Source organism: Jaculus jaculus, chromosome 17 (assembly GCF_020740685.1).
Source record: "Jaculus jaculus isolate mJacJac1 chromosome 17, mJacJac1.mat.Y.cur, whole genome shotgun sequence".
In the NCBI taxonomy this organism is placed as follows: domain Eukaryota; kingdom Metazoa; phylum Chordata; class Mammalia; order Rodentia; family Dipodidae; genus Jaculus; species Jaculus jaculus.
The window spans coordinates 15,534,393-15,604,019 of record NC_059118.1 but is presented as its reverse complement, the minus strand read 5'-3'; the positions used below and the strand labels follow the sequence as shown (position 1 = coordinate 15,604,019).

Below are 69,627 nucleotides of genomic sequence, written 5' to 3'. Positions count from 1 at the left end.
CCAAATATATATATAGAGAGAATGGGTGCACCAGGGTCTTCAGCCACTGCAAACAAACTCCAGGCGTATGCACCACCTTGTGCATCTGGCTTATATGGGTCTTGGGGAGTTGAACTTGGGTCCTTTGGATTTGCAGGGAAGCGCCTTCACTTGCTAAGCCATCTCTCCAGCCCTCAGTAGATTCTTTGGGAGTGAGAAGTTTGGTCCTCCAGGTTCCCATTCTAACCAGTCGCCACAGGTGATGTTCACGGTGCCAGCTCTGCCTCAGGTCACCTGCCAGCGGCTCGTTGTGTGTGTCCTTGGTGGAGAACTAGATGGGGGATTGGCCAGGAGTGGGGACATGTCCCGTAACTCAGGTGTTGTTATTTCCCATCATGGTTTGACTCTCCCCCTTCCCCCACCCCCGGATTAATAGCCTGCTGAATAAATGAATGAGTGTGTGAGTGAAGGAATGAATGAGCAGGTGACCATGTGCTGCGAAGTGGCTCGGTACTGCTCTCAAGTGTGTGTAACATTTTGGGGTGGCTGGGCTACACACAGCCATTCATGGGCACAGGCTCAGTGGGGAATGGGAGCACTCAGGGGTGGGTCGTGGTTGATAAGGGGATGAGAGTGGCCGTTACCTCGAAGGGATGGGTGTCAGAAGGCTAGCACGTGTCTTTGGGCGGCAGTGTGTGACTGTGGCAACGAATATCAGAATCCTGCTTGTAAATTGTGGTGCTCAGACCCCGAGGAAGGGGACAGGACAAGGTCTCTGAGCCTCCAGGTGTCTGCTGACTATAGAATGGTGTCACTGTACTTGGGACAAGGATCTGCAACAGCTTCCATGCCCAAGTAATCTGTCATGGCTCCCCGAGTTTGCCTTCTGTTCGTGGTGCTGGTACCCGGTACAGTCAGTCTTGTGTAAGGTTTGGAGGGAAGGAGAATGGGATCAGTGTTACCCTGGATATACAAGATCAGAAGAGAGCCTGGGGAGACGGTCCAGTGGCTGAAGGTGCTTGCTTGTAATGCCTGGTAGCCTGGGTTCAATTCCCCTGTACCTATGTCAAACCAGGTCTGCAGTTTGTTGGCAGTGGCCATAGGTCCTGTTGTGCCCATTCTCTCTCTCTCTCTGATAAGTATTTTAAAAATATGGGCTGGAGAGATGACTTAGTGGTTAAGGTGCTTGTCTGTGAAGCCTAAGGACCCATGTTTGACTCTCCAGGTCCCACATAAGCCAGACACACAAAAGTGAGGCAAATGAAAGGTCGCATGTGGCCACTAGGTGGCGCTTGCATTTGATGTTCGATTGCAGTAGCTGAAGTGTGCCAATTCTCTCTCTTTAAAAATAAAATAAAAATATGAAGAGAGCTGTTTTTTGAGAACCAAGGACCCTACAGAGGAGTGGGGGTGCCCTGACCTCTACAGCTGTTTTTTTAAGCCTTTTTTTTTTTTTTTTTTTTTCAGCAGAACCCAGCTCTCTGGGGCTGCAGCTTTATATGAAAATGGAAAGGGCAAACTTCAGAAGCTTTCTCTTGCCTGTCAATCTTTTTTTTTTTTTCAAGGTATGGTCTCACTCAGGCTGACCTGAAATTCACTCTGTAGTCTCAGGGTGGCCTCTAACTCTCAGCGATCCTCTTACCTCTGCCTCCCGAGGGCTGGGATTAAAGGCGTGCGCCACCACGCCCGGCTTTTTTTTTTTTTTTTTTTTTTAATTTGAGGGCTGGAGAGATTGCTCAGTGGTTAAGATGCTTGCCTGCAAAGCCTACAGACCCAGTACACACATAAAGCCAGATGAACAAAGTGGCAAAGTCATCTGGAGTTTGTTTGCAGAGGCTAGAGGCCCTGGTACACTCATTTTCTCTCTCTCTGCAAATAACTAAATAGCATATTGGCCAGATGTGGTGGCACACACCATTAATCCCAGCACTTGGGAGGCAGAGGTAGGAGGATTGCTGTGAGTTCGAGGCCACCCTGAGATCCTACCTCAAAAAACCAAAACAAAAAATTTAAATTTTTTACTTATTTGAAAGAGAGAGAGGGAAGGAGAGAAAGAGAGAGCACACACAAACATGAGCATGTCAGAGCCTCTTGCCATTGCAAATAAACTCCAGATGCATGATGATCCCACTACTTTGTGCATCTGGCTTTATGTGGGTATTGGGGAATTGAATTTGGGCTGGAAGGCTTTGCAAGCAAGTGTCTCTAACTGCTGAGCCATAACCCTAGCCTAATGTGGCAATCTTTTAAAAAATATTTATTTCTTTTTTTGTTGTTGTTTTGTTTGGTTGTTTTTTGTTTGTTTTTTTTTCTAGGTAGGGTCTCGCTCTAGCCCAGGCTGACCTGGAATTCACTATGTAGTCTCAGGGTGGCCTCAAACCCATGGTGATCCTCCTACCTCTGCTTCCCAAGCGCTGGGATCAAAGTCATGTACCACCACACCTGACTTGTTCATTTTTATTTTTGTTTATTTATTTGAGAGAGAGAGACAAAGAAAGATATAGAGAGAGGCAGAGAGAATAGGTATGTCAGGGCCTCCAGCCACTGCAAAGGAACTCCAGATGCATACACCACCTTGTGCATCTGGTTTACATGGGTCCTGGGGAATCAAACCGGGTCCTTTGGCTTTGTAGGCAAGAGCTTTAACCACTAAGTAATCCCTCCAGCCCTATTTGTTTGTTTTGTTTTTTGAGGTAGGGTCTCACTCTAGCTCCAGCTGACTTGGAATTTACTATGTAGTCTCAGGGTGGCCTCAAGCTCATGGTGATCCTCCTACCTCTGCCTCCTGAGTGTTGGGATTAAAGATGTGTGCCACCACACTCAGCTCCTATATCTTTCTTTTTTAATATATCTTTTATTTATTAATTTGTAAGCAGAGAAAGACAGAGAGAGAAGAGACAGAGACAGGGCCTCCAGCCACTGCAAACGAACTCCAGACGCACACACCACCTTGTGCATCTGGCTTATGTGGCTCCTGGGGAATCCAACCTGGGTCCTTAGGCTTTGCAGACAAGTGCTTTAATTGCTGAGCCATCTATCTCTCCAGCCTCCCTATTTCTTTTTTAAAAAATATTTTTTAAGCTGGTCATGGTGGTGCATGCCTTTAATCTCAGCACTCGGGAGGCAGAGGTAAGAGGAGTGCTCTGAGTTCAAGGCCAGCTTGGTGGAGTACAGAGTGAGTTCTTGGTCAGCTTGGGATAGAGTGAGACCCTGACCTGAAAAAAAAAAAAAAAAAATATATATATATATATATATATATATATATATATATATATTTTTTTTTTTTTTTTTTTTTCTTTTTTCGAGGTAGAGTCTCACTCTGGTCCAGGCTGACCTGGAATTAACTCTGTCATCTCAGGGTGGCCTTGAACTCATGGCAGTCCTCCTACCTCTGCCTCCCGAGTGCTGGGATTAAAGGCATGCGCCACCACGCCCGGCGAAAAATATATTTTTATTTATTCACTTGAGACAGAGAGAGAAAGAGGCAGACAAAGAGAGTGTGAGTATGGGCATGCCAGGGTCTCCTGCCACTGTGCAAACCGACCATTTTCTGCAGTTGACTTTATTTGGGTACTGGGGAATTGAACCTTTAACTGCTGAGCCATCTCTCCAGCACCCCAATGAGGCAATCTTTTTTTTTTTTAATTAATTAATTTATTTATTTGACAGAGAAAGGCAGAGAAAGAGAAAGAGAGAGAATGAGTTGGCATGCCAGGGCCTCAGGCCACTGCAAACAAACTCCAGACACATACCCCCCCTTATGCATCTGGCTAATGTGGGTCCTGGGGAATCGAACCTGGGTCCTTTGGATTTGCAGGCAAATACCTTAACAGCTAAACCATCCCTTCAGCCCCAGTGAGGTAATCTTGATTGAGGCAGGCCATAACAAGAAATGAAGAAAGTAGCCGGCGTGGTGGCACATGCCTTTAATCCCAGCACTCGGGAGGCAGAGGTAGGAGGATCGCCGTGAGTTCGAGGCCACCCTGAGACTAGGTAGTGAATTCCAGGTCAGCCTGGGCTAGAGTGAGACCCTACCTCGAAAAACCAAAAAAATGAAAGAAAAAAGAAATGAAGAAAATAATCACAAACTCACCATGGTATAAAAGGCCCAGAAATGCGACTCCCTCTGGGAGATACAGAAAACAGGACAGCCAGTCAGAAGGGATGTAGATCAGCGCTGAGCCCTGAGAGAATAAGATAGCAAGCATTCTGTGGAGATTTGGGGGTTCATGGAGCACCTGCGGATCCTCATGGAAGGCCACTAGTTGAAAGTAAAAGTGCTCCTCCCTCCCTCTCTGGGGCTCAGGCCAGCACTCTCCCCACTGAGCCATCTCCTTAGCCACCTCTTGTATTTTATTCATTTAATTAATTAATTATTTTTATTTAATTTTTTTTTTTAGAGAGAGAGAATGGGCACTCCGAGGCCTCAGCCACTGAAATCAAACTCTAGATGCTTGCACCACCTAGTGGGTGTGTGCGGCCTTGCGCTTGCCTCACCTTTGTGCGTCTGGCTAACAGGGAGTCTGGAGAGTTGAACATGCGTCCCCAGGCTTTGAAGGCAAGCACCTCAACAGCTAAGCCATCTCTCTAGCCCCCCCTAGCCACCTCTTAAAGGTCCCTTATGCATCACCTTCTGAGGACCAAGTCTTTGCATATGGACTTCTGGGGGATAGGGCTTTATTGACCTCAGAACAATAGTGATTTCAACAAGGCAGTGTGGCTGATGTCTTTGCTAATATGTATAGTTCACCCTAGACAGGAGCCTCATTTCTTGTTGTCCTCCCACCGCTGGCCACCACAGACCCCCTCAGGAAGGATCAGCCTGCTGCTGCTGAGCCCTGACACTCTGCTCCATATTGCTCAGCACACTGCAGAGGGACACAGACTCCCTGTGTCGTGACAGCTTGTAAAGCGTACCCAGCCTCTATGAGGAGATCCATGGCCACTGGTGACAGCTTGCTGAACAGCCCACAATGATGGCAGGCTACAAATAAATGTTTTCATTTTTTAATAGCTTATTTATTTAGTTATACAGGGAGAGAGAGAAGAAAAATAGGTACCCCAGAGCCTCTTGCCATGGCACACATACTCCAAACACATGTGCCGCCTTCCATGAATACCGAGGGAGTGGAACTTTGGCTGGCAGGCTTTGCAAGCACCTGTACGGGCTGAGCCACTTTCTCAGCCCCTTTTCATTTTTTCTTTAATGTTGGTCTCAAACCCTCACTTACAGAATCTCTTCCTAGCTGGGCGTGGTGATGCACACCTTTAATCCCAGCACTCGGGAGGCAGAGGTAGGAGGATCGCCATGAGTTCGAGGCCACCCTGAGACTACATAGTGAATTCCAGGTCAGCCTGAGCCAGAGTAAGACCCTTCCTTGAAAAACCAAAAAAAAAAAAAAAAAAAAACCAAAAAAAAAAAAACAGAATCTTTTCCTCTTTCTTCTCTTTTGTGATACTTAGCTATTATCTTTGATTTGAAAAAAAACTAATCTCTTCCTTTCCAATTTGTATTCCTTTTATGTGTTTCTCTTGCCTTATCGCTATAGCTAAGACTTCTAGTACTATATTAAATAAAAGTAGAGACAGTGAACACCCTTGTCTTATTCCTGATTTTAGTGGAAAAGCTTCAGGTTTTTCTTCATTTAGTATTATGTTGGCTGTAGGCTTGTCATAAATAGTCTTTATTATGTTGAGATATGTTCCTTCTATTCCCAGTCTCTGTAGGACTTTTATCATGAAGGGATGTTGGATTTTATTAAATGCTTTTCCTGCATATATTGAGATGATCATGTGATTTTTGTCCCTCGGTCCATTTGTATGGTTTATTATATTTATCTATTTGCATATGTTGAACCATTTCCGCATCCCTGGGATAAAGCCTGCTTGGTTGGGGTGAATGATCTTTCTGATATATTCTTGTATTCTGTTTGCCAATATTTTATTGAGAATTTTCACATCTGTGTTCATGAAGGAGATTGGTCTATAATTTCCTTTTCTTGTTCTGTCTTTGCCTGGTTTTGGTGTCAGGGGGCGATGCTGGCTTCATAGGAGTTTGGTAGGATTCCTTCTTTTTCTGTCTTATGGAAAAGTTTGAGAAGCAAAGTTCTTCCACGAAGGTCTGGTAAAATTCACTGGTGAATCCATCTGGGCCTGGACTGCCTTTAGTTGGAAGATTTTTTTTTTTAAATAACTGCTTAGATCTCCATACTTGTTATAGGTCTATTTAAGTGATTAATCTCATCTTGATTTAATTTTGGTAGGTCATATAAATCAAGGAAATCATGTATTTCTTTCAGATTTTCAAACTTAGTAGAGTATATGTTCTTATAATATGTCCCTATGATAAAAATTTTTTTTTGCTCATTTTTATTTATTTACTTGAGAGTGACAGAGAGAAAGAGAGAGAGAGAGAGAGAGAGAGAGAGAATGGGCACACCAGGGCTTCCAGCCACTGCAACTGAACTCCAGATGCATGTGCCCCCTTGTGCATCTGGCTAACATAGGTCATGAGGAATTGAGCCTTGAACCAGGGTCCTTAGGCTTCACAGGCAAGTGCTTAACTGCTAAGCCATCTCTCCAGTCCCCTATGATTTTTTAAAAAATTTCTCTGGTATCTGTTGTGGTAGTGCCTTTTTCATCTTTAATTTTATTATTTGTGTCTCTTCTCTCTTTCTTTTGGTTATGTTTGCTAAGGGCTTATCAATCTTGTTTATCCTTTCAAAGTACCAACTCTTTGTCTCATTGATTCTTTGGGCTATTTTTTGTGGTTTCTATTTCATTAATTTCTGCCCATATCTTCATTATTTCTTCCCACTTACTGATTTTTCGTTTGCCTTGTTCTTCTTTTTCCAAGGCCTTAAGGGGAAGCATTAAATTGTTTACTTGTGACCTTTCTAAAATTTTTTTTTGTTTTGTTTTTTCGAGGTAGAGTCTCACTGTAGCTCAGGCTGACCTGGAATTCACTATGGAGTCTCAGGGTGGCCTTGAACTCACGGCGATCCTCCTACCTCTGCCTCCCGAGTGCTGGGATTAAAGGCGTGCACCACCACACCCGCCTGTCATGCACTATTGTAAGCCACGCTTACTTGTACTATAAAGTCCTTCACCACACCCGGCTCTAATTTCTTTTTTTTCTTTCTTTCTTTCTTTCTTTACTTATTTATTTATTTATTTATTTAATTTCTTAATATAGACACTTAAAGGTATATATTTCCCTCTTAGGACTGCCTTCATTGTGTCTCAAAGGTTTTGATATGTTGTGTTCTCATTATCATTTGATTCTATGAATTTTTTGATTTCCTTCTTGATTTCATCATTGACCTATTCATCATTTAGTAATGTATTGTTTAGTTTATATAATTTTGTGTATGCTGTATAGCTTTTCTTGCTATTGATTTGTAGTTTAATTCCATTGTGCTCAGATAGAGTGCAAAGAATTATTTCAATTTTCCTGTACTTATTAAGATTTGCTTTGTGTCCCAATATATGACCTATTTTAGAGAATGTTCCATGTGCTGCTGAAAAGAATGTATTCTGTAGCATTTGAATGAAATGTCCTGTATATATCTGTTACATCTATTTGTTCTATGACCTCATTTAATCCAGGTGCATCTCTGTTTATTTTTTGCCAGGATGACCTGTCAATTGATGAGATTGGGGTGTTAAAGTAACCCACTACCACTGTGTTTGATGTTATCTGTGACCTTAGTTCAAATAGTGTTTGATGAAATTGGGAGCCCCCATGTTAGGTGCATATATGTTTAGGGTTGTAATGTCCTCCTATTGGAATGTTCTTTTAATCAATATAAGGTGACCTTCCTTATATTTCCTAACTAATGTTGGTCTGAAGTCTACTCTGTCTGATATTAGGATTGCAACCCCTGCTTGTTTTCTAGGCCTATTTGCTTGAAACACCTTTTTTCAACCTTCTACCCTAAGATAGTTTACATCTTTTGTGGAAAGGTGAGTTTCTTGGAGACAACAAGTTAAAGGTCCTGCTTTTTAACTCAGTCTGCAAACCTGTGTGTTTTGGTTGGGGCACTAAGGCCATTGATACTAAGAGTTATTAGAAGGTGTGCATTTATTTTTGCCATTTTTCTTGTTTTGTAGTTCCTCTGGTTTTACCTTTGCTCTCTTGTATTAACTAGTATTTGAGTATTGTTTGTTTTTTCCAGATTCCTTATGTGTGTGCTTTTCTTTCTCTTCAGCATGGAGGATCCTTTCAAGTATTTTTTTGTAGAGCTGGTTTTGTCTTCAAATATTCCTATAGCCTGCTTTTGTTGTGGAATGTCTTTATTTCTCTGTCTATTTGAATGGATAGCTTTGCAGGATAAAGTAACCTTGGTTGACAGTTGTCTTTCAGAACTTGGAATACATCACTCCAAGCCCTTCTGGCTTTTAAGGTTTGTATTGAGTAGTCTGCTGTGATCCTGATGGGCTTGCCTTTGTATGTGACTTGATTTATATTTTCTTTGCTTTGTGTGTCTTGTAGTTTAATTATAATGTGACAGTGAGAGGTTCTTTGTCTCTTTGGCATTCTCTAGGCATCCTGTTTCTGTATTGACTTTCCCTACTTGGGGGAAGTTTTCTTCTATGAATTTTGTTGAAAATGCATGTCATGCCTTTAGAGTGAATTTCTTCTCCTTCTACTGCCCTGAATTCTTATGTTTGATCTCTTCATAGTGTCCTGAATTTCTTGAAATTCCCATCCACGCCTTCTACTAGTTTGTCTTTCTCTTTGTTGGCCTGTATTAGATCTGCCACCTGCTCTTCTACTTTAGATATTCTGTCTTGTCCTTGATCCATTCTACTGGTGAGACTTTCTGCAGAGTTTTCTATTTGACTTACTCTGTTTTTCATTTCTAGTATTTCTTTTTTTTTTTAGCTTCAAAAACAATTTTCTTTACTTTCCTTTTATTTTCTCTTCTTATTTTTAAAACTAAAATCTTATTCTGGCCTAATCTGGAACCTTCTGTAGCTCAGGCTATTTTTTTTTTTTAATTTTATTAACATTTTCCATGATTATAAAATATATCCCATGGTAATTCCCTCCCTCCCCACCCCCACACCCTAGTATTTCTGATTGGTATTTTTTTTCATTATTTTTATTTCCTTACTCATGTTTTGTACTGACCTACTTATTTCATTAAGTTGGTTTCCTGTGTTCTCTTGAGATTCCTTCAGGAGTTGGTTTTCTTTTTTGATTTCTTTGAGTATAAATATGATCATATTTTTGAAATCTTTCTCAGGTATTTCATCTAACGCATCTTACTGGAGGTAATTTCTGGTGGTTTTATAATTTTTGGTGGGATTGCATTGCCTTAATTTTTTGTATTTCTTGTATGCTAATGTAGAGACTTTTGAATTTTGAGTTAATTTGATGCTTGGGTTTTCTGATTATCTACAGAGTTCTTAACTCTATAAATCTGACTTTAAATATCTTCAGTGTAGGAGCTGAAGGTGTTAGGTATAGCTTTTTTTTTTTGTATTTTTTTTTAATTTTCTTTTTTTTTTTTAAATTTTTATTAACATTTTCCATGATTATAAAATATATCCCATGGTAATTCCCTCCCTCCCCACCCCCACACTTTCCCGTTTGAAATTCCATTCTCCATCATATTACCTCCCAGGTATAGCTTTTATATTCCAAGAGAAACAGCAGAAGTGGCCCTAGGTGTTGAGATCGCATGCTATTCAAGTGTTGTAGCAAATTACTGGCAAATTCTAAAGTTCAACTAAGCAATATAGACATTCAAAGAAAAACCAGCACATAGTATTTAGATGTGGGGATGAAACTAAACAGATAATAAGTAAAGCCAAAATCCCTAAGGGTGTGTGTTGCCCACACCCTTAATCCTGTCAACTGGGAGGTTGTGATTTCTAGTCTGAAATCAGTTCCAAGTCAGTCTGGGGCCAGTCAGTCCTGGCCCCCAATAGTGTGACTTGAGTAAAAGACAAAGGGGATGGAAAGATGGCTTAGTGCTTAAGCCCTTGCCTGTGAAGCCTAAGGACCCTGGTTCGAGGCTCAGTTTACCAGGACCCACGTTAGCCATATGCACAAGGAGGCGCACACATCTGGAGTTTGTTTGCAGTGGCTGGAAGCCCTGGCGTGCCCATTCTCTGCCTTTCTCTTTCTCTCTCTGTCTGTTGCTCTCAAATAAATAAATAAAAATAAACAAAAAAGAAAAAGAGAGGGCTGGAGAGATGGCTTAGCGGTTAAGCGCGTGCCTGTGAAGCCTAAGGACCCCAGTTTGAGGCTCGGTTCCCCAGGTCCCACGTTAGCCAGATGCACAAGGGGGCGCACGCGTCTGGAGTTCGTTTGCAGAGGCTGGAAGCCCTGGTGCGCCCATTCTCTCTCTCTCCCTCTCTCTGTCTTTCTCTCTGTGTCTGTCGCTCTCAAATAAATAAATTTAAAAAAAAAAAAGAAAAAGATAAACGCCCTAAAAAGCAAGGAAACATCAAAGACAACAATAGTCAACACCAAAACACAGCTTATTTTAAACCCAGCCAAGAATATATCAGTCAAATGTAGTACATGCCTTTCACGACATGCAAAGGGTGTAGTCTTATGTATCTGGCTTTGTATAAGTAGGCCCTGTTACCTTTTGGGATGGCTTTCAATCTCACCAATGCCAAGTGTCCACTCTGATCCTTCTCAGTACCCGGTGGTTGGGGATGAATGAGCTCTCCAAATGTTCACAGTTGGGGGATGGGAGACTTTTGCAGGGTGCTGGAGTCATGCTGGAGCTGCCTAGCTGGTCCCGTTTTGATTCTTCAGCAGCTGCTCAGCTAATCTCTGGTGTCTTCCCTTTCAGTTTTCTTGCCTTTGCAAGGAGGCTGATGTGAGTGGGAAATCCCCTGTGGTAGTGTGAATGGAGAGCCCCCCATATATTCAGTGTTTTATTAGCTTGTAGTTTGCATCTGCAGCCACCTGGCTGGAGGCAGTGTCACTGGGTGGATCTTTAGGTGTGGTGATGGGTTTGAGATTTCAATGTAAAGATATGCAAAGTGAGCCTAGCTGGAGTTCCTGAAGTGTGCTGTGTGGTGTGGCTTTTGGTTTGTGCTTCTATCTCTCTGCTTGGACCTGTGAAGGCAGGCCAGCTTCTTCTGCCATTTATGGAACCGTAAGGTTCAGGAGTGACTAAGGACCACAGAGAGCAGTCTGAGGCAAAGACGGGAGTTGTATTTGGGAAAAACACAAGCTGCTAGGACTGACTCTCAAGAGTGGGTGCAGTCTGCTTGGGGTTACAGATACTGGGCTTTATAGGCTTTTCAATTGGGGGAAGGTGAGAAAGGGTAGGAATTTTCTTGTTAAGGCAGTAAATGTCTGTTCTTTACATTAGCCATATGGTGAGACCAGTAGTGACCCGGTAAGAGATAAGGGGACAGTAAATCTCTGTTCTTAGGATAAGACCAGAAGTGACCTGGTGAGAGATAAGGAGGGGGGTGGTCAGTAAATCTCTGTTCTTGGGGCATCGTTAATGGTTGGGTAATTTCTTGAGGAATGTGGATGATCCATTTCCTTATATCTCCCTGTCACCATCCTGTTTTCTTTTGGTGACTCCCTTTTGGGAAGCCCATTTCAGCCTAACATTCCAGCCTTTTGTTAGTGACAAGGGGCCATGGTCTTTTTGCCATCTTCATGCTGATCATAGGGGGTGACAAGCTCTTATGGGAGAGGCTTGGTGATGTGGTCGATGGGTCTCCTCTCAGGGTGGGTGATGAGGAGTCGGCTCTGAGATGGCCAGAGGCTGGTGGGAAATAGAGGAGGGACAGCTCAGTAAAAGTTGGTTGAGTCTTAGGTGGGTGAGTTGGTCCACTTGATTTTGGATGCATCTCAAAAGGCAGGGGGCCAAGGCAAGCAATAAGAGAAGTCCAGATATAGGCCCTAAGAGTGGCAAAAGCCAGGGCCAGACTGTACCAAAGACGTTCCATGCCTCCAAGGGGATTGGTGTTCCTACCAGCTTCAGGCGCTGGTCAGCCAGATTTTTTAGTTTCTTAATTTCGACCTCTACCTTGCCTGATCAGTTGACATGTTAACAGCATTTCTCATTCAGAGAAAGGCAGGGCCCTCCTTTGTTGGCTGTCAGGAGGTCTAGGGCTCAGCGGTTCTGTAGCATGACTGAGGCCAGAGAAGTAAGTTGTTTCTGTAGCAGTCAGGGCCTCAGTGGATCCCCAGACTGCGATGCTCAACTCTGTAGAAAGCCTTCATAGGAGATCAGGCTGTGGCTCAGGCTTCCTGCAGCCAGTCCTGTGGCAGCTCTGGAGGCTGCCAGGCTCACCCCTACCACCACAGGCAAGTGGACAGCTCTTTTGTAATGATGAGCCTGCTTAGCAAGAAGGACTGCCAGCTCTCCCTCTGGGTACGTGATGAGGCTAGGGACCAGAGTTGACTGGGGTGCAAGGGCCCGAGTGTGTTCTTGGAGAGATGCAAGTATACAGCACGGAGTCACACCAGAAATAAATCCCCTTAGGTAAGGTGTGGTTTTTTAAAATTATTTTTGTTCATTTTTATATATTTATTTGAGAGTGACAGAGAGAGAGAGAGAGAGAATAAGAGGCAGAGAAAGAGAGAGAATGGATGCGCCAGGGCTTCCAGCCACTGCAAACGAACTCCAGATGCGTGCGCCCCCTTGTGCATCTGGCTAACGTGGGTCCTGGGGAATCGAGCCTTGAACCGGGGTTCTTAGGCTTCACAGGCAAGCGCTTAACCACTAAGCCGTCTCTCCAGCCCTAAAGTATGTTTTTTTAACAATAGAGTTATTCTTGAAAGCTCCCGGCCAGCATTGAGAGATGTCCTTATGCCAGCAATCAAGGTGATTCAGAAGACAGAGTGGGGTTGAGAGCTTAGAGAGAAGACGCCAGAAGCAGGGAGTGTCTGAAGCAGAGGTGACATTTTGAACAGGGGACTGCAGTAATGAGGGGCACTCGAGGAAACAGCACAGGAAGCAGGCAGTGTGACTGGTAAGATTGAGTTGATTGAGGAAGGATAGAGAAGAATTAAGTTGGGGGCTGCAGGGATGGCTTAGCAGGTAAGGCGTTTGCCTGTGAAGCCAAAGGACCCAGGTTTGATTCTCCAGGACTCACATTAGCCAGATGCAAAAGGGGACCCACACATCTGGAGTTCATCTGCAGTGACTGGAGGCCCTGGTGTCTCTCTCTCTCTCTCTCTCTTTCTCTTTCTCTGTCAAATACATAAAAATGAAATATTTTTTTTAAAAAAGAATTAAGGTTGAACATCCAGGGGGTGGTGGAGAAGGTATTTAGTTTTCTTGTGAGGAGGCATGTGGGTAAAACCTATCTGCCAGTCCCCCCTGGGGAAGCGAGCCCCTGTGTTGGTGGGGTTTGAAAGAGGGAGGGGGACAGACTCCCCCTTGTGGAGAAGGTTTGGCACAAAGTGAACCATCCTGAGTCACAGAGGAGGTTAGAGAGGAGAGGCAAGGATGGAAAAGGAGCGGGGTCAGGAGTCTTTGTAGAGGGTGGGCTCCCACATGAAACAGATTATTTAGGTGGGTCAGGATGGTAGTAGCTTGGAGATCAGGCGGGCAGTAGAGGTCCCCGAGGAGTAGCCAGCCTTGTGGTCCTGGGATGGTGCCGAGTTTTGTTAGAGTTTGGTACCGTTCTGGGCTGTGTGAAGGAGTAGAGGAGGTAGGGGCGAGAAAGAAGGCTGAAGCTGAGTGCTTGCTGTGGAGGCTGATTCCCTGGTGATTCTGTCCGCAAAGGAGTTTCCATTGGCCACAGGTGAGGCTGGAGCCTGGTGTCCCCTACAGTGGATGACAGCCGCCTTTGTATGAAGATAGGAGGCATGGAGCAGTTTGAGGATAAGGGCTCCATTGGTAATAGGGTTCCTCTAGCAGAGAGCAAGCCTCTCTCCTTCCAGATAGCAGCATGGTGATGCAGAAGACAGAAAGCATATTTAGAGTCAGTATAGATAGTAAATGTCTTGCCTTGTGCCAAGGTTAGGGCTCCAGTGAGAGCTACCAGCTCAGCATTTTGGGATGTCCTCCCCTTAGGTGATGGGCAGGTCTCTATTATCTGGTCATCTGAGACAATAGCCTGTCCCACTAATCGAGAGCCCTGTGAGTCAGTGGAGGGGCTGCCGTCTATGTACCAGGTGTGATCAGGGTCGGGGAGAGGAGATAGAGAGATTCTAGGATTGTGATAGGTGAGTCCCTCTACAGTTTCTAGACAGGAGTGTGTAAGGTGTTTGGGTAGAGGCAAGAGGGTAGCGGGGCTAAGTGGGGGGCAAGAGTCAAGTGTGATGTCAGGGTTATCAAGAAAGTGATGTGAAAGAGTTGAATTTTAGATGGGGTCAGAGTCGACAGGCAAGAATTGGAACATAGGTCTTTAAGCCTGTGGGGGGAGAGGACAGTGAGTTATTGTCCAAAACTGAATTTTTGTGCCTCTTGGGCCAGAAGAGCAGCTGCAGCAAGAGCGCATAGGCATGGCTGCCAGCCCCTGACAGAGGTTTCTAGTTGTTTAGAGAGACAGGCCACAGGGGTGAAGGATGGGCCCTTCATTTGACCTAGAACCTCCACTATCATACCCTCTTTTTCTTTTTTTTTTTTAAATTAATTAATTTATTTATTTGAGAGCAACAGACACAGAGAGAAAGACAGATAGAGGGAGAGAGAGAGAATGGGCACGCCAGGGCCTCCAGCCTCTGCAAACGAACTCCAGACACGTGCGCCCCCCCCCACCCCGTGTGCATCTGGCTAACGTGGGACCTGGGGAACCGAGCCTCGAACCGGGGTCCTTAGGCTTCACAGGCAAGTGCTTAACCACTAAGCCATCTCCCCAGCTCTCTTTTTCTGTGGAATAAAGAGGAAAAGGCTGTTGGAGATCTGGAGGTGCAAGGGCTGGAGCTTTTAAAAGTGCACCGTGCAGGTGGGAGAAGACAGCATCTGTCTCCGACTTAGGGTCTAGGGGTTCATGAAGGTTTCCCTGAACCTTGTCGTAAAGGGGCTTTTCCAGGAGTGCAAAGTTTGGAATCCCTATTCTAAGGAACCCAGCAAAGCCGAGAAAGGAGAGAATTGCTTCCATAGACGTAGGCGGGGAGAAAGAGCGGAGATGTTGTTTGGGGCCTGGGGTGAGTTGTCGTGAGGTGGGGGCGAGGAGGAAACCCAGGTATTTGACTTGGGTTAAGGAAAGTTGAAACTTTTGGAGGGAAACCCGATATCCCTTGGATCCGAGATCGTTAAGAGGTTTGTTGGTATGTAGTTTGGATAGAGAAAGAGAAGGTGAGCAGAGCAAAAGATCATCTACATATTGTAAAAGTGTGCTGGGTAGCAGATCCAGGGAGGAAGGGTCAGTGGAGAGAACTTGGCCAAATAGGTGGGGGCTGTCTCTAAAACCCTGGGGAAGGACAGTCCAGGTGAGCTCAGAGGCAGGATGAGGATTGGGGTCCTCCCAGGTGAAAGCAAAGGGATTGTAGGAATTGGGGTGGAGGGGGATGGAGAAGAAGGTATCTTTGAGGTCAAGAATGGAAAAATGAGTAGTGGAGGGGGGATGAGGGGGACAGCGTGGGGTTAGGGGCTACTTGGTGAATGGGCATCACAGCAGCATTGACTAGACGCAAGTCTTGGACTAAGTGGTGGGTCCTGTCAGGTTTAATAACAGGCAGGGTCAGAGTATTGCAAGAGGAGTGAGTGGGGTGCAGGAATCCAGCTTGGAGCAGGCGAGAAATAATAGGTTTGAGACCTCGGCGATGTTTAAGTGAGATTGGGTATTGAGGGCGGCAGGGAAAGGATGTGGGGTCTTTGAGTCTGATGAGGACAGGCGTATGATGAGAGGCTAGTGCCGGTGAGAATGTGCCCCACACTCTTGGGATTAACTTCAAAGGCAAGGAAGAGCAAGTCTGGGTCCTTTGTAAGGGAGGGAGTTGGGGTGAGGAGGAAGGCAGAGTGAGGGTGGTCAGTCAGAGAGAGGGGAAGTTTTTGCATAAGATCCCAACCCAGGAGAGGGAGAGGATGAGAAAATATTATGAGAAATGAATGAGAGAGGGGAGTGCCCCGGATTACACAGGGTAAGGTGGGGGGGGAGTGGGATAGGCCATCAATACCCGACACAAACATCTGCGAGGGAAAGGTTTTGCCAGAATAAAATTGTAGGACTGACCACATGGCCCTGGTATCCACCAGCAGTGAGATAGGCCATCCTTCCAGCTGGACTGTGACCCTGGGCTCCTCCATTGTGATATGGACAGAGTTGGTGGGGGCCGAGGTCCCAGGGCACCATTAGTCTTTGGCCACCAGGCCCAGCAGATCAGCAATCGGCTCTTGTGAAGAATGAGAAGGGGCTGGCCTACCTTGTTGAGACAAAGAAGGACAGTCCACCTGTCCATGTCCGGCAAGTCCTCAGTGAGGGCAGAGCCCTGGCGGCGGGCATGGGTTGCCACACATTTTTAGCCAGTGGCCTGCGTGGCCGCACTTGAAGCAGGGCGTTGGTGGTGAGCATTGCAGCCCCATCGTCTTCTTTGGTGGAGGCCTCAGGGCTGTAGCCAGGAGCTGGAATTGCCGCCTGTCTCTGACCACTCGCTCAGTCCATTCCTGGTCCTCTCTGTTGTAAGAAACGTTAAATGCCAGGGCAAGCAGATCTCCCTGAGGGGCTGGAGGGCCCTGTTCTAAGTACTTAAGTTTTTTCCTGGTGTCAGGGGCAGATTGGGACAGGGAATGGGTATTGAGAACTATCATATCCTCTCTGGGGACAGCAACTGTCCCCACTGGGAATGTGTTATCACTTCAGTGAGCCTCATCAGCATGAGCCTGAGTGGCCACCCAGACACCTCCTTGTTCATCAGGATTGAGAGTGGAGGGAAGAGCTACAAAGAGATCATGCCAGGTGAGGTCATAGACTTGGAGGAGTAGTGAAATTCTTGGGTGTAGTGAGTTGGATCAGTGGAGAAAGACCCTAGGCGTTTCTCCGTCTGGGGTAAATTGGACATGGAGAAGGGAACATGAACGTCAAAGATTCCCTCAGCACCTGCAACCTCATGCAGGAGGTGGGTGAAGGGAGGGTGTGGACATCAGGCAGGGGATCGGGAGGGGCTGAGGAAGCTGGAGGAGCTGCTGGAGGCAGATCATCTATGACATCTGGGTCGAAAGCAGAGGGCGAGGATGAGTATGGGGGAGGGGCTGAGTTAGAGTGCGTTTCTGAGATTTTGGCCAAAAGGACCTGGTGAGAAGAACAGGCAGGACAGAGAGAAGGCTGTGTGCGCGGAGTTAGAAAATGCTTGGGGGGCTGGAGAGATGGCTTAGCGGTTAAGCGCTTGCTTGTGAAGCCTAAGGACCCCGGTTCGAGGCTTGGTTCCCCAGGTCCCACGTTAGCCAGATACACAAGGGGGCGCACACGTCTGGAGTTCGTTTGCAGTGGCCGGAGGCCCTGGCGTGCCCATTCTCTCTCTCTCCCTCTATCTGTCTTTCTGTCTGTGTCTGTCGCTCTCAAATAAATAAATTTTTTAAAAAAATGCTTGGGTATAGGGTACTTCAGACCATTTGCCTGTACGTTGGAAGAAGTTTTCTAAATCAGTGAGAATTTGGAAATTAAAAGTACCCTTCTCAGGCCATTTGGACCTGTTGTCCAGCATATGTTGCAGCCAGGCAGAGTTTCAGAGAAAGATCAGATGATGAGGCTTGATGCCAGCCAGGAGTCATAGGGGCTTTAAGTTCTTAAGAAGACAGGCTGGGGGGGGTGGGTAGTAGGGAGTGGTTTGGAGGTTTTGATCCCTATGGAGGTGTGAAAGAATAATGAGGGGGCTAGTGAGAGGAGACAGAAAAAGAACAAGATGAAGGCGATAAGAGAGACCAGAGCTTAAGCTGGGTTTACACAGGATGCCAAAATGACCCCCTGGCCCGTTAGGGTGAACAGGTCACAACTGTCATCTTTTAGCCCTTTTAGTGGGCAAGGAGGGCACCTGTGCTCCTGATGGAGAAAGCTGCTTGAGGTGAATAAAGAGATCTTAGGAGTGAGAGGAAGGATGGCGAGGGAGAGGAGGGAGGGAGAGGAAGTGTCCCGAGATGGTGCAACCGTTAACCAAACCAAAAGGCACCCCTTAGGGTGCAGTAGACCAGAGGTTTTGAGAGTGCGTCTTTCTCAAAACCTGGCGGGGGCACCTCACGGCCGAGTGGTGTAGCTGGTATGCCTGCAAGGCTTTCATGAGGGGTGAAACCCGAGACAGACTCACGTGAGAGAGTGGGACCCTTGCTGAGAAGGGAGGAGATGGAGAAAAGAACAGTGAGGCAGAGCAGGACAGTTGCTGAGGCCGAATCGTGGTGAGTGTGAGAGCTTATATCAGGCAGAGAAGGTCTGAAGCCTTCAGAGGGTCGGATGGCAGCTCAGTGGTCCAGTCAGGGGAAAGGAGGTCTGGCCGCTCATGAGGGCAGCCAGAAGCCTTCCTATCCGAGTCACGGCACCAGATATGACGTTCAGGAGTGACCAAGGACCGTGGAGAGCACTCTGATGCAAAGATGGAAGTTTTGTTGGGGAAAAACACAAGCTTCCGGGACTGACTGTCAAGAGTGAGAGCAGCCTGCTTGGCTTTTCAAATGGGGGGAAATGAGGAAGGGAAGGGATTTTCTTGTTAGGGCAGTGCATCTCTGTTCTTTACCTTAGCCATGTGGTGAGACCAGAAGTGACCTGTTCTTGGTCCATTGGGCCATCATTAATGGTTGGGTAATTTCTGTTTTTCTCAATTTTTATTAACATTTTCCATTATTATAAAAAATATCCCATGGTAATACCCTCCCTCCCCCACTTTCCCCCTTGAAATTCCATTCTCCACCATATCCCCTCCCCATCTCGATCAGTCTCTCTCTTTTTAAAATTTTTTTGTTTATTTTTATTAATTTATTTGATAGCAACAGACAGAGAAAGAGGCAGAGAGAGAGAGAGAGAGAGAGAGAGAGAGAGAGAGAGAGAGAGAATGGGCATACAGGGCCTCCAGCCCCTGCAAATGAACTTCAGATGTATGTGCCCCCTTGTGCATCTGGCTAACGTGGGTCCTGGAGAATCAAGCCTCGAACCAGGGTCCTCAGGCTTCACAGGCAAGCACTTAACTGCCAAGCCATCTCCCCAGTCCTCTTTTTTTTTATTTAATTTTTTTCTCAATTTTTATTAACATTTTCCATGACTATAAAAAATATTCCATGGTGAGCCGGGCGTGGTGGCGCACACCTTTAATCCCAGCACTCGGGAGGCAGAGGTAGGAGGATCACCATGAGTTCAAGGCCACCCTGAGACTACAGAGTTTATTCCAGGTCAGCCTGGACCAGAGTGAGACCCTACCTCGAAAAAGAAAAAAAAAAAAAAAAAAAAAAAAAAATATATATATATATATATATATATATATATATATATATTCCATGGTGATAACCTCCCTCCCCCCACTTTCCCCTTTGAAATTCCATTCTTTATCATATCCCCTCCCCATCTCAATCAGTCTCTTTTATTTTGATGTCATGATCTTTTCTTCCTCTTATGATGGATTTGTGTAGGTAGTGTCAGGCACTATGAGGTCATGGATATCCAGGCCATTTTTTGTCTGGAGGGAGCACATTGTAAGAAATCCTACCCTTCCTTTGGCTCTTACATTCTTTTTTGTTTTGTTTTGTTTATTTCTATTTTTATTTATTTATTTGAGAGCAACAGACAGAGAGAGAAAGAGGCAGATATAGAGAGAGAATGGGCGCACCAGGGCCTTCAGCCACTGCAAACAAACTCCAGATGCATGCGCCCTCTAGTGCATCTGGCTAACGTGGGTTCTGGGGAACCAAGCCTCAAACCGGGGTTCTTAGGCTTCACAGGCAAGTGCTTAACCGCTAAGCCATCTCTACAGCCCATGGCTATTACATTCTTTCTGCCACTTCTTCCGCATTAGACCCTGAGCCTTGGAAGGTATGATCAAGATGTTACTCAGTACTCCAGTCACTTCTTTCCAGCACCATGATACCTTCTGAGTCGTCCCAAGGCCATCTGAAAAGAGAAGATTCTTGGACTCTGCTACTGAGTAATTTCTTGAGGAATGTGGATGATCCATTTCCTTATATCTCCCTGTTGCCATCCTGTTTTCTTTTGGTGACTCCCTTTTGGGAAGCCCATTTTGACTTAACAGGAACTTCCCCTGGATCTGTAAGCTTCAATAAATATCCCTTCCTCCATAACTGTGCCTGGTCTGGAAGTTCATCTCAGCGAGCCTGAAGCTGCCTGTTACATCCCCTCACCCTGTTTCTTCTCCTGACTCCTGGGCTCACGGATCAGGGCTGCTGGCGCCTCGGCCGGATTCTGGTCAGTTTCCTCTTTCTGGAAGATCTTGGTCTCTCCTGATTCTCTGCTATAGTTGATAATAAACTTATACACCTTAACTTTTTAGTAGAAGAGTGTATTTTGCTGTGTTTCTATTTACTTCCCTCCCTAGGCTGATTTGGTGTGGCTAGTATGCCACCATCTTACTTGGAAGCTCAATTTTAAAAAGTATTATTTATTTATTTATTTGAGAGAGACAGAGAGAGAGAGAGAGAGAGAATGGGTGTTCCAGGGCCTCTAGCCACTGCAAATGAGTGAATTCAAGATGCATGAAACACCTTGTGCATCTGGCTTATATGGGTACTGGGGAATCAAACCTGGATCCTTTGGCTTTGTAGACCAGCGACTTAACTACTAAGCCATCTCTCCATCCTGTTGGCTGTCTCTTCCTCTCCCTCCCCAAGTCATACTTGCGTCAATTATCAATTGGGGATTAGTCCCGGGGTGATGGCTTATAACAAGCCTCAGACAGGTTGTTGGGTCATTGTTTGGGGATTCTCTTTATAACGTCAACTACCTTCTGCCTCTGAGTCTGTGTCTTCCAGCTTTGAGGTGAAGGGGTCGCCTTTTTCCTCCCTCCCCCACACACATGTACAATGGCAATGATCACCTGGACAGTCTGCTGTGGTCACTGGGGTGGAGGCTGCCCTTAGCAGTCCTCTCTCTACCTCTCCTCAGTGCCTTGGTATTGGACCTGCGGTCAGACCAATGTCTCCTGCAAAATGGTGAAGGGGAAGGTGGTGGAGGTGGGCAAGTGGCCCTGGCATGTGAGCATCCTGTTTCTGGGCATGCACATCTGTAGCGGTTCCCTCATCCACCAGCAGTGGGTCCTCACGGCTGCAAACTGCTTTCAAAGGTTAGTCGGGGAAAGACCACCACCTCAGTCTGAAGGGGTGGGATGTGCGACTTTGCTTTTGAGCCTAGGGGGCCCTGGGGTAAATCTGAGGAGCCGGGAGTCGTGGGGGTGGCCCCTACCTCTCTAACCATGTTACGGTCTCACTGACGGTGATCTGACTCCTACCCGGGCCTGCAGATCCAAGGATCCCACCCAGTACTTTGTGAAGGTGGGAGTGCAGACCCTTTCAGACAACAACACAGAGCTGCCTGTCACTCTCATCGTGATTCATGACAGTTTCAACAATCAAATGGCCCAGGACATTGCCCTTCTGAAGCTCAAGACGTCTGTATCCTGGTCCCCTCTCATCCAGCCCATCTGCCTCCCCAGCATCAATTTCAAACCAACCATTGGCACCATGTGCTGGGTCATTGGGTGGGGAAAAGACAGGAATAAAGGTGAGTGCATCAGAGCAGAGGTCCCGAGACATCCGTCTCTGCAGAGCGCGGCTATGTGGGGTCAGCTCACTCACTCACTTCCTCCTCCCTCTCCCCTTCCTCCTTACTGGCTTTGTTTGCATGTCTATGTGTGTGGCGTGCTTGTGTGTCTTTGTGTGTGTGCACGTGCAGATGCAGGTGCACACACGCATGCACGTGTACATATACTCATGGAAGCCAGAGGTGAATGTTGGGTATCTCCCTTAGTCACTCTCCACCCCTTCCTCCTCCTCCTTCTTTTTATTTATTTATTTTTTTTTTTTTTTGAGGTAGGGTCTCACTCTAGCCCAGGCTGACCTGGAATTCGCTCTGTAGTCCCAGGCTGGCTTTGAACTCACAGAGACCCTCCTACCTCAGCCTCTCAAGTGCTGGGATTAAAGGCGTGCGCCACCACCATGCCCGGCTTTCTTCTTCTTTTTCATTTTTATTTGTTTATTTATTTCTCTATGTGTGTTCATGGGGAGTGCATGAGGATCTCCCTGTGCTGCAAACAAATACCAAACGCATGTGCCGCTTTTGGGCGTGACTTTACTTGGGTGCTGTTTACGTGGGAATTGAACCCAGTGGCAGACTTTGCAAGCAAGCCCCTTTAAACTGCTCAGCCATCTCCCCACTCCCACCTTCTTCTTTGAGACAGGGTCTCTTGCTGAACCTAGAGTCCACTAATTTGGCTAGACTAGCTAGTCAGTGAGCCCTAGGGATTCCTTGCCTCCACCCCACCCCCCACCCCCAGTGCTGGGCTTGAAGCAGCATGTCACCTCACCTCACCTGGCGCTTGATGTGGCAACTGGGAATCCAAACTCTGATCCTCGTGTTTATGCAGCAAGCACTTTACCCACTGACCCAAGTCCCAGCCCTGCTCGCTAGGAACGCATTCAGTCACTGTTAGCATCTCCCAAAGCCCTTTCTGTACCGTATTCTAGTGTCGAAGACAAAGAGTCCTGCAGGGGCCTCAGCTCCCAGAGTTAGATCCAGGGCCAAGCCCTTGGCCCACAGCACGGCAGGAAATGGATCTTTGGTTATCATGGGGTCCTGTCCACAGGTGGCATGAGGACCATGACCTCAATACATTCCCAGAGATCTGGTCCTGTTGGTGCCATTTGGGGTCCTACCTAGGAGCCCTTGTAGAGTCCTGCCTTCCAGCCAAGGCCATGCCTTGGCTCTAGGGTCTTGCCATCTTGTCTGGGAGCTACAGACCAGTGTTTATCCTCATGGAATCTGAGTTATTGGGGAATATCTCCTTGTCCTCATTCAGTGTCTGACTTATTTATTTATTTATTTTGGTTTTTCGAGGTAGGGTCTCACTGTAGCCCAGGCTGACCTGGAATTCAGTCTCAGGGTGGCCTCGAACTCATGGCGATCCTCCTCCCTCTGCCTCCCGAGTGCTGGGATTAAAGGCGTGCGCCACCACACCCGGCTCATTGTCTGACTTTTACTACAAGGCCCTAAGGAGGCTCGTGGTAATTGTCTTAATGATGAGAGACCTTTTTGAAAAGTCAGGCTGTGAGTTTATTAAAGCAGTGTTCCAGGAGGCGGCCCTGCCACTCACATTAGCCAACAGGCACAGTTCTGAGCTGGAAATAAGCCAAGAAGCTACAGTAGGATAAGATGGTAACAAGATATTCTCTCTCTCTCCTGTAGGGAAATTAAAGGCCCCCTACAGTGTCCAGGGGTTGGCTGTCAGAATTATACACAATGACATCTGTGAAAAGCGGTACCAATTCCTGCTGCCAAAGAGCCAGAAGAAGTTCATGGGGAACAACATGCTGTGTACCAACTCCGAGTGGGGCTTGGATACATGCCAGGTGTGATGTGAGGCCGGGCCAGGGAGGTGGCTTCCACGGGTCACTCTTTCCTTGTCACGTCGCCCTAGGAGACTTGATGAGAAATATCCTCTCCCCCCCGCTGCCCAGATTCAGTGTTCTAGACTGTTACATTGGGGGGAGATGCTCCATGCCCCTGTCCACAGGTCAGCATTTTGTAGGGCATCTTAAAACTTCTCACATCAGCCTCGTGCCCAGATTTGGCAGATGGTTCTCCGTGAATAATGTCCTATTCAATATTGGTTTGGAGAGCAGGACGTGGTGGCACACGCCTTTAATCCCAGCACTTGGGAGGCAGAGGTAGGAGGATTGCCATGAGTTCAAGGCCACCCTGAGATGACAGAGTTAATTCCAAGTCAGCCTGGACCAGAGTGAGACCCTACCTTGAAAAACCAAAATATAGATATATATATATTGGTTTGGAGATACTCCCCTTTTGATGAGCAATTCTTTTATTTTGTTTTATTATTTATTTGCAAGGAGAGAGAGAGAAAGGATGGGTGCACCAAGGCCTCTAGCCATTGCAAAAGAACTCCAGATATATGTGCCACTTTGTGCATCTGGTTTTACATGGGTACTGGGGAATTGAACCCAGGTCATCAGGTTTTGCAGGCCCAGCCCCTTACCTGCTGGGCCATATCTCCAGCCCCGAACAAGTCTTTAATATTCTCTTTTGTGAATGTGCCACAGTTTCCCCATTCTAGGGTTTAAGGTAGCCGAGGGAGTTCCCTACTATATCGTTGCTCTGAGCATCCTCCCACACATCTCCCCCTTCACATGTCCTCCACTTCTCACTAGAATGTATCTGGCATGGAAGTGGTGGGTCATAGATTGTATTTAAATTCATATTTTAAAAAAATAGTATGTGTGGATGTTTATTACATGTCGGTGTGTTTACACATGGGTGCACATGTGCCATGGGGCACATGTGGCGGTCAGAGGACAGCCTCGGGTGCCAGTCCTCTCTCTCTACCTTTATTTGAGGACAAGGTCTCTTCTGCTGTTTTACCACTGGGAAGGTCACACTAACCAGCCCATGAGCTCGGGGTTTTCCTGTCGCCACCTCCCATTGCTATAAGCACACTGGGATGACAGATGCCTCAGCCACTTTGTGTCCAGCTTTATGTGGGTACTAGGGTCCAAACTCTGGTTGGCAGGTTTCCAAAGCAAGCACCTTTAATCATTAAGCCATCCCTCCAGTTCCTTTTTCTCCCCCTTTTATTTGTTTGTTTGTTTTCTGAGGTAGGGTCTTGCTCTAGTTCACTATGTAGCCTCAGAGATCCTCCTACCTCAGCCTCCCAAGTGCTGGGATTAGAGGCATGAGCCACTGTGAGCTGCAGTGAGAGAGAGAGAATTTTGGGTACACCAGGGCCTCTAGCCACCTGCAAATGAACTCCAGATGCATTTGCCACTTTATGCATCTGGCTTTATCTGGGTACTGGGGAATCAAACTTAGGTCATTAGGCTTTACAGGAAAGTGCCTTAACTGCTCAGCCATCTCTCCAGCTCCATCCCCTCCTTTTTTAAAAAAAATTATTTATTTATTTGAGAAAGTGGGGAAAGGGAGGAAGTAGAGGACAGGGGGAGAGAGCACATGGGTGCACCAGGGCCCTCACCCCTGCAAATGGAACTCCGGACACATGCATCAGTTTGTGCTTTGGTTTTACGTGAGTACTGGGGAATTTAATCCAAGCCATCAGTCTTTGCAAGACAGCACCTTTAATCTCTGAGCCATCCCCCCAGTTCCCGGTCCCTTTTTAAAATAATTTTTTTATAATTAATAACTTTCATGATTGTAAATAATATCCTATGGTAATTTCCTCCCTCCCCTAACTTTCCCCTTTGAAACTTCACTCTCCATCATATCCCCTCCCCCTTTCAATAAGTCTCTTTTATTTTGATGTCATCATCTTTCCTCCTGTTATGATGGTCTTGTGTAGGTAGTGTCAGGCACTGTGAGGTCATGGATATCCAGGCCATTTTGTGTCTGGAGGAGCACATTGTAAGGAGTCCTACCCTTCCTTTGGCTCTTACATTCTTTCCACCACCTCTTCCGCAATGGACCCTGAGCCTTGGAAGATGTGATAGAGATATTGCAGTGCTGAGCACCAGATGCACAAAGTGGCACATGTATCTGTCACTTCTTCTCAAACACCATGATGCCTTCTGAGTCATCCCAAGGTCACTGCCATCTGAAAAGGGAAGTTCTAATGAAAAAGTGAGAGTAGCATTAATATATGGGGATGAACATTAAGAAAAATTGAGCCGGGCATGGTGGTGCACGCCTTTAATCCCAGCACTCGGGAGACAGAGGTAGGAGGATTGCCGTGAGTTCGAGGCCACCCTGAGACTACATAGTGAATTCCAGGTCAGCCTGGGCCAGAGTGAGACCCTACCTCGAAAAAACAAAACAAAAAAAAAAAAAAAAAAAAAGAAAAGAAAAGTGCTTACTGGGCAGTTTTTTGTTTGTTTGTTTGGTTTGGTTTGGTTTTTCGAGGAAGGGTCTCACGCTGGTCCAGGCTGACCTGGAATTAACTCTGTCATCTCAGGGTGGCCTTGAACTCATGGCAATCCTCCTACCTCTGCCTCCCGAGTGTTGGGATTAAAGGCGTGCGCCACCACGTCCGGCACTACTGGGCAGTTTTTTGAGCATAGTATATACATTTAGCCAGATAGCAGCAGAAGTCACACCCCTAGGGCTCATGACTACCCCTGTTGTAGGTTTTCAGTATCAGGATGTATTCCTTCCCATGAAGTGGGCCTCCAGTCCAATTAGAGGGCAGTTGGTTTCCTCCATAACAGACGTGCCACTATTGCACCCATTGGCTCATTTGGCTTGGCTGGCCAAACATAAGGCTTGCAGTGTCCATTGTTGGGTATCTTCACTGGTGATTTCTCTCTCCCACTGAGCTGCATGCAGTGTGGCTTTTTCCCAGCTTTTTGTTAGCTGGTCTACATGGAAGAGGTTTTCAGCTCAGCTCCACCAGGACTTATCAGTGACCTTGCAGCCCAAGTATGTGGAGTCTTCAGCAATAGGGTCTTACCATCTATTCCTGGTGGGAAGCCAAGGGCCTCGGCAATGGCCTGTACTGTTTTGGGGGCATCAGGGACCTCCCTGGCCAACAACTCACTGGAAGGTATCCCATCCCTGGCACTGAAAATTTTCTATTAACAAACTATGACTCCTGAGTGTTCCATTGTCCAAAAGAGTAGGTTTCTATATGATTTATTTATGTCCTCTTAGATTTTGATTAGTTCTCCCTCCATCTTTCCTTTACTCAATCTCTTCCACAATGGACCCTGAGCCTTGGAAGATGTGATAAATATATTGGCAGTGCTGAGCACTCCTCTGTCACTTCTCCCCCCCCCCCCCCCCCCCCCCCGCCGCTCCACATTTATTGGGATGGATTCCAGGTTGGCTTTGAGCTGACTTTATAGCCCATGCTGGCCTCAAACTTATAATGATCCTCCTACCTCTGCGTTCTGAATCCTGGGATTAAAGGTGTATGCCACCATGTCTGGCCTTTTTTTTTTTTTTTTACATGTTTATGTTGTGTATGTTAATTTCATGTTCATGGTGCATATTGAAAAAAAACTTCTGCTAGTTTTTTATTATTTTTTTATTTTTTCATTGAGAACTTTACTATGTGAACATATTATAATTTGATCATATTTATGCCATATTATTCTTTTTCATCCCTATCTTTTTTCATTTTCACCATGTCCTCTTTTTATTTTTATTTATTTATTTATTTATTTTTTTGAGGTAGAGTCTTACTGTAGCCCAGGCTGACCTAAAATTCACTATGTAGTCTCAAACTGGCCTTGAACTCACAGTGATCGTCCGACCTCTGCCTTCTGAGTGTTGGGATTAAAGTCATGCACCACCATGCCTGGTCTTCCATGTCCTTTTGTTGAACAGAAATTTAGTTACTATCTAAGTGAAATATGTCATATTTTCCCTTTCTGGTTTATGTTTTTTGTGTGTGTGTGTGTCCTTAAAGAAATCCTAGTTGTATGGTAGTGCATGCTTAAACTCTCAGTACTCAGGAGACAAGTTCAAGGCCAGCCTGGGCTATATAGAGAGATTCTTTGTTTTTTTAATTTTTTGTTTGTTTGTTTGTTTTAGTTTTTTTCAAGGTAGGGTCTCACTCTAGCCCAGGCTAACCTGGAATTCACCACATAGTCCCAGAGGAGCCTTTGAACTCATAGCAATCCTTCTACCTCTGCCTCCAGAGCTCTGAGATTAAAGGTATGCGCCACCATACCCAGCTTGTTTTGTTTTGTTTTGTTTGTTTGTTTGTTTGTTTTGTTTTTTCAAGGTAGGGTCTCACTCTAGCCCAGGCTGACGTGGAATTCACTATGGAGTCTCAGGGTGGCCTTGAACTCATGGTGATCCTCCTACATCTGCCTCCCGAGTGCTGGGATTAAAGGCGTGCGCCACCACGCCCGGCCCCAGATTGTTTTTTGAAGCAGGGTCTCACTATAACCCAAGCAACCTGGAGCTCACTTTGTAACCCAAGCTGGCTTTGAACTCACAGTGATCCTTTTACCTCAGCCTTCTGAGTGCTAGGTCTAAAGGTGTCCACTATGCCATCTTAGAGAGAGAGGAGGAGAAAGGAGAGGAGAGGAATAGTAAGAGGAAAAGAGAGGAATGGGGAGGGGAAAAGAGGAAAGGTGAAGGGAAAAGAAAAGAAAGCAGGAACATGAAGTCATTCTATCTTTCTCTTAGGGAGAGAGGGGGGAGGTGTGTCTCAGCCACTGCAATAGAGCTCCAGATGTTGGTGCCACCTAGTGGGCATGTGCGACCTTGCACTTCCCTCATCTTTGTGCATCTGGCTAACATGGGATCTGGAGAGTCAAGCATGTGTCCTTAAGCTTCTCAGGCAAGCACCTTAACTGCTAAGCCATCTCTCCAGCCCCTTTCTATCTTTTGTTCCTAACAACTTGGAAAATCAAGGAAAACGCATTTCCTGCATTGACCATACCACCACTGCCATAGAAAAGTCTTCCGCATACGTAGAACAAACTTCTGGAGTTGGCTGTCTGGTTATCATTGGCCTTTCTTCCTTTCTGAAAGAAATACTTGAGTGTATAAAGTTTCCTCTAACTATTGCTTCAGCTGCAGGCTACAAATTTGCATGTCTGTCTGTCTGTATGTATGTATGTGAAAGAGAGAAACAGGACACACCAGGGGCTTCTGCCACTCTGCACAGGAACTCCAGATGTATATGTCACTTAGTGCATCTGGCTTTACATGGGTATAGGGATAGAACCCAAGCCATTAGGCTTTGCAAACATGTGCCTTTAACTGCTGAGCCATCTCTTCAGCTCCAGCATTAAAATTTTGATATGTAACATTTTATTGTTATCAGTTCTAATAGCTTATATAATTTTCATTTGGTTTCATTTTAACCCATGCACACTTTTTGTTGCCATAGATTGTCTTTTTAAATTTCTTTAAAAGAAAAACATTTATTTATTTGAGAGAGAGGGGGAGAGAATAGGTGTACCAGCACCTTTAGCCACTTCAAGCAAACTCCAGATGTATGTGCCACATTGTGCATCTGGCTTATGTGGGTACTGGGGAATCAAACCTGGGTCCTTAGGCTTCGCAAGCAAATGCCTTAACTGCTAAGCCATCTCTCTATCCTAGATTTTCTTTATTATTATTATTATTCCTCTTTTGTTCTTTTGAGGCAGAGTTTCACTCTATTCCATGATGACCAGGAACTTATTCTGGAGCCCAGTCTGGCCTCACAATGGTCCTCCTACCTCAGCCTCCTGAGTTCTGGGATCAAATCCCGGCTTACATAGATTTGCAACAGTTTTCCAGTAGTCATAAAAAATCAGTCCTGAAGGGCATGGTGGTGCACGCCTTTAATCCCAGCATTTGGGAGGCAGAGGTAGGAGGAAGATCACCTTGAGTTCGAGGCCTCCCTGAGACTACATAGTGAACTACAGGTCAGCCTGGGCTAGAGTGAGACCCTACCTTGAAAATCCATAAATAAATAAAAATAAGTCCTATAGTATCACCAATTACATGAAATATATAGAAACTTCTTAAGCTGCCTGATATATTCTTAAATGCTTATTTCATTTTATTTAATTTCTATTGATTTATCTGCATTTTTTAGGCTTGATTTGGCTTTCTTTTTGTTTCTTCTTAAGCACAAAGGTTGATTCCTTCTAATTTTGTGTCTAAACCAATTCAGGTCATGACATCACCTTTGATTTGAATTTTGAATTCAACTCTTATAAGTTGTAATATTGTGATTCCATCATGGTTTGTGATTTGGAAGGAAATGTACACATCCGGTTTAAAAGTAATACATAAGGGCTGGGAGATGGCTCAGTGGTTAAAGGTGTTCGTTTGCAAAGCCAGTCAGCCTGGGTTCAATTCCCCAGTACACACATAAAGCCAGATGCACAATGGGGTGTATGCATCTGGAATTTATTTTCAATGGCAAGAGATCCTATTTTACCCATATTCATTCTCTCTATCCTTTCTCTCCTTAAAAATAGATAATGTTCTCTCTTGCAAATAAATAAAAATGTTTTCAATTTTTATTATTTATTTGAGAGAGAGAGTAAGATAGAAAGAGAGAAGATAGAGGCCAGGCATGATGGCACACACCTTTAATCCCAGCACTTGGGTGGCAGAGGTAAGAGGATACCCGTGAGTTCAAGGCCACCCTGAGACTACATAGTGAAGTCCAGGTCAGCCTGGGTTAGAGACCCTATCTCAGAAAAAAAAGAAAGAAAGAAAGAGAGAGAGAGAATAGGTATGCAGAGCCTCCAGCCACTGCAAATGAACTCCAAATGCATGTGCCACCTTGTACATCTGGTGTTACATGGGTACTGGGGAACTGAACTCAGGTCCTCGGGCTTTGCAGACAAGCCCCTTAACTGCTGAGCCTTCTCCCCAGCCCAAAATATTTTTAAAGTAATACATAAATACAATTAGAAAATGAAGCTTTCCCACAATAAAAGTAACTGGAAAAGTTTAATTTTTTATTTTTAAATTTTTAAATTTATCATTTATTTAGAGAAAGTATGGGTGCACCAGGGCCTCTGGCCATTGGAAATGAACTTTGGATGCATGTGCCACTTTGTGCACTTGGCTTTACGTGGATGCTGGGGAATTGAGCCTGGGCCAGCAGGCTTTGCAAGCAAGCACTTTTGAGCCATCTCCCCAGCCCTGAAAATTTCAATTTTATTTTTTTCTCTTGTTTTTCCTAATTTTTAAAAAAATATTTTATTTAACAAATTTATTTGACAGAGAAAGAGGGATAGAGAGAGAAAGGGCACGCCAGGGCCTCCAGCCACTGCAAACGAACTCCTGACACATGCACCCCTTTGTGCATCTGGCTAATGTGGTTCCTGGGGAATCGAACCTGGGTCTTTTGGCTTTGCAGGCAAACACCTTAACTGCTAAGCCATCCCTCTAGCCCTGAAAATTTCACTTTTAAATTGATTCACTTGAAAAATATTTGTCCATGCTCAACCATGTTTATTGCTGCTCAATTTATAATAGCTGGGAAATGGAACCAGCCTAGATGTCCCTCAACAGATGAGTGGATAATGAAGATGTGGCACATTTATACAATGGAGTTCTACTCAGCGGTAAAGAAAAATGAAGTTATGAAATTTGCAGAAAAATGGATGGACCTGGAAAGTATTATACTAAGTGAGGTAACCCAGGCCCAGAAAGCCAAGCACCACATGTTCTCTCTCATATGTGGATCCTAGCTACAGATGACTGGGCTTCTGCGTGAGAATGAAAATACTTAGTAGCAGAGGCCAGTAAGTTGAAAAGGAGACATAAAGGGTGGAGAAAGGAAGGGAGGAGGATACTTAATAGGTTGATATTGTATATATGTAATTACAATGATTGTAATGGGGAGGTAATATGATGGAGACTGGAATTTCAAATGGGAAAGTGTGGGGGTGGGGAGGGAGGGAATTACCATGGGATATATTTTATAATCATGGAAAATGTTAATAAAAATTAAAAAAAAAAAAGAAAAATATTTGTCCATATTCTGGAACATCTGAAGATATGCTCACTTGCCCTGATCCAGCCCTCCCCTCACTCAATGCCATCTGCTATTTGCTATAGACCTCTCAGTAGAACTGAGCCCATGCGGAAGTCATACTAATGAGCCTCCAAAACAAGGGCTAAATAAACCTCTTTTTCTATATAAGTAGCCTATGTCAGGTATTTTTTTGTAGTAACAAAAGACTGAGTAGCATATCACCATATATTTTACACACACACACATTATTATTTATTTATTTATTTGAGAGAGAGGCAGAGAAGGAGAGAGAGGGAAAAAAAATGGGAGCACCAGGGCATCCAGCCACTGCAAACGAACTCCAGATACATGCACCACCTTGTGCATCTGGCTTATGTGGGTCCTGGGGAATCAAACCTGGGTCCTTTGGCTTTGCAGGCAAGTGCCTTAACTGCTAAGTCATCTCTCCAGCCCACACACATATTTTAGAATTGAGTTAACACCAAGAGTTAATGCCTACAACCACCTTAGCAGTTTGAATGAGAAGTTCTCTATAGCCTCATGTGTTTTGAATAATTGGTACCTGGCTGGAGGCCATTTGGGAGGTGGAGTCTTGCTAGAGGAGGTGTGTCCTTCAGGTTAGAGCTTGAGGCTGGTTAGTCCAGTGTGCTCGTGCTAGCCATCTTGCTAATGTCACAAGATGTGATGCTCAGGGCTGGAGAGATGGCTTAGTGGCTTAGCAGTTAAGGCGCTTGCCTGCAAAGCCAAAGGACCCAGGTTCAATTCCCCAAGACCCACGTAAGCCAGATGTACAAGGGGGTGCATGCATCTGAAGATTTTTGCAGTGGCTGGAGGCCTTGGTGTGCCCGTTCTCTTTATATATCTGCTCTATCTCACTTAAATAAATAAATATGTAAGATGGGATGCCCAGCCTCTGCTCTGTCATGACATGATGAACCCCACCCCTGGAGATGATAAGCTGAAATAAACCCTTTCCTCCCATAAATCACTTCCGGATGGATGTTTTGTCCCAGCAATGGGAAGGTAATTGAGACAAGAACTTTCTAATACATTCATTCTCTTCATCTCCCTCTTGTGGGGAGCAACAGCTGAGCCTTTTCGTACATCTGAGAACTTTCACTGAGCTCTCTTTGAGGTTTTCAGGCCTTCAAATGAACGGTAGTTGTTAGTGGTTTCACTTACCTCCATGATGTTTTATTATTTTCATTAATTTGGGCATATCTCTCCCTCCCCACCCCCAAACACCCTGGAATCATAGCTCACCTACTGCTTGCTGCTGACCTTCATGGGTGGGTGTCACACCCGTCACCATAAACGATTTTTTTTGCGGAGCTGATTTAGCATGTCATCTGCCGTGAAGAGAGCTGTTCCTTGCTGGTATTTTTGTGGCACTTTACTTCAGGGACAAATGTTCCGCTCTGTCAGTGAATTATCTGCAGCTACTAAGGTGACACTGCTCTAGGTCAAAGCACTGAGCAGGTTTCTCATGTCCATTCTCCCTGTGTTGCAGGACTTGGTAATGGCATGCTCTTTTGCTTTTCTGAGGTAGGGTCTCACTCTAGCTCACGCTAACCTAGAATTCACTATATATTCTTAGGGTGGCCTCAACTCGTGGCAGTCCTCCTACCTCTGCCTTCTGAGAGCTGGAATTAAAGGTGTGCGCCACCACGCCCAGCTCAATAATGGTATACTTAAAATTTTTTTTTTTTTATTGACAACTTCTGTACATATCGACAATATAGCATGATCATAATCCCTTCTTAGTATCTTCCATTTTCCCTTGCTGAAGTGCCCTCTCCTCTGAATCTCTTCTTCTTTCCAAGTAGTCCCTCTTCTACTTTATTTTATTTTTTGTTTTTTCAGGGGAGGGTCTGGCTCTAGCCCAGGCTGATCTGGAACTCACTGTGTATTCTCAGACTGGTCTTAAACTCACGACGATCCTCCTGCTTCTGTCTCCAGAGTGCTGGGATTAAAGGCATGCGCCTCCACGCCCGGCCTTCCTTCCTTCTGTTTTTATGTCATCATATTTTCCTTCTTAATATGCAGGTCACTGTGTGGTCATGAGTGTCTGCAAGACAATATTGCAAAGCACTCCTCCCGTTCTTTGGCTCTTACATTCTTTCCACCACCTCTTCCCCATGAGCCCTGAGCCTTGAGGCTGTGATGGAGATGTCTCAGCACCATGGCGAGTTTTGAATGAGCTTAGTGGTTACCACCATCCAAAAAGAGAAGCTTCTCTAACCAAAAGTGAGGGTGGCATTAAAATATGGGCATAAACACAAGTAGTTAGAGGGCAGTTTGGTGGGTATAACATATCCATTTAGCTAGACAATAGTATTAGTCTCCCCTCTCGGGCTCATGACCTTCCCATAGGCTTTTTTTTTTTAAATTTTTTATTTATTTATTTGAGAGTGACAGACACAGAGAGAAAGACAGATAGAGGGAGAGAGAGAGAATGGGCGCACCAGGGCTTCCAGCCACTGCAAACAAACTCCAGAAGCATGCGCCCCCTTGTGCATCTGGCTAACGTGGGACCTGGGGAACCGAGCCTCGAACCAGGGTCCTTAGGCTTCACAGGCAAGCGCTTAACCGCTAAGCCATCTCTCCAGCCCTCCCATAGGCTTTTGATTAGGCTTCTTAGTGCCAGGCAGGGATCCCCTCCTCTTGGAGCAGGCCTCCAATCCAACTGTGGTGCACTTGTGTTCCATTTATTAACTAGGGTTAGACACATGTCTTTAAGATTGTTTTTAAATTTCGTGTGTAAGCGTGCGTGGTGCCTGCGGGGAGATCAGAGGGCGTGCTTTTTCCTCCACCTCATTTGAGGCAAGGTCTGCCATTGTTCACCACACCATTCATGAGCTGCAGGGAAATTCTGCTGTCTCCACCTCCCTTCTTGCACATTGGGGTTACAGAAGCCTGCCACAACTTCTGGCTTTTATGTGGAAGTCTAGGGCTCTGACAGTAGGTACTCAATGCTGCTCAGTAAGATCTTTATCTACTGAGCCATCTCCCCAACTCTCTGGTTTTTTACTTTTTTAATGTTTTATCTATTTATTTGAAAGAGAGAGAGAGAAAGTCAGATAAAGAGAGAGGGAATGGGTACACCATGGTCTCTAGCCACTGCAAATGAACTCCGGATGCATGCACCACCTTGAACATCTGGCTCACATGGGTACTGAGGTATCGAACTTAGGTGCTCAGGTCTCATAGGTAAAATGCCTTAACTGCTAAGCCATCTCTCCAGCACTATTTATTTATTTGTTTGTTTGATTGTTATTTTATTTTAAGAGAGAGAGAATGGGCATGCCAGGGCCTTCGGCTGTTGTGAACGAACTCTAGATGTGTGTGCCCTCTTGTGCTCATGAAGAACATTGCATGCTTGCATCACTGTGTGTCTGGCTATGTGGGACCTGGAGATTTGAACATGAGTTCTTAGGCTTCACAGGCAAGTGCCTTAACCACTAAGACATCTCTCCAGCCTTTTTTAAAAATTTTTTTTTTGAGAGAAAGAGAGAGAGAAAGAGGCAGAGAGAGAAAATCCCAGCTGTGGTTTTTAATCTTTTTTAAAAAATATTTTTATTGCCAGGCATGGTGGTGCACACCTTTAATCCCAGCCCTCAGGAGGCAGAGGTGGGAGGATCATTGTGAGTTCGAGGCCACCTTGAGACTACATTGTGAATTCCAGGTCAGCCTGGGCTAGAGTGAAACCCCACCTTGAAAAACCACATATACACCAGGTTTTTATTTATTTATTTATTTGACAAAGAGGGAGAGAGAAAGAGAAAGAATGGGTGTGCCAGGGCCTCCAGCCACTGCAAATCAACTCCAGACGTGTGCGCCCTTGTGCATCTGGCTAACTTGTGGGTCCTGGGAAAGCGAACCTCGGTCCTTTAACTTTGCAGGCAAACACCTTAACTGCCAAGCCATCCCTCCAGCTCTCTCTCTCTGTATATATGTGTGTATTTACTTTATTTGAGGGAGAAAGAGGCAAAGATAGAGAGAGAGAGAATGGGCACACCAGGGCCTCCAACCACCACAAAGGAACTCCAGATGCATGTGCCACCATGTACATCTGGGTTACATGGGTCCTGGGGAATTGAACCTAGGTCCTTTGGCTTTTGCAGACAAGCACCTTAACCACTAAGTAATCTCTTCAGCCCTTTAATCTTTTTTAAGAAAATATATTTATTATTCCTAGATAGAGAAAGAGGCAGATATATAGAGACAGCATGAGCATGCCAGGGCCTCCTGCCACTAAAGCAAACGAACTCCAGATGCATGATGCCACCTTGTGCATCTGGCTCACGTGGGTACTGTGGAATCAAACCTGGGTCCTTAGGCTTCACAGGCAAGTGCCTTAACTGCTAAGCCGTCTCTCCAGCCCAGTTTTTAATCTTTAATTTAGCTAGTATGGTAATCAATAAGGTCATCCAAGTTTCCCAATATCCTAGAAAACCAGCTAGTTTGGTTTATTTACACCCAACTAATACTGTGTGTTGGACCCCGAGCTAAATGCCCAGTCCAGGAGAGGTCCTGACCTCAGGAAACTTAGTGTCTCCTATTACCCATCTATGCCATGCAGACCACACAACCTTTCCTCCAGGGAGGCTGGGCTCCACTTTAAGGTGTAGAGAGGAAGTCATTCCTTTTGTCAGGAATATGTCTGCTTCACTTGAAAAATATTTGTCCATGTTCTGGAACATTTGAAGTAACAGAAATCATCTCCTTGAAGCCTGGCCAGCAGTTGCCCATGAAACCACACGTGTGTTTTCCTTTGAGGTATTGTTCTGGGCACATTCTCAGTTGTTTTCCACATAGTTATTGGACTAGTCAGCCTTCCTATAACTCATTAAATTGGTTTTGATCATTTTTATTTCCTTGGGGATTATTCATTTCAACCATAAGTTAAGTCCATGAAGAGAAAATTGTAAAGTCTTGTGGTTCTGAGAAAAGTCTATTTTTCCCTGGGTATGGTTCTGGTATTTGCATTTCTCCCTTTCTCTCTCATTTGGTAAGAATCACAAGATGCTTATCTGTTGGGGTTTTTGTTGTTGTTGTTGTTTTAAATAAGAGAGGGAGAGGGAGAGGGAGAGGGGAGAGTAAGAGAGCACCAGAGAGAATTGACCCACCAGGGCCTCTAGCCACTGCAATCAAACTCCAGGCACATGCATCACCAAAATAAATAAATAAATAAATATATATATATATATATATATATATATATATATATATATATATACACACATATATATATATATATATATCGAACTATGGATTGAATTTCCCAAGCCAATGATTTTTCTGCTTTCTAATGTATGAATTATCATGCCTGGCTATTTTTTTTTAATTTAAAAAATTTATTGAGAGAGAAAAAAAAATGCATGCTAGGGCCTCTAGCTGCTGCAAACAAACCCCAGACACATGTGCCGCCACATGCATCTGGTTTTTATGTGGGTTCTGGGGAATCAAACCTAGATCTTTAGGCTTCACAGGCAAGTACCTTGACCGCTAAGTCATCTCTCCAGCCCTTTTATTATTACTATTATTTTAAAATAATTTTTAAAGTTTTTTATTTTTATCTATTTATTACAGATAGAGAGAGAAAGAATGGGCAAACCAGGGCCTCTAGCTCCTGCAAATGAAGTCCAGATGCATGTGCCATCTTGTGCCTCTGGCTTATGTGGGTCCCGGGGAATTGAACCTGGGTCCTTAGGCTTCCCAGGCAAGCGCCTTAGCCACTAAGCCATCCCTCCAGCCTCCTTTTAGTATTTTTGAAACAGGATTTTGCTATGTATCCCAGGCTGTTCTCAAACTCATGATCTTCCTACCTCACTGGTCAGGATGGAGCTTGCCTGTAATCCTAGCACTTGGAAGCCTGAGGTAGGAGGGTCATAAGTTTGAGGACAGATAGGATTGGGAGGCAGAGGTAGTAAGACTGCCATGAGTTCCAGGCCACCCTGACACTACACAGTGATTTCCAGGTCGGCCTGGGCTAAAGTGAGAACCTACCTTAAAAAGCCAAAAAAGAAAACAACAACAACAAAAAAAACCACTTTCCTTAAATAAACATTTTGAATAAAGTTATTTTTAAATTTTTTAATTTTTATTTATTTATTTGGTAGAGAAAGAGAGAGAGAATGGGCATGCCAGGGCCTCCAGCCACTGCAAACAAACTCCAGACGCCCCCTTGTGCATCTGGATACATGGGTCCTGGGGAATTGAACCTGGGTCCTTTGGCTTTGCAGGCAAACGCCTTAACTGCCAAGCCATCCCTCCAGCCCTTGAACAAATTTCTTAATTTTGAGTCACTTTCAGGTTTGTTTGTTTTGTTTTGGGGATTTTTTTGAGACAAGATCTAGACACATAGCACATAGGATGGGCTTCAGACTATGTAGTCCAGGCTAGCCTCGAACTCTGGATCCTCTTACCTTAGATTCCCAAGTGCTGGGATTGCAGGTATGAGTGGCCCACCTGGCTCACTTTAAGTTATTAAGTGTCCCGTCCCATTAAGAGTTTCAACCTAGAGCTGGGTGTGGTAATGCACGCTTTTAATCCCAGCACTCAGAAGGCAGAAGCAGGAGGATCGCCATGAGTTCAAGGCCACCCTGAGACTACATAGTGAATTCCAGGTCAGCCTAGGCTAGAGTGAGCCCCTACCTTGAAAAATGTAAATTAAAAAAAAAAAGTTTCAACTTAAAAGAATCAATGTGATTTGTACTTCATGCCTTATCCTATCTCTCTGCTACAATGCAGGTCAGACCTCACCGAGAAGTCAGGCAGATGCATCTCTCTAGCTCTTTCTAACTCTTCTTCTTTTTTAAAAAATTTGTATTTACTTATTTATGAGAGAAAGAGGTAGAAAGAAAGAGAGAGAAAGAGAATGGGCACATCAGAGCCCCCAATCATCATTTACATAAGTTTCTTAGATATCCTAACATTGTCCTCCAGGACTTAGGGCAAATGTCTTTTTTTTTTTTTTTTTTGACAGGGTCTTATGTATCTCAGGCCGTCTTGAATTTAGTATGTACTGGAGAATAACGAACTTCTGATCCTCCTGCCTCCACCTTCCAAGTGATGGGATTACTAGCATGTGCCATGAGACCTGGATTATGTAATGGTCGAGCTCCAACCCAGGGCTTTGTGAAATCTAGGCCAGCACTATCCCATCTGAGCTCCATCCCCTTCACACACACACAGCCCATCTGAGGTCACCAGCTATCTGCAACAACATTGATACTGGTGTGCTTTACTTTATAGATAGCTTTCCATTGAAGTGATTAAGATGAACACATTTTCCCTCTTCAGTTTCTTTTTAATATTTTATTTTTATTTATTTATTTGACACAGAAAGAGGGGGAGAGAGAATGAGCGTGCCAGGGCCTCCAGCCATTGCAAAAGAACTCCAGGCGTTGCTGGCATGGTTAATTGAATAAAAGGTGTTAATAGAAAAAAAAAAAAAAAAGAGCTCCAGACGTGTGTGCCCCCTTGTGCATCTAGCTAATGTGGGTCCTGGGTAATCTAACCAAGGTCCTTTGGCTTTACAGCCTAGGCTGACCGGGAATTCACCCTGTAGTCTCAGAGTAGCCTCAAACTCATGGTGACCTTCCTACTTCTGCCTCCTGAGCTCTGGTATTAAAGGCATGCACCACCACACCCTACTGAATCTGCTTTTTTAAAAAAAAAAATTATTTTTCAGGCTGGAGAGATGGCTTCGCTTCCCTCTCAGACAGGCTCTGAATTGTGTCTTTGGTCTCATGCACCCATGAACAAGACTATGAACTGGAAGCTCATGCTCACACACAAGACCTTTGAGCAAAAGCTTCTGGGTTCTTCTGACCCTTTGGGTTCCAGCCCTTATTCAAGTTTTGGCCTTTGCAGTGGTTTTTGAAATGGGGTGTTAGGGGTTCAGGAATAAGAATCTTGGAACCCCGAGTTCACGTTTGCATTTAACCAAAGAATTAGGCAAAGCAAACTGAGAAGGATAGTTGTGAAACTACCATATTTACTGAGGGATGTACAGAACCAAGGGAAGGAAAATGAATATGCTCACGTGGCCTGACAGTTCATACAGTGGGCCTGGAAGAAGAGACTTGAAAAGGGAGTGAGAGAGGAAAGGAAAGAAAGTGCAGAGAGCTCCTGCCACACGGAGGGCAGGAGGGGGCAGAGAACCCTCATGGGAGCAAGGGTCAGGGGGTTTCTCCCCTCATCTCGGCCCAGCTGGGGCCAAGATGAGGTTTAGGAGTGATGGTCAGGCAGCCCTGAGAGAGGCTTGTACCCTGGCACATATCTATTTATCACCTTCTCAGGTGAACCAGATGCCAAGCTCTAGGGGCTGAACTTAACCAACCACAATGTCATGATTAGATTTAAATTCTAGGAAAGGGGACCTCCCTCCCAGGAAGGTTTGTGGAAAAGCAGATCTAGGGAACTCCTTTAGGCTAGAGTTGAGAAGTCAGATCATCCTTTGGCTTCTAGCAAGGGCAGACATCCCTGCCTTGACTATCAGGGGCCAAGGTTTGAATGTGAATTGTCCCCCAGAGCCTCTGGTGTTTTGAATACCCGTTCCCAGCATGTGGCATTATGGGAGGTGGAGCTTGCTATAGGAGGTGTGTCACGGGGGGGGGTGGGCCTTGGTATTTATTAGTCCCACCACACTGCGTGTTCATAGCTAACTACTCTTGCTGCTATCTTCTAGCTGCTATGGCATGATGGGATGCCCAGCCTCTATTCTGCCATCCTTTCCCTGCCATGATGCAAAAGGTCCCCTGGAAACTATAAGCTGAGAATAAATCCTTTCCTTCCATGAGCTGCTTCTGGTCTGGTGTTTTGTCACAACAGTGTGAAAGTAACTGCAACAGGCTCGGAGGAATCTTTACTCTCCGGCTGCCCATGTATCCATTGAAAGTAGTTTTGAGGTGTGTGTGTGTATAATTTCTTTTTTTAAAAAAAAAAAATAACTTTTGGGCTGGAGAGATGGCTTAGCATTTAAGGCACTTGCCTGCAACACCAAAGGACCTAGGTTCAACTCCCCAGGACCCATGTCAACAAGATGCACCAAGGGGCGCATGCATCTGGAGTTCGTTTGCAGTGGCAGGAGGCCCTGGCACACCCGTTCTCTCTCTCTCTCTTTCTCTCTACCTGCCTATTGTTGTATCTCTCTCTCTCTCTCAAATAAATTAATAAATTAATTAATTAAATTAACTTTCTAGAGAAGCTTCTCTTTTCAGATGGTGTTGACCTTGATATGACTTAAAAAGCACCATGGTGCTGAGAAGTGACAGGAGTGCTCAGCAGTGAAACATCTCTATCACATCTTCCAAGGCTCAAAATCCATTGCAGAAGAGGTGGCAGAAAGAATGTAAGAGCCAAAGGAAGGGTAGGACTCCTCACAATGTGCTCCTCCAGACACTCAAAATGGCCTGGATATCCATGACCTCACAGTGCCTGACACTACCTACACAAGTCCATCATAATAGGAGGAAAAGATGTGACATCAAAATAAAAGAGAGACTGAGAGGGGGAAGGGATATGATGGAGAGTAGAGGTTCAAAGGGGCAAATGGGAGGAGGGAGAGAATTACCATGGATTATTGTCTACAGTTATGGAAATCGTCAATAAAAAATAATTTTAAAAAAAAAAGGTAACAATAAAAAAATGAACTTTCTATTGGCAGCCTCCATACATAGAGCCCAGATTCCATGACCACAACCTCCTTTCCTATTTTGCCTTTCCCTCTCCCTCATCCCCCTCCACTGAATTTTCTTCCCAACTAGTCTCTCTTCTATTTGTTTCTTTTTTGAGGCAGGGTCTCACTCTAGCCCAAGCTGACCTGGAATTCATAATGTAGTCTCAGGCCGGCCTTGAACTCACGGCCATCCTCCTACCTCTGCCACCACACCTGGCTCTTTTCTATTTTGATATCATCATCTTTTTCCTCGTCTGTTATGCAGATCTCATGTAGGTCGTGTCAGCCACCGTGAGGACACGATTGTCACAACCATGTTGTGTCTGGAAGACAGTGTTGCCAAGCACCCCTCCCTTTCCTTTGGCTCTTACATTTGTTTTTTCTGCCACTTCTTCACCAATGGTCCCTGAGCCCCGAAGGGTGTGATAGAGCTGTCTCCGCGCTAAACACTCCACTGTCACTTCTCAGCACTGTGGTGAGTTTTGAGAATCTCCCCCGTGGCCATAGTCATCTGAAAAGAGAAGCTTCTCTAACCAAAAGTGAAAGTAGCACTACTAAATGGGCATAAACATAAGGGTTTAGAGGGCAGTTTGGCAGGCATAATATATGCATTTAGGCAGGCAACAGTAGTAGTCCCTCCCCGCCCCCCAACGCCCCAGGACTTAGAGCCATAGGCTTTTGTTTAGGCTTTCAGTACTAGGCATGCATTCCCTCCTGTGGAATGGGTTGTTTAGGGTTTCTTGTCTTGTCTTTCATATTGATGAAAAGCAATTACTGAGAATTGGCCTTTGAACATTGTTTTGAACTATTCATCTGTAAACAATGGTATATCTATGCATTAAACTAGTCAGGTCTTCTTTAATGGGCTTTTAGATGTAGCTTTATAATCATTTTCTTTAGCTATCTTTTTTTTTTTTTTTTTTTTGGTTTTTCGAGGTTGGGTTTCACTCTGGCCCAGGATGACCTGGAATTAACTATGTAGTCTCTCAGGGTGGCCTCAAACTCATGGTGATCCTCCTACCTCTGCCTCCTGAGTGCTGGGGTTAAAGGCATGTGCCACCATGACCGGCTAACTATCTTTTTTAAAATGTATTTTATTTATTTATTTATTTGAGAGAGAGAAAGAAAGAGGGAGAGGATGGGTGCACCAGGGCCTCTAGCCACTACAAACAAACTCCAGACGCGTGCGCCCCCTTGTACATCTGGTTTATGTGGGTCCTGGAGAATCAACCCGAGATCCTTTGGATTTATAGGCAAATGCCATAACCGCTAAGCCATCTCTATAGCCCTCTTTAACCATCTTATGTACACTTCATTAGGTTATGCCCTGTGAATCTTCGTTTGCATTATGTTAAAAAAAAAATAAACGTAGAGCTGGAGAGATGGCTCAGCCGTTAAGGCAATTGCATGCAAAGCTTAAAGACCCAGGTTTGATTCCCTAGTACCCACATAAAGCCAGATACACTAGGTGATGCATGCATCTAGAATTTGTAGTGGCTAGAGGCCCTGGTATATTAATTCTCTCTCTCTCTCTCCCTCCCTCCCTACCTACCTACTTACCTCTCTCTCTCTCCAATAAATAAATTAAAAACAAAAGCAGTGATCTGCTTTCCTGGTTTATAAAACTTTCCAACAGTAGGCTGGGGAGTTGGCTCAGTAGATAAGGTGCTCATTGCTCAAGCCAGAGTGCCTGAGTTTGACCCCCCAGACCCAACATAAAAAGCTGGGAGCTGGGCTGGAGAGATGGCTTAATGGGTAAGGCACTAGCCTGCAAAGCCTAAGGACCCATGTTTTACTCTCTAGATCCCATGCAAACCAGACACACAAGGTGATGCAAGCACAAAAGGCTGCACGCGTCTAGTTCACCTGGTGCACTAATTATTTCTCTTTCTCTCATAAAAAAAACAAAAAGAAAACTGGACGCCATGATGAGTTTTTGTAATCCCAACAGTCTCTGGAATAGGAGGTTGAAACAAGAGAATTTCCTGGAAGCTCAAAGTGAGTGCAGTAACAAACATCGGAGTGAGAACTCAGTGCGCTCTGCCTCAAGTAGAAGTTAAGGCATTTGCCTACGAAGCCTAAGGACCGAGGTTTAATTCCCCAGTACACAAGTAAGCCAGATGTACAAGGGGGACACATGCATCTGGAGTTTATTTGCGGTAGCTGGATAGCCTGGTGCACCTATTCTCTCTGCCTCTCTCTCTCTCTCTCTCTCTCTCTCTCTCTCTCTCAAAATAGAGAAATAAAATTTTATTTATTTATTTTTAAATATTTATGTATTTGTGTGTGTGACAGAGAGAAGCGAATAGAAAAAAATGGGCATTCCAGGGTTCCAACCACTGCCAATGAGCTCCAGATGCATGCGCCACCTTGTGCATCTGTCTTACATGAGTACTGGGGAATTGAACCTGGGTCCTTGGGCTTCACAGGCAAGCACCTTAACCACTAGGCCATCTCTCCAACCCCAATAAATAAAATTTAAAAAAAAATATGTGAAGGGAAACATTTTAAAAAAAAGATGGAGGGCTGGAGAGATTGCTTAGTGGTTAAGCACTTGCCTGTGAAGACTAAGGATCCCAGTTTGAGGCTCGATTCCCCAGGTCCCAAGTAAGCCAGATGCACAAGGGGGTGCATGCATCTGGAGTTTGTTTGCAGTGGCCGGAGGCCCTGGTGCGCCCATTCTCTCTCTATCGGCCTCTTTCTCTCTCTATCTGTCTGTAGCTGTCAAATAAATAAAAATTTTTTAAAAACTTAAAAAAAAAATGGAAAGGCAAGGACCAACCCAAAACTCATTCTCTGACCTCCACATGTGCTCTGTGACATGCATGATCTCACACTCATCCATGGATACAGGCACACACATGCACACACAATTAAAAATATTTTTATTGTTTACCACTAAAGAAAAATGTAGAGTGGAGGTGTTTTCTTTCTTCCTGTGCCGGGAATAGAACCCAAAGCCCCACATATGATAGGCAAATGCTCCCCAATTGTGCTACAGTACAATCATAGCTCATAAAGTTGTTGTTTTTTTAAATTATTTGTGAAGATGTAGGGGTACACACATGCCACAGTGTGCTTGTGCAGGTCAGAGAACAACCTCAAAGTGTTTATCCTTGGGGCTGGAGAGATGGCTCAGCAGCTATGGCAACGCCTAGCCAGAACCAACCCCCCTTTGATGTGTGTCGTTGTGAACATTATTCTTATACATAGGCCTGTTTGCACACCAAAAAGGAGAGTTGGTTTCCACTTTGAAGAGCTCACCCTGTACTCAGGTCTGTAGAAAGTTCAATGACTGCATCTTGGTTCCCCACCCAGGGTTGAGTAAATGACGGGCAGAGGTAAAGGGATCATAAAGAAAGAGACCAGGTCTGGGTCTTGAGTCCCAGTGAAGAATTTCTGGGTGGGCTGGAGAGATAGCTTAGTGGTTAAGGCATCTGCTTTGCCTGCAAGGCCAAAGGAATCAGGTTTGACTCCCCAGTATCCACATAAAGCCAGATGCACAAGGTGGCACATGCAACTAGAGTTTGTTTACATAGGCTAGAGGCCCTGGATCACCCATTCTCTCTCTCTCTCTCTCTCTCTCAAATAAATAAATATTTTTAAATTAGGGGCTGGAAAGTTGGCTTAGAGGTTAAGGCACTTGCCTGTGAAGCCTAAGGACTCAGGTTTGAAGCCTAAAGACCCAAGTTCCATTCCCCAGCACCCATGTTAGCCAGATACATGTGGAGGCACCTGCATCTGGAGTTTGTTTGCAGTGGCTGGAGGCCCTAGTGTGCCCATTCATTCTTTAATACTTTTTTAAAAATTTTTATTTATTTACTTAAGAGTGACAGACAGAGAAAGAGGCAGATAGAGAGAGAATGGGCGCACCAGGGCCTCCAGCCACTATAAACGAACACTGGACGCGTGCGCCCCCTTGTGCATCTGGCTAACTTGGGTCCTGGGGAGTCGAGCCTTGAACCGGGGTCCTTAGGCTTCACAGGCAAGCACTTAACCACTAAGCCATCTCTCCAGGCCCCATTCAATCTTTCTTTTAAATAAAGAAATGTTTTTCAAAGCATTTTTATAGAAATTAAAAAAAGAAAGAGAAAAGAATTCCTGCGTCACAGAAAAGATTCCTAGCCAGAGAGAACACGAACTGCTGTCACCTGAGGCCTGTCTTCTCCCCTGCAGGACACCTCGGGCAGCTCCCTTGCCTGCCAGGTGAACAAGACCTGGATTCAGATGGGCGTGGTGAGCTGGAGCTTCGGCTGCGGCCGGCGCCAGTTCCCCAACATCTACACCAGCACTTCCTTCTACACCACGTGGATCAAGAAGCAGGTGTCCGACATGAGGTTCGCCAGTATGGCTGGCCTCTCCTTCCTGAGCCCGGTCATCCTCACTGGCTACATTCTGCTGGTCTCTTTGGGCTCCCTGTGGCTCCTGTGAAGCCATGTGTCTCACAGAGGCTGCTTCTCCTGCTCGGCCCTCAGGAGAGGAAGAGGCCAGAGGCTGCACAGGACATCAGGATAGAGTGACTTTGGGCAGGGTCCCAGACCTACTATTGTTTGGTGTTTTTTGGTGTTTTTTTTCCCTTTTCAGTTGTTCAATGAAGATGCTATTGAACCTTGTGACGTGGAAGCCACAGTGTTCTTGACTTTGGTCGAAGCCGTTCACAGCCACCCAGGCCTGGCTGAACCTCTCTTCTCTGACAGTCGCCCTATGTCTTAGGCTTGCTGTATGATCCTGGGAGGTTGTTTATTCAGTTTTCTCTTCCACTGAACATGGGTTGAAGTCCTTGCTCTATCACCCCAGTACTCCAACCACCCCCATGTTCCCAGGACCCTCTTCTGGGGCTCTGAGGAACATTTTCCCTCAAGCTTTCCTGTAAGGGTTAGCTTTTTCCCAGGAAACTTTCAGTGGCCAGACCATAGACTTACACCTGTGAGTCATGTTCAGGAAGCCATGAGTCTCTCCCAACCCCTCATCACTCCTGAGAGTCAACAGATCTCAATCAGTTCCTTTTCCCTCCATAGAGCAGGGGTGGGTGGGTGCAGGGGAGGGTGCCTGCTTGCATGTGTGTGAAGTGACTGTACCTTGAGCTCCTAGGTGACCTCCGTCAGACTTCAGAAGAGCAAGAAAGTCAAACTAGCCAGCCTGAAAGGCCACAGCCGTCTCCACCTCCCTGTGAGGTAGAAGGGGGCCTTCATATCTGGTCAGCCTGGGGTTCAGAGCACCAGCTCTCCCCACCTTTTCAGGGCCCCAGAAAGGCAGCAGTACCCTTTGCTCTTTGTAAAGACTGGAGGGAGCTCTGAATTATCAGTCCAAGTGTCTCTTCTGAGACAGAGGGCCTTGACAAATGTTAGAATGTTCTGGCTTTGTTCAACTTTTTATTTTATTTTTGTTTGGTTCTACTTTAACCTTGTCTTTAAAAAAAAATGATTTGAGACACAGAGAAAGGAGCAGGGAGAGAAAGTATGGGTGAGCCAGGGCCTCTTGCCACTGCAAACGAACTTCTTCAGACACATGCGCCACTTTTGTTTATCTGGAGGTACTGAGAAATCTAACTGGCACCAGCAGGCTTTGTAAGCAAGTGCCTTTAGCCACTGAGCAATCTCTCTAGCCCCTTACGTTAGTTATCTTCTTCTCTTTTTTTTTTTGTTTTTTTGTTTTTTTGAGGTAGGGTCTCACTCTAGCCCAGGCTGACCTGGAATTCACTATGGAGTCTCAGGGTGGCCTTGAACTCACGGCAATCCTCCTACCTCTGCCTCCGAGTGCTGGGATTAAAGGCATGCGCCACCACACCTGGCTCTTATTTTCTTTAATGCAGTCTTTTTATTTTTATTTATTTATTTGAGAGCAACAGAGAAAGAGGGGGAGAGAGAGGGAGAGAATGGGCGTGCCGGGGCCTCCAGCCACTGCAAATGAACTCCAGGTGCATGCACCACCTTGTGCATCTGGCTTATGCGGGTTCTGGGGAATGGAGCCTCGAACCGGGGTCCTTAGGCTTCACAGGCAAGTGCTTAACCACTAAGCCGTCTCTCCAGCCCCTTATTTTTTTATTTTGAGGGAGAGGAAGAGAGAGTGTGTGTGCGTGTGTGTGGGAGAGAGAGAGAACTGATGTACCAGGGCCTCCAACCACTCAGTGAAACTGAGCTTGTGCCACCTTGTGCATCTGCCTTACGTGGGATCTGGAGAGTGGAACATGGGGCCTTAGGCTCCGCAGGCAAGTGCCTTAACTGCTGAGCCATCTCTCCAGCCCCCACCTTTTTTTTTTTTTTTTTTTGGTTTTTCAAGGTAGGGTTTCACTCTAGTCCAGGCTGACCTGGAATTCACTATGTAGTCTCAGGGTGGCCTTGAACTCGCAGCAATCCACCTACCTCTGCCTCCCAAGTGCTAGGAATAAAGGCGTGCACCACCACACCCGGCCCTTACCTTATTTTTTGTTAGGCTGGAATTTTCTGACAGTCTTAACCAAAGCTTCCCCTAGTATCCCTCTATGCTACTTTGTGTGTGTGTGTTGTATGCGCATGTAGGTGCCTACGTGGCACCCCATGTATTCCCCTGTGGTGGGGTGCGTTCGCCTATGGTGGCCAGAGGTGAACATCAAATGTCCTGCTCTATTCCTACTCCTTCCTACTCTCAGCCAGAGCCCCTTACTGATTGCAGAGTTCGCTGGGGTTTTCTCTGAGCTCTGGCAATTCTTAGGTCTGTTCCCCTGGGGGACTGAGGTTCCGGATGTGCATAGCTACGCCTAGCTGTTTTATTCCCGTCCTGGTCCTCCTCAGGCCTCCTCAGGCCTTCGTGATCACACAGGAAGTGCTCTGTTGACTGTTGAGCCATCTCTCCAGCCCCCTCTATGCTACTTTTTTTTAAAAAAATATTTTTATTTATTAGAAAGAGAGAAAAATAGGCAGGCAGGGAAAGAGTGAGAGAAAATGGGCACGCCAGGGCCTCAGCCACTGCAAACAAACTCCAGATGTACGCACCACCTTGTGCATCTAGCTTACATAGGTCCTGGGGAATCGAACCTGGGTCCTTTGTCTTTGCAGGCAAGTGCCTTAACTGCTAAGCCATGCCTCCAGCCCTTCTATGCTACTTCTAAATGTATTAACCGTCTATGTTACAGAACCAACAAAATGTTCCCCAAATGCCAACACATGGTGACCTTTGGCTCCCACAGTGATTCCATCACTCCTCCAAGGGTTACTTAATCTGAGCTTCCTTTCCTCAGCAAATGGACCTAAGGAGTGGATTGGGGAACTCTACATAAAAGATTGCTGCCTTTAAACATCATTACTTAAGCCAGGCATGGGGTGGGGGTTATGTCGATCAGCCCATGACTTGGAGGACTGAGGCAGGAGGGTTGCTGTGAGCTCAGGGCCTGACTGGGTTACACACAGAGTCCTAGGCCATCTCTCCTATCACAGAGTGAGCCCCTTGTCTCAACCAGCACCCCCCCCCCCTGCAAACCCCAGTCTGTTACTTCAAACACTTTACTCGACTTTAATTTTCAGCGGCCTGAGCGAAAGACAGACCCACGTGGTTAACCCGTGGAGGGGAAGTGTGATGTGGGGGTGTCCTTGGAGATACTTACCCTCAGTGGAGGGCGGGGAGGTCAGGGGCCGGTGATGGCGGAAGGCTTGGTCTTCCCCCTTCACTCCTGGGGAGCCTGAAGGAAGGGCTCAGGCCCTGGCAGCGATAGGTCAGGGAGACTCCTAAGCAAACCCTTCAAAAGCACAGTGAAAGAGAAGGTGCCTACCAAGGCCAAGGCGGGTGGGGGGCACCCATCACCTCAGTGTGTGTGTGGGGGGGGAAATGGAGGGGTGGGGGAGGGGGCGGGAGGCCGGCCGCAAGGAGGCTGCTCAGCGGCGCGCGGCTCGCCAGGGGGCGCCACGGGGGCTGGGGCGCGAGAGCCTCTGCGCGCCTGGCCGGCCGGCAGGGGGCGCCGTCCCGTCAGTCAGTCAGTCAGTCAGTCAGTCAGTCAGTCAGTCAGTCAGTCAGTCAATCAGCCAGCCTCCCGCCACATCCCCCACGAGGCACCATGGAAGCGTGGCTGTGCCGCGCGGCCCGCAGGCATCGCGTGCCTGTGCCCGGCTCCTCCCGCGTCCACGTGCGTTTCTTCCTCCTGCTGCTGCTGCTCCTGCTGCTGCTGCTGCTGCCCAGGAGGCCTGCAGGTGAGCAGAGCCTCCTTCCTCCTCCTCCTCCTCGTCCTCGTCCTCCTCCTGCTCAGCGCTGCCCTCCCTGACAGGCCCGCGCCTCTGATGTCCAAATCGTCACCTTCTTCCTCAGCTCACCTGGCCGCCAGCCCAGCGACCCCGTCCCCCGCCATGTCCTGGGCCCCCAGAGCCATGGACCCCTCTCAGCCGCCCCAGCCGCTTAACCACAGCATCTCGAGTACCGCGTCCGCCACCGCGGGGCCCGTGTCCACCACCAAGCCCCGAGCTGCCCCCTGTGAGTGCCGAGCCTTCCCGCGGGCACCAGGGTGGCACTCAAGGACAGGCTTACGGACTTGGGGTTCTCGGGAGCAGAAGGGGACCAGGGAGGAATGGGGGGGAAGGGGGCTGGAGGGTGGTGGCGGCAGGGTGGGTTGGACGGGGTGAGATGGAAGAGACCTTCCCTGTAGAAGTATTTAGGGAGCCCTGCCAGGCCAAGGCCGTGCAGCTGCCCGTGGGGACAGACCTTGTGCCCATCCTGACCAGGTAGGCCCCGGGCAAGGTGCCCAGAGCTTTCCTGACACAGGATCTCAGGGCCAGAGTCCCCCTCCAATGTGACTTCCAGAGGGCCAAGGGGCTATGGTGAGCCTTCCCGTGGTGTTGCTAAAGGCACCCCTACATTTTCTTATATTCTCTATACTTTTTTTTCTTCAATTTTTTCCCCTTTTATTAACAACTTCCATGACTGTACACAATATCCCATGGGAATGCCCTCCCTCCCCACCCCCACTTTCCCCTTTGAAACTCCATTCTCCATCATATCCCCTCCCTTCTATACTACTTCCTATATTTTCTTGAGCAATGGTCTTTAGCTGAAAAGCCCTGTGGAAAAATTGTGACCGGGGAGCCGGGTGTGGTGGCGCACGCCTTTAACCCCCAGCACTAGGGAGGCAGAGGTAGGAGGATCACCAGGAGTTCGAGACTACAGAGTGAATTCCAGGTCAGCCTGGTCTAGAGCGAGACCCAAGAAAGACTGGAGCCATCCAACATGGACTCCATCATTCAAGCACCGAGTAGATATATAGATCAGTGACTGGAGAGGCTGGCTTGAGAACAAGGCCACAGTTTGTGGCTATGCCAAGCCTATCTGTCATCCTCCCTCTCCCCTTCCCCACCCCCCACAGTCACCAGGCTTTCTCCTTCCTCCTCAGTATGTGGCCAGTCCTTCGAGCTAGACCCCACCATCAGGGACCCAGAGGCCATGTCTCGGCGGTGGCCATGGATGGTCAGTGTGCAAGCCAACGGTACACACATCTGTGCGGGCACCCTCATTGCCTCCCAGTGGGTGCTGACTGTGGCACACTGCCTGACTGAGTGAGTTGGGGCCCAGGTGGGATGGGTGGAAAGGTATTTGGAGTCACCCACCCACCTGACCCATCTGTGGCAGCCTCACCCCAATTTTGAGTCAGTGGGGGTCTGAGCCCTGCAGTCAACCTTTGCCTCCTCACCTGCCCTTTCAGCCTGGCGAAGTCATTCCACAGTCAGGAAATGGATACTCAGAGGCCATTTGTTCAGCCTCCACCTCTCTATAGGGAAAAGATCCTATGTGTCCTACTCTGCCTCTCTTTGCTCCCACTTTCTGGCTCCTCACATCTGTCAATTAATAGTCTCTGGATTTTAAAAAATATTTTAAATATTTATTAGAGAGAGAGAGAGTGAAAGAGGCAGATAGAGAGAATGGGCACGCCAGGGCCTCCAGCCACTACAAACACCATTCACATGCGCCCCCTTGTACATTCGGCTTACTTGGGTCCTGGGGACTCAAACCGGGGTCCTTAGGCTTTGCAGGCAAACGCCTTAACCACTAAGCTATTTCCCCAGCCCTGTCTCTGGATTTCTTTTGAGCTAAGTATCTCCTGGCTTGGGGAATGTCAAGAGAGGAAACAATCATTCCTCTTAGACAGGTGGGGAGACAGACAAGAAAATAGATGCTCATAGGCTGTGTGAAGACGAAAGTGGGTAGAGTAATGTTCTTGGGCCCAAGAGCAGCCTTAAGGCAGCATTTGTGTTGCCCTTGAGGACTGACCAGTGGAGACATGTCCTAGGCCTAAGGGTTAACATAGTGACAATAAGGAGCAGTCCAGGGAAGTCAGCTTGAGAGCCAAGCCATGGCCAGTCATACAGGGCTTCTGTCACTAGTGAGGATCTAGCATAGAATGCTGGAAGAGTCTAGAGTTTTGGAATTAGAGAAAGTTAGATCCACATCCAAGCTCCCCCACTCCCTAGCAGCTGTGTGGTCCTGAACAGGCCATTGGGGTTCTCTGAGCCTCAATGTTTTCCTTTTGTAAAATGGAAGAGGATTACTCAATGTGTGTTCAGGGCCCTGTCTTTGGGTATTAATAGGCTCAGGAAGCTTGAAGCAGGGGGAGGCCTGGCTGGATGTTCTCAGGGCCACAGTGGGGTGGAAGACAGGGTTAGGGGCTGGGCCAGGAGCCCAAAGTTGACCGTTCCCTCCTGGCTCCTCTAGGGAAAGCAACAACTATACAGTGAGGGTGGGGAGCCCATGGATTAACCAGACGTCGAAGACTGGCTCTGATGTTCCAGTGCTCCAGGTCATCATAAACAACAGGTACCAGGTCCAGCGTTACTGGTCCTGGATCGGCCGGGACAATGACATCAGCCTCCTCAAGCTCCAATCAGGGATCAAGTTCAGCAAATATGTGGGGCCCATCTGCTTGCCTGGCCTAGATTATGAGCTGAAGGACAATGATGAATGCAGTGTGACAGGATGGGGCTATCCCAAAATGAATGGTGAGTCAGAATCTTGTCAACACAGGGTGCATGATGGGAGAGAGCACTTTGGGTACAGGTCACCTGGGTGGACATTTCTGGAGTATCTTCTCTAAGAAGTTCACTGCCTTTGGGACCTACTGGGTTCTCATCTCTGAGGTCTCCTTCCCCTTGGGGGAGGGGTCTCAGCAGGGGACATACCATGGCCACTTGGGCCTTAGGAAACTCTGATAGCCCTTTGCCTGCCAGTACATGTAAGAACTTTCTTGAAGGCCAGTGGGTCTCAGAGCAATAGTTTGCTGTCCATACACACTCCAGAGCACCTATAAGCAAGCAGAAGACATGGGGAGTAGACTGCTGTGTCTGTAAAAATGCTTCTCAGATGACCCCCATTTGGAGGCAGTCTCTAGATGATGAGAGTCATTCACTGGTAATACTTCCCTCCCCTCATTAGCCTTTGATCCTGTGTAATTCCAGCACAGGAGCAAAGTCCCCAAGGCAGGTATCTTCTCTCAGTGCCATTCAAAGGACCATTTTCTTTTCTTTCATACATATGTGTGTGTGTGTGTGTGTGTGTGTGTGTGTGTGTGTATCTTTATATATATATATATATATACACATATATATATATGAAAGAAAAAAATATATATACATATACATGTGTGTGTATGTGTGTATATATACACTTATTTGTTTATTTATTTATTTGAGAGAGAGAGAGAGAGAGAGAATGGCCTTGCCAGGGCCTCTAGTCACTGCATATGAACTCCAGACGCATGTGCCCCCTTATGCATCTGGCTTGCATGGGTCCTGAGGAACCAAACTGGGGTCCCTAGGCTTTGCAGGCAAATGCCTTAACCACTAAGCTATTTCTCCAGCCCCAAAGGACCATTTTCTAATGGCTTCTGGGAATGCCTCTCCCTTCAGGGAATCACCAATGCACAAGGTAGATGTCCTTCCCTCTGCCTTCAAGGAGCCAATTTGTTCCCAAACACCCATTCTGTGCCCTGTTTGGGGAGCTCAATCTAGGGCCAGAGATACACTGGGGGTTGGGTGAGGAGCAGTGCTGGGGATCTATGGAGGGGGTCTGGGACAGTTTGGTGGGGAAGAGGTCCTGAAGGAGAGCCCTAAGCACTCACAGGCATTTGAGAGGTGACTGGCAGAGCCAAGAGGAAGAGGTGGGCTGGACTCTCTAGGAAACAAGGCCAGATGATGGGGGCACCTGCTCCCTGTGCTGTATGGAGACATCCTTATGAGGTCCAGCTAGAGGGGAAACGAGGCCAAGCCTGGGGACATCTCTGTGGCTGCTGCGTGGCGCATAGAAGAGGCTGGAAGTTGCCAAAGAGAGATGGAGACGGCGCCAATGGCCATGAGCAGCCAGAGCTGAGTGGACTCCTGTCCCACAGATGTGTGGCCCCAGTTCCTGACCCTTCAGGAGAAGGAAGTCACCATCCTGAACAACAAGGAGTGTGAACGCTTCTACCACAGGTTCTCCAAAATCCCTTTTCTGGTTCAGATCATCACCACGCAGATGATTTGTGTCAAGGACCCACACAGGGAGCGCTTTTGCTATGTGAGCAGCTCTTGCCCCTTGCTAACTCACTCCCCCCCCCAAAGGGTCAGGAGTCAAAGGGGGATGGGAGGCAGACCTGAGGGCTTCGTGGGAGGGGAGGGGGAATGGGCAGAGATACTGCCATGGCATGGGAAAGGGAAGAGGGGGGCAGAAATCGACGTAGAGACCGAAGGGATGGGGGTTGGGGGTGTGTGGTAGGGAGGTGGAGGGCTGGTGTCCTTTGAAGAGGACCCTCTGAGTTGCGAGCCCCTCTTGGGTGTGTTTACGATGGAGAAGACCTGTGGCTGTGTCTCTGAGCTTGGTCATGTGCCCCTCTGACCTTGCTTGGTCTTTCTGAACTTTTTTTTTTTCAAGGTAGGGTTTCGCTCTAGCCCAGGCTGACCTCAGTCTCAGGGTGGCCTTGAGCTCATGTCGATCCTCCTACCTTGGCCTCCTGAGTGCTGGGGTTAAAGGCATGTGCCCCCGCGCCCAGCCTGAATCTTTTTTTTTTTTTTTAAATGTTTTACTTATTTATTTGAGAGAGACAAAGAGGCAGATAGAGAGAGAAAGAATGGTCATGCCAGGGCCTCCAGCCACTGCAAACAAACTCCAGATGCACGAGCAACTCTGCATCTGGCTCACATGGGTGCTGGGGAATCGAACTTGGGTCCTTAGGCTTCGCAGGCGAGTGCCTGAACAGCTAAGCCATCACTCCAGTCCCTGCCACCTTTTCTTAAATCTTCTCTTCCACAGGAGAAGACTGGTGAGCCCTTGGTCTGCAGTTCGAATAACAGATGGTACCTGATGGGGATGATGAGCTGGGGTGCCGGCTGCAATAAGACAGACGCCCCACCCATCTTCCTGCAGGTCTCCTCCTTCCAGCCCTGGGTCTGGAATGTCCTCAGTGGGCAGCCCATGGGCCTCCTAAGTCCACCCAGGACTCTGCTTCTGGTTCTCCTTCTGCCTCCCAGCCTCCTTGCTGCTCTGTGAATTGCTTATGTCCCTGGTGCACACCTCCTGAGGATGCGCCTTCCCCTCCTCCTCCTCCTGAAAGCTGTGGTGGGTGTGACTCCCAGAGGATGCGCCTTCCCCTCCTCCTCCTCCTTCTCCTCCTCCTGAAAGCTGTGGTGGGTGTGACTCCCAGCCGGCAAGGTGGAACAGAGATTAAACACTTCTTTTTCCCAAATCTCCTGCTTCCTGCATCTGAGGTCCCTCACTGCCTGGGCCTGCTCTGGTATTAGACAGGTGTATGCCATGGGGGTGAGGGACTCTGGGCAGTTTGTGCTGAAAGGTGGAGAGCCCTAAAAGGTTTGGGGTGGCTCCTGCAGGAAGTGGAGGGAATGGCAAGAGACAACAGGAGGGTCAGGTGATGGAAGGCCTAGAATGTGCCACCCAAGATGAAGCTGGGGCTACAGGGAACCCAGGTGGGGTGTGCTGTGACCCTGGCCTTGGCTGTCTTCCCACTGGTGTCTGGAATACACCGGTATATTGTCCTCCAAAGCCAAAGCGCATTTTGACCCTCTATCCCTTCCCTCTTTCTGGAAATGGGCAGGTGCCCAAGAGACTAAACATTAACCCCAACATCTACTACCATGCTTGCCCATAAAAACTTAGTGGGAGGGCCGGAGGGATGGCTTATCGATTAAGGTGTTTGCCTGCAAAGCCAAAGGACCCAGGTTTGATTTCCCAGGACCTATGTTAGCCAGATACACAAGGGGGCACATGCGTCTGGAGTTTGTTTGCTGGAGGCCCTGGCGCACCCATTCTGTCTCTCTCTCCCTCTTTCTCTATCAAATAAATAAAATAACATATTTTTTAAAAAACCTTAAAAGCCGGGCATGGTGGCGCACGCCTTTAATCCCAGCACTCGGGAGGCAGAGGTAGGAGGATCGCCGAGAGTTCGAGGCCACCCTGAGACTACATAGTGAATTCCAGGTCAGCCTGAGCCAGAGTGAGACCCTAACTCGAAAAACCAAAAAAAAAAAAACCTTAAAAAAAAAAGTCAGGAGTGGTGGTGCACGCCTTTACTCCCAAAACCCTGGAGGCAGAGGTAGGATTGCTACGAGTTCAAGGCCACCCTGTGACAACATGGTGAATTCCAGGTCAGCCTGGGCTAGAGTGAAACCCTACCTCGACAAACAAAACAAAACAAAACAAGCAAAACAGAAAAGAGTGACTGGGAACCAGGCGTGGTGGCATACACCTTTCATCCCAGCACTTGGGAGGCAGAAGTAGGAAGATCTCCATGTGTTCAAGGCCATCTTGGGTGAGTTCCAGGTCAGTCTGGGATACTGCGAGACTCTACCGCCCCCCACCAAAAAGAAAAAGTTAGCCGGTGTCCCAGGTTAGAGTAGGAGGGACAAACTCCAAGACTTCACCAGTTTACTGCTCTGGGTGATCCTGAGTGACCCCTGCTCCCCTGGACTTTTACTTCCTTGGCACATGGTGGCAGGGGAGGGTTCTGGCTTATGAGGGGAGAATGACCCTTGCCAGCTCTCATAGGCTGGACCCTGAGGGCAGAGGTCAACCAATTGCATCTACCTGGTGGGAACATTTGTGTTCTCTCTCCCCTCGCTGTTCCTTCCTTGTACCAGTCTGGAAGGTTCCTCCGTGTAGGAGGCTGGTACACTGGATTTGAATCCAGGTCAAGAGCCAGGGGTCATTCTCATGAGCCCTCCGCACCAGGCCCAAACCACTGGCGGCCTGTTGAGAACATGGGGTAAGGGTAGAAGGAGAGTCAAAGGTGGCCTTGTCAATTCAGCATCTTCCTTGTTCTCAGCCACCGGGTGTGGAGGGAGGTGCCTCTCAGTCACCTTTTCTTTTCTGTTTTTATTTCATTTATTTATTTGAGTGAATGAGAGAGAGAGAGAGAGAAGAGAAGCAAATAGAGAATGAAAGAATGAGTGCACCAGGACCTTCAACCACTGCAAATGAACTCCAGACACATGCACCACCTTGTGCATCTGACTTATTAAAGTCCTGGGGAATTGAACCTGGGTCCTTTGGCTTTGCAGGCAAGTGCTTTAACCACTAAGCCATCTCTCCAGCCCTCTTTTCTTTCTTTCTTTCTTTCTTTCTTTCTTTCTTTCTTTCTTTCTTTCTTTCTTTCTTTCTTTCTTTTTTTTTTATTATTTATTTGAGAAAGAGGGTGAGCCAGGGCTTTCATCTGCTACAAACGAACTCAAGACATATGTGCCCCCTTGTGCACATGTGCAACATTGCATGCTTATATGTCACTGTGCATCTGGCTTATGTGGGACCTGGAGAGTCAAGCATGGGTCCTTAGGCTTCATAGGCAAGCACCTTAACAGCTAGGCCATCTCTACAGTCCAAAGACACCATTTCTGCCTCACCTTAGTTCAGTCTGGGATAAGAGCTGAGGAGGGCGCTTCAGTGTGGTCTGAGCCACCCTTGCTATGTCACCTTCCACATGAATGCTCCAAGGACAGAGCATCCCCGAGTGTCGTGAGTGGCGGTGGGGGGGTGAGGTGTCACCTCAGGAGGCAATTTTCTATTATGGGTTTGAGGAGGCATTCAGCTTTATTCACAAATCTTTGCAAGCTGCCTTTCCAGCAACCTCTCCACCTGGCAGGTCTCCCCTGGGGTCTCCTTAATCTCCAAGCTCAAGTCTGAGTACCTCAGTCTGATGCTGGAAGCCTCTTGTGCACTCCCCATCCCCATGAAGTCAGCCCCTGGGTGGCATTTAGCTCTTTTGTTTTCTGGACAGAAAAAAAGCTGGATTTAAACCAGGGCATTGTGGAGCACGCATTTAATCCCAGCAGAGGTAGGAGGATCGCTGTGAGTTCAAGGCCACCCTGAGACTACATAGTGAATTCCAGGTCAGCCTGAGCTAAAGTGAGACCCTACCTCAAAAAAAAAAAAAAAAAAAAGCCTGATTTGGTAGTGGGGAGCTATGTGCTCCTGTCTTCAGCAAGTGGAAAGCTTATTGTATCCCCCAGCCATGACCCCCTGTGCATAGCGAAGGTCACCACAAAGATCCTGAGGTTCCCGTTGGCTTCTCTGAATTTCCTAATTTTCATGAGGGAGCCCACGTCTATTCCCTCTGGCTCAGTGGCCTGCAGTCCTCAAACCTGACCTGGAAGCTCCCAGACCCTGGGCTTCCATACCAGCTCCTCAGCACATCACACAAGTGGATCTTGTTTTCTGAGCTCAGCTCCTGCTGATGGAGCCACCTCAGGAGCCAGAGGCAGACCTCCGCCCAGGTTTAGGACAGGCCCCCTTCCCCTCCTCCCCCCATCAGCCCTCTCTCCCTGCTCACGGACCTATACTCAACCCCTTCAGTCCCGCCATCCCCCTCCCAGGAGGAACCCTTTCAGCCCTGACACCTCCATGGCCGCTGCTGCCCCTGGCAGAAAGGGTGGGGCAGAAGTGTTTCTGGGTGGGGAGAATGGTTTGAGGCCACTCTCTGCCTGCAGGACAGTGGCCACAGGGATGTTCCCCTGAGGATGTTATAAAAGGAGCAAGAGTCCAGGCTGGAAATCCAGACACCTGTGAAGTCTGGTCCCTGCTGGGTCATGAGAAAACGACCGTGGCCTCGGCTTCCCTCTGACCACAGCCTCTGTGGTCCGCGGATGAACTCGGAGTCCAGATGTCTGGATCTTGCTCTGAACTTGGGTTCTAGGGCATGCCACCCTCCAGGATGCTCCTCTCACTTCTCTCCTTTCTTCTTCTTTGCCTCGTTCTTCTCCTCCTCCTCTACCTTGATGGCCACTGTGTCCACACTGTCCTTTTTCTTCTTCTTCTTGTCCTCTGTGAGCAGAAGAAAGAAGTTAAACCAGAGTGATGAGATCAGTTCTGGGACCTGGCCTGGGAGCCTAATGGGGAAGCATCCCAGAGCCTCCCCATCTCCTCGTCCTTCCTTTTTTATTCTTTTGGGTTTTTCAAGGTGGGGGGTCTCACTCTAGCCCAGGCTGACCTGGAATTCACTATGTAGTCTCAGGGTGGCCTCAAACTCACAGCGATCCTCCTACCTCTGCCTTATGCCTGTTATTTTATTTTATTTAGTTATTTGCAAAGAGAGATAGAATGGGCACCCCAGGATCTCTAGCCCCTGCAAACAAATTCCAGATGCATGCACCCCCTTGTGCATCTGGCTAACATGGGTACCAGGGAATCAAACCTGAGTCTTTGGCTTCGCAGGCAAGTGCCTGAACCACTAAGCCATCTCTCCAGCCCCCTCCCCTTTCCTTTCTTATTTCTTCTAAGCCTCTCCTGTTGGAGAATATGCTCCTTGGTTCAGTTGCCTGACCAGTTTCTGTGTTGTGGTCTCTTGAGCCAGAGCCTGGTCCCCTCTCTGAACCTGCTGCAGGGTACCTTGGGACAGTGGGGCTGGGCAACTGGTGGGCTGCAAGACTCAATGCTGGCTAGGTCAGGACTGGGACTGACTCACCTCCTGGGATTTCTGTGAGCTCGTTGAGGGGAGGCACAGTCTCCAGTTTGTCCGTATACATCTTGGCAGCCTTTCGCTGAAGGTACCGAGCTTCGATCTCCTTCCTGGTCCGTGGCACACGACAATTGAAGACACAGCACAGAGTAATGACTGTAGCCGAAAGACAGAGGTTTGCAAGGGTAGAGCCTCAGCTAGCCAGGGGCGGCACCCAAACTTTAAACCCGTCTGCTCTCTCTCGCTCGCTTTCTCTGTCTGGTGTATGTGCAGATGCACATGTGTGTGCATTGTGCGCAGGCCAGAGGTTGACATTAGATGACTTCATTTGTCATCTTCCATCTTGTTCTTTGAGACAGGGTCTATCACTGAACCTAGAGCTCACCAATTTATCCTAGCTCTTCAGTGAGCCCTAGGGATGGCCTGTCTCTGCCTCACCAGTGATGGGATTACAGGTGTGTACCACTATGCCTGACATTTACGTGTGAGCACTGGAGGTTCCAATTCGGGTCTTCAGGATTGGATGGCAAACACTGTGTCCACTGAGCCATCTCCCCAGACCGGTGTCTCCATTTTCTTATGCATGTCTCACTCAGGAGACTTGAGCAGGAGGCTCCGCATCTGCAAAAGCTCAGCAGAGCCCAAGCTTTCTTTTCTTTTTTAATGTGGGAGGGAGAGATATTGAGAGAGAGAGAAAGAAAGAGAGAATTGCTGTGCTAGGGCCTCCAGCCACTACATTTGAACTCCAGACGCCTGCACCACCTAGTGAGCATGTGCAACTTTGCGCTTGCCTCACTTTTGTGTGTCTGGTTTACATGGGATCTGGAGAGTGGAACATGGGTCCTTAGACTTCACAGGCAAAGCGCCTTAACCGCTAAGCCATCTCTCTAGCCCCAGAGTGGCCTTCTGAGCCAAACTGACTTTATGCAGTTGCATGCGGTCCTTGCTTGACATAACACTGTACTCTCAAATTTTTGTTTGTTTGTTTTCAAGGTAGGGTCTCACTCTAGCCCAGACTGGCCTGGAATTCACTGTGTAGTCTCAGGGTGGCCTCAAACTCATGATGATCCTCCTACCTCTGCCTCGCGAGTGCTGGGAGTAAAGGCATGCACCACCACGCCCGGCTTGAATTCTTAATAACTTGAACATGGAACCTGATGTTCTCATTTTGTCTCAGGCCCCATAAATTATATAGCCAGTTGATTTTGAGGTCTTTCTAGTCACACTGAGTACTGGAGGGTAAGGTGAATGGCTGAGGTGTGACTTGAGTCATGACTCCCCAGAGCCACCCTGTGCTGACCCAGGTTTCTGGGAACTCCTAAGACATCCTAATTTTCCCGCCTAGCCTTTTGAGAGCAGAGCCAGAGCTACCTCAGAACGTGGCTTCATCTTCTCAACCTCCCTGAGGAGAAGCCTTGGCCCCTTGGCAAGGGATAGAACCTATGCAAAGGTCAGACCCTGGCATGGGGCATTCACCTCCAAGTTATTCCAGAAGTGGTTTTCCCAGCCAAGGGCAGCTGCACCCATGCCAGTTGGGCCAGGGCATGGAGCTGGCTTGTCTAGTGATGGACAGGGCAGGTTGGAATTGCCAGGCCCTGGCTAGGCTGGCTTTATTTTTCTAAGGCCCCCACAGTCTCACCACTGTGGCCCTGGTCCCAGGGGAGGTAATAAGGCTGATCCCTATTATAAATCAGACGGCCAGACAGAGCTTCCTGGCAGACTGCCGAGGGGCAGAAGAGCCCAGGCATGGCAAATCGAGTCTATTTTGGGGAAATGGAACAGACTTAGGTAGCTGGGGTCATCTTGTTCAACCTAGGCAGTGTTCTGTCCCCTCAGCTAAATTAAAAAAAAAAAATTTTAAATATTGTATTTTTATTTATTTGAGGGGTCATATAGATAGATATAGAATGTGTGCCAGGGCCTCCAGTTGCTGCAAACAAACTCTAGAAGCATGTCTCACCTTGTACATCTGGCTTATGTGGGTCCTGGAGAAATTAAACCTGGGTCCTTTGGCTTTGCAGGCAAGTGCCTTGACCATTAGGTCATCTCTCTATCCCTAGCTAAATATTTTTGGTCTCACTGTTCTCATCCAGTCTATTAGAATGGAAGAAAAAGCAGATGGATGGATGGATGGGATGGCTCAAAAGCCTCTGCTGCATGGACTAGTACTGGGCTCCTGAATGAATAGACAAGGGTGTCACCAGCATCCAGGCACATATTGGAAGGAGGGCTTGGGTCCTAGCTGTGGTTCCGATTGCATATGGCTCTCTGGTGGTAGGCCTGAATCAATAGTGCACCTTTATACATACACACACACACATATATATGTATATATATGTGTGTTTTAATTATAGGTTGTTGTTCCCACTTTCTGGGGAGGTACCCTAGAGTTTCTCCCTGGGCCTCTGGGCTCCTTGGGGCCAGTCACTTTGACAGTCTTCTCTCTTGAACCTCCAGGTTATCGTCCTCTGGGTACCTGGGCTCTGGCCGCAGCCCCGGCTCTGTCTACCTGTGGGGCCTTCTCTAAGCTGCCTGACTCCCCGGCTTCATGGGGAAGAGAATCAGTTGAATTCTCAGATCCAGGAAGTGGGGTTATTTCCTCTTGGGAGGACACTTTCCGTGCTCAGAGAAACGCATGCAAGTCAGATGTCGTGTCTTCCTTGGCGCCCCTCACATCTGGATGGGCCCTCTGTGGCCACCCGGCCCCCGTGAGGGGATCTCCTGGGAAAGCTCCCAGTAGATTTCAGTGTCATTTTACCATCCTCAATCGGGTGTACTTGGGGGATGTTCTCTTGGGGCTTATCTGACACCAAACATAGAGGTGCTTGCTCGCACCAGCCCTGAGTGCTTTTTTGAGGTGTCCTCCCTCTGGTTTTTGCAGGGCCAGTGGGTTTCTTGTTTTACAGCTACCATCTCTCTTGCACTTGCCTTGGGCCCTTGCACTCTCTCCCACCTGGTCTGCCTCTCATGCAACTTTCTCAACTCCTTCCTCAACTCCACTTTAGGATGAGGGGGTGCATGACAAGCCCACTACTGGCCGCTGGCTTGGCATCACTAAGAGCCCACACCCCAGGAGAGAGAAGGGCCTCCTGCTTTGAAAGGAAGTAGGTGTGACTCACTCTTGGGAAATGGTATTCGATGAGGCAGAATTCAAGGCCCCAGAGCCACATCTGCTAGGCGTCTGGGACGTCTCTGATGAAGGGTGGCCTTGCTGGGGCCCCAGGGTGTGGACTCTCTAAACTGGCCAAACTGCAAGAAAAGCATCAGGAGGCCAGCCATGGGGGAAAAATGACATGTCCTCGATTCAGTAGAGTTCCCTGTAATTACCATAATTACCATGTGGCTGCCTCCCTGGGTCCGGCAGAAATCTTTGGGTCACCACTGGCCCGTCAACCTTCCACAGGGACTCTGTGTGGACGAGGAGGTGCCAGAAACCACGGAGAGCCTCCTGTGGGTGCCTGGCCTACTTGCGCTGCCCGGAATTGCTGCTGTGAGCCCGAGGTGTGCTGACGGAGGGGGCTGGGGGTGCAGGGGTGCCGCAGTGCGGTGGAGAGGGCAAGGAGCAGCTACTCACTGATGGACAGCACGAAGAGCGAAAAGATGCCCACCACGTGCCACAGGCGCATGTCCCAGAACACCACGGTCTCCTTGGTCAGTGGGGGCGGCTTGGGCTTGGGTGGGGCCGTGCTGGGCTGCGGGTCAGCAGAGAGAGAGAGAGAGAGAGAGAGAGAGGAGTGAGCCAGGCAGAGGCCGGTAGGCTGGGAAGGGGTCATCAAGGAGTCACCTTGTGCATTTTAGAATCTCCACAAACCAAGTATCTCAGACATTCATAACCAAAGCCCCTAGACCTCACTCAGAAAGCCCCAGATTTAGAGCAAAAGCAGTGAGCAGAGTCCCAGGCCATTGCCCTGGGGACTTGGATGGAAGAGTGGTTGGTACTTAGGGAAACCAAGGCCTAGAGAATCAAATGTGGACAAGCTAGCCCAGCCAATTCAAGGCCTCTTTGAGCACCTCCTGCCTTATAACCCAGCACCATACACAGATGGGGTCTCAGGACCAAGGCCAGAGGCAAGGCAAGGCCTGATCTGGCCTGGTGGACTAGCTTTGCTTCTGTCTCCTCAAAGGAGTGCTGTTGCTGGGACTCCTGGGCAGGACTCCCTCCCAGAGGTGACCTCATACAGTGGCCTTCCCTACTGACAGTCACACCACCAGAGGGTAGGCCTGAGCCTTGAGAGGACAAGCCCATAGTAGTGATGTAGTAGCGCCACTTTGTGGCCACACGATGTAAATACAGCAGCTGTAGCAACCCTGAACAGGATACAGGGGATACACGACCAGGTCCTGGGGGTTCATGGGCACGTGACCTAGGGGCTTAAGGGACGTCGTAATCTCCTGGGACTCTAGGGGACAAGGTGTTGCCCCATGTTTAAGGAGACAGGATCCTGACTTGATTTCCTAGATAACACAGGCCAGCCCCAAGGGATGAGGGGACATGATCCTGTCCTGGTGTCTCGGGAACATGGCCCTGCCTTGAGTGTCTTGAGGGAATTTGGTTCCACCTTGGGTGGTTTGAGGGGACATGATTTTGCCCTGGGTATCTAGTAGACACGGCCATATCGTGTTGAATGTGAGCAAGATCTGTTCTGAGCAGAAAGAGGTACCTATCTCTGTCCGCAGCTTTGGCTGAGGGTCAAGAGTGGGGGTGTCAGTACTCAGAGGGAGAGAGAACCCTGAGGCAGCTGTGCAACAGGTTGGCCCCTGAATAGCTCTGTAAGGACAGGCTTGAGGAAGTCTTGAGGAAAGAAAGACCACCTTTCTCTAAATCCCTCTCCTGTTCCTCCCCACATATTGGGGCCCACATACATGGTAGACACTTCCTTATCAAATGACTTCCCCTCATAGGGACAGTGGGGAGAGGGTCAACAGCCTGTGCCAGGTAGCCCAGAGGTGCTGGCTGTTGGCTTGGAATGTGGTTCCAAGCTCTTTTCACCAGGATGAAGTAAGGTGGAAACATTCTTTTCTCTGGCCCTCAGTTTCTCCCCCTGTAATTGAAGTAGGGTAGTCTCAGGGGTGTCTAGGCACTCCCTACCCAGGCTGATGGCAAAACTGACGAGAACATAGCACTTGTCAGTGTCATCCCCTGCACTGTGTTGGGGAGTCTGTGTTAAGGCAGGCCCACGTGTGGGCACATGGCATGTGTGTATAGGCAGAGGGCATATGTATGGCCAAAGCACACGTGAGTATGGTCAGGCTCATGGCTGTGGCATCAGGGTCAGGGGCTTGGCAGTGGCCATTCCCTGTTTCACAGGCCCTGTATATCGGCCTGACTTGAGGGGGTATGAATGGAAGACCCCAAAGCCCAGAGCAGGTCTCAGACTCTGAGGCAAGGCAGTGAACACCTGCTACACACACTCGCTCAAGACTTGCTGTGGGTGGAACTGGGTTCACACACACCTGATCAGGATGGAGGGTAGCAGGCCAGGAATCACTTTATGATGGGCCCTGCTGGGGTTAAGACTGCTAAAGCTCGGGGGGTCCTGACTCCTGCCTCTGGCTGCAGCCCAGCGGGGCGGAGAGGGATGCCGCAGGCTTAAGGTCTGAGGTAACATGGTTGCCAGCCCTGCGCACCTCTCTGGTGCTTCCCTGGAGGGAAGGGCTAGGCCCTGCTTGAGTTGTAAGCAAATGGACTCCAAATGTAATTTCCTTTGCAGAGCTGAGAGAAGATGGGTTCCGGGAGCAGGAAAACTCCTTGCCTTGGAGCTGATTTGACTCCCACAGCTGCCTGCTGTGAGAACGGCTCGGTTTCTGCACAGGGGCTTTGGGGCAGCTGATGAGAGGCCCGGGTGCACTCCATGGGGCTCAAATCAGCCTGGCTCCCCTTACAGGGCCACTGAGCTGACATCTGACTCCACCAGCCTCCTCAGCACACCCCCTGGTCAGTAGAGAAGGAACACACTACACAGGGGTTTGGGGCTCTGCCCCGTGTCCTTCTCCGACCCTTCAGTTCAAGAACGTGTCCCCTCAGGACCCCTTGAGTATGGCTCTGTCTTCCCTATCCCATCTTGTCTCCTAGCAACTGCCTCGCAGCCGTCCACTGTTGCCCCTGCCCGCGCTGGCTCCAGCGCCAACTTCTCCTGACCCTGGCTCTAATCCCCAGAATTCTAGTTCCGTTTTGTCAGTTCTCACTCTGGTTCAGCCTCTGATGATGCAGGAGAGGGTTGCAGAGCCGATCATGGAGGCTGCAGGTGGCTCCAGCCAGGCATTCTGACACTCAGGTTTTACACCCCCCTTCGCATCCCCCCCCCCCCATCTTCACCTCGTTCTCAACTACCCATTCCTAGCTCTCTTCTAGAACCGGAATTCCGCTGGCTTCCCCAGTCCCTGGGTCTTTGCCCTACTGGTTCTTCTCCTGGGCCTAAGGCTATACACCTAACCGCTTCTAAAGTAGGCCTTCTCACCCTGCTGTGCCCACCCTCCAACAGGGACTGTGCTCATCCCCTACACAAGACCCATTAAGGCAGGGGTCTTTGGATCTCTGCAGACAGATGCTTGAGTAGAAGTCTAGGAACGCAAGGGCTGGGCAGACCCCCCCCACACACATCCTCCAGGAAAGCAAAGACTCAGATGACTGGCTGTGCCGCTCATTGAACTGGGCAAGGCCGTGTTTCCCTCCTCCGCCCCGCAATTGCATAGAGCACACCCCAGATCAGGGCCAGTCTCCACCATTATGTTGCTCTCCCATGAGACCAGGGACCCCCAAGAGTGAGGGAGGGAGGGAGGGAGGGAGGGATGTAGTGTGTCACCCCACTCAAGCCAGATCTTTTACCGCAAGGAGAAGGGATAAAGCCATCCCTGTCCCCAGCAGCGCCCCGCCCCGCCCTGCCCTGCCCTGCCCTGCTGCATGCCCGGCCTCACCTCCACCAGCTGCGCGGCGACGCCCGCCAGGCAAGCTCCCAGCGCCGCGCCGCCCAGCGCCCAGAGCCGCCCGGGGCCCCGCTGCGGTCCAGCCATGTCCGCCCGCCGCGCCGCGCGCTGTCTCCGGAGCCCAGGGGCCCACGGCGCAGGGCTGCCCGGCGACGGGCCCTGGTCACCAGCGGGCGGTGGTGATGGCGGTGGCGGCCACCTCTGGCCGCTGGAGGTTGAGAAGGCATCATTTATTCATCCGTAGGTGTCAAGTTCCCGTGCTGGACGCCACCTGCGCCATCACTGCTGGGCGGACACGCCCCCTTCCTGGGCGATCCGACTCCAGCACCTCCCCGTTGCCCAGGCCCCCCCTCCTTATCCTACCCAAGGGACACTTAAGTGGAAGGAGGCAGGGAGGGAGAAAGGTAGAGGCTGGGGGAAAGCCCATAATCAACAGGTTCCCCCCCCCCCCCGTCCCTTCTCTACTTGGGCCTCAGTATCTCTATTGGGACAAGGGGAGGGGCTGGAATGGACTGATCTGGAAGGTCCTTCTCATTCTGACGCTCTGAATTTGAAGCAAAAAAAAAAAAAAAAAAAAAAAGAAGGAAAGAAAGAAAGAAGAAGGTACTGGACATGGGGTGGGGGGGGTATAGAGGGCATGTTGCCATGGTGACAGGTGCTGAGGGAAGTCCTGGGCTTTCTGGGCTGGCTTTCTGCCCAGAGGCAGCTCTGGTCACTGGGGACACCAGAGCTGGAGGTGGGTGTGGAGGGGGGGGGGGATGGAGAACTAAGGATAGCATGGTTAGAGCCACCAGATGCTGATGCTGTGGAAGGTTCCCAAAGAAGCTAGTGTCTTGTATCCCTGGAAGGACTGGAAGGCCATTTTCTGAACCTGCTGACCCTCAACTTATGCTCCAGCTTGAGCCATGACTCTAGACCCTGGTGTATCCATCCTCTCTCCCTCTCCCTCTCTTTCCTCTCCATCTCTCTGTCTTTATTCTCTCCGTCTCGCTGCTTGCAAATGGTAAATAAAAGTATTTTTTTTAAAGACATATAATACCAGCCCACATGCTTCAGAATCCATCCAGGGATGAAAGGAGTTTCTGAGGAACTATGGAGATGGGGCGGGTGTCAGGAGGTGGAAGATGCCCCCAGCCCCCTCCCTCTGCTCCTTCCTTCTTTCCGCTATTATCTCCTGCCTGCTGAGTGCCGGCAGAAACAGCACATCTTCTTCTATCAACCAAGACCCCAGTCCAGGCTGTGGGAGTGTGTGGGGAGGAAGTGGTTCCCCTTAGCAAGGTTCTCAAAGCTGGGGACGCTGGACCTACCTGAATGGGTCTTTGGTCTGGAGGAGGGCCACAGAGGGACCCAGGCACCCGTGGGCAAGGCAGGAGAGGGCAGAGGGCTAGCTGCATTCAGAGCCTGTAGCTGACATGCCACGTAGGAAAATATTGGCAGATAACAGCAGCTCAGGGGACCCATTAAGGTCCAGAGGTCACCCTATCCAAATCAGGAGGGCCTCGATCACACAAACAGGAATGCCTCTGAGACTCAAGGCATTAGCAGCAGAACTCTGACCCCTACTTCCTAAGGCTTTGGCTATAGGCCAGGCTAGGAAAAGCCACACTGATAACACACCCTCATGACATGGGGTCGGAGAGGCGGGATTGGGCTAGGATTAAGTGAACTTGATGGTGGCACTGATTGGGCAGACTGTTATTCTCCTCTCCTCTTTCCTGACCAATGGACTGGAAGGCAAGGCCCATCACGGGACTCTTGCAGGGGATAAAGAGCAGCCCTTCGGAGCAGGTCCCAGCACCTCTGCTGTTCCCAGGGCTCCCACACGCGGCTCAGCCCAGGGAAGGCGTGCTACTGTTTGCATCCTCAAGTAGAGCAAGCTGGGATTGAGGCTGACTGGTATCACATGCCTGGCATGCACAAAACCCAGGGTTCAGCCTCCAGCACTGTCAAAACAAACCCAAATGTTAAACAATAAAAAAAAAAAAAAAAGTAGGGCTTGGGCTGGAGAGATGGCTTAGTGGTTAAGGCGCTTGCCTGCAAAACCAAAGGACCCCAGATCGATTGCCCAGGACCCATGTAACCCAGATGCATAAGGGGGCGCATGTGTCTGGAATTCATTTGCAGTGTCTGGAGGCCCCGGAGTACCCATTCTCTCTCTCTCTCTCTCTCTCTCTCTCTCTGCCTTTTTCTCTCAAATAAATAATTTTTTTTAAGCAGGGCTAAAAATGTAGAAAAATAAAAATAAAGTAGGGCTAGGGGTCTGGAGAGATTTCTCAGTGGTTAAGGCATTTGCCTGCAAAGCCTAATGATCTGGGTTCAATTCCCTAGTACCCATGTAAAGCCAGATGTACAAAGTGGTACATGTATCTGGAGTTCATTTGCAGTGGCTGGAGTCCTACAATGCCCATTCAGTTCTCCCCCCCCCCCCCGTCTGCCTCTGCTTGAAACTAAATAAAAAAGTATTTTCTTAAGCCGGGTGTGGTGGCACATGCCTTTAATCCCGGCATTTGTGAGGCTGAGGTAGGAAGATCACCGTGAGTTCTGGGCCAGCCTGAGACAGTGGATTCCAGGTTTGAGGCCACCCTGAGACTACATAGTAAATTCCAGGTCAGCCCAGGCTAGAGTAAAACCCTACCTTGAAAAACCAAAAAATAAATAAATAGATGGATGGATGGATAGAGAGAGAGAGAGAGAGAGAGAGAGAGAGAGAGAGCGCCAGGGCTGGAGAAATGGCTTGGCAGTTAAGACGCTTGCCTGCGAAGCCTAAGAACTCGTGTTTGAATCTCCAGGTCCCACTTAAGCCAGACGCACAGTGATGCAAATGCACAGTGTTGCACATGCGCACAAATCTGTAGTTCGCAGCGGCTAAAGGCCCTGGTGTGCCCATTCTCTCTCAGAATAAAAATAAGCCAGGTGTGGTGGCATACGCCTTTAATCCCAGCACTCAGGAGCAGAGGTAGGAGGATCACCTGAGTTCAAGGCCACCCTGAGACTCCATAGTGAACTCCAGGTCACCCTGAGCTAGAGTGAGACCTTACCTCGAAAAACAAAAACAAAAATGTGTACATCAAAATCAAAATAAATATATATGGTTAGGTGTGGTATCACACGCCTTTAATTCCAGCACTTGGGAGGCAGAGGTAGGAGGACTGCTGTGAATTCAAGGCCACCCTAAGAATACAGAGTGTATTCCAGGTTAGTCTGGGCTAGAGTGACACCCTACCTTGAAAAACTAAAAATATATACATATATGGCTGGAGAGATGGCTAAGGCGGTTAAAATGCTTGCCTGCAAAGCTCAAGGACCCAGGCTTGATTCCCCAGGACCCACATAAGCCAGATGCATAAGGTGGCACATGTCTGGAGTTTGTTTACAGTGACTCGAGGCCCTGACGTGCCCATTCTCTATTTCTATCTGCCCTTTTCTCTCTCTTTCTCTTTCAAATAAATAAATAATTTGAAAAATATTTTATTCTTTATTTACAAGCAGGTGCGGGGGGTGGGGAGAGGGATTGGGTGCCAGGATCTCCAGTCACATCTGGCTTTATTTACCTGGGTATTGGGGAATGGAACCTGGGTTCTTAGGCTTTGCAGGTAAGTGTGTTAACCACTGAGCCATCTCTCCAGCACTTCCCCCCCCCCACTCCTTTTTTGTGGTTTT

General features: G+C 47.8%; 3 protein-coding genes across 3 annotated transcripts; 2 read left to right on the top strand and 1 right to left on the bottom strand.

The window, feature by feature from the left end:
* The first annotated feature begins 20,966 nt into the window (after positions 1 to 20,966).
* Positions 20,967 to 45,590, top strand: LOC101598694 (serine protease 46). The gene is made up of 4 exons (XM_004662044.1): positions 20,967 to 21,136; positions 21,314 to 21,573; positions 23,254 to 23,417; positions 45,336 to 45,590. Exons 1-4 carry the CDS (start codon positions 21,003 to 21,005, stop codon positions 45,588 to 45,590), a joined length of 813 nt encoding a protein of 270 aa, XP_004662101.1. The 5' UTR covers positions 20,967 to 21,002.
* Positions 45,591 to 49,185: 3,595 nt separating this feature from the next.
* On the top strand, positions 49,186 to 54,635 carry Prss50 (serine protease 50). The gene is made up of 6 exons (XM_012949547.2): positions 49,186 to 49,378; positions 49,434 to 49,595; positions 50,509 to 50,671; positions 51,825 to 52,108; positions 53,494 to 53,660; positions 54,393 to 54,635. The coding sequence occupies exons 1-6, from the start codon at positions 49,186 to 49,188 to the stop codon at positions 54,627 to 54,629; spliced, it is 1,206 nt and encodes a 401-aa protein (XP_012805001.2). The 3' UTR covers positions 54,630 to 54,635.
* Positions 54,636 to 57,914: 3,279 nt separating this feature from the next.
* Tmie (transmembrane inner ear) lies at positions 57,915 to 66,054 on the bottom strand. The gene is made up of 4 exons (XM_004661967.2): positions 65,959 to 66,054; positions 62,618 to 62,735; positions 59,050 to 59,199; positions 57,915 to 58,409 (listed from the first exon to the last, which is right to left on the bottom strand). The coding sequence occupies exons 1-4, from the start codon at positions 66,052 to 66,054 to the stop codon at positions 58,309 to 58,311; spliced, it is 465 nt and encodes a 154-aa protein (XP_004662024.2). The 3' UTR covers positions 57,915 to 58,308.
* Between the last annotated feature and the right edge of the window lie 3,573 nt (positions 66,055 to 69,627).

Excerpts from the sequence above, each read along its gene's own strand:
- Prss50 (XM_012949547.2), top strand. The coding sequence starts at position 49,186 with ATGGAAGCGTGGCTGTGCCGCGCGGCCCGCAGGCATCGCGTGCCTGTG. Across the intron at positions 49,379-49,433 it reads TCCTCCTCCTGCTCAGCGCT|CTCACCTGGCCGCCAGCCCA; the intron begins GCCCTCCCTGAC and ends CTTCTTCCTCAG. Across the intron at positions 49,596-50,508 it reads CAAGCCCCGAGCTGCCCCCT|TATGTGGCCAGTCCTTCGAG; the intron begins GTGAGTGCCGAG and ends CTTCCTCCTCAG.
- LOC101598694 (XM_004662044.1), top strand. The coding sequence starts at position 21,003 with ATGGTGAAGGGGAAGGTGGTGGAGGTGGGCAAGTGGCCCTGGCATGTG. Across the intron at positions 21,574-23,253 it reads GGGAAAAGACAGGAATAAAG|GGAAATTAAAGGCCCCCTAC; the intron begins GTGAGTGCATCA and ends TCTCTCCTGTAG. Across the intron at positions 23,418-45,335 it reads GGGGCTTGGATACATGCCAG|GACACCTCGGGCAGCTCCCT; the intron begins GTGTGATGTGAG and ends TCTCCCCTGCAG.
- Tmie (XM_004661967.2), bottom strand. The coding sequence starts at position 66,054 with ATGGCTGGACCGCAGCGGGGCCCCGGGCGGCTCTGGGCGCTGGGCGGC. Across the intron at positions 59,200-62,617 it reads GCTCTTCGTGCTGTCCATCA|TCATTACTCTGTGCTGTGTC; the intron begins GTGAGTAGCTGC and ends TTTCGGCTACAG. Across the intron at positions 58,410-59,049 it reads GCTCACAGAAATCCCAGGAG|AGGACAAGAAGAAGAAGAAA; the intron begins GTGAGTCAGTCC and ends TTCTGCTCACAG.